General features: G+C 43.9%; 3 protein-coding genes across 3 annotated transcripts in view; 2 read left to right on the top strand and 1 right to left on the bottom strand.

Moving 5' to 3' along the window:
* Nucleotides 1-15,129, top strand: part of ENTREP3 (endosomal transmembrane epsin interactor 3) — a 19,426-nt gene extending 4,297 nt beyond the window's left edge. Inside the window, exons 2-12 of the mRNA XM_063439397.1 lie at nt 167-223; nt 2,677-2,787; nt 2,964-3,092; nt 9,395-9,502; nt 9,611-9,771; nt 9,851-9,950; nt 10,283-10,367; nt 10,989-11,537; nt 13,082-13,147; nt 13,327-13,580; nt 14,078-15,129. Of these exons, the coding sequence (XP_063295467.1) occupies nt 167-223; nt 2,677-2,787; nt 2,964-3,092; nt 9,395-9,502; nt 9,611-9,771; nt 9,851-9,950; nt 10,283-10,367; nt 10,989-11,537; nt 13,082-13,147; nt 13,327-13,580; nt 14,078-14,251 (1,794 nt within the window). The 3' untranslated portion in view covers nt 14,252-15,129. The remainder of the gene's footprint in view (nt 1-166; nt 224-2,676; nt 2,788-2,963; nt 3,093-9,394; nt 9,503-9,610; nt 9,772-9,850; nt 9,951-10,282; nt 10,368-10,988; nt 11,538-13,081; nt 13,148-13,326; nt 13,581-14,077) is intronic.
* Nucleotides 1-18,100, bottom strand: part of RUSC1 (RUN and SH3 domain containing 1) — a 308,029-nt gene extending 289,929 nt beyond the window's left edge. Inside the window, exon 1 of the mRNA XM_063439393.1 lies at nt 17,985-18,100. The gene's annotated coding sequence lies outside the window, so the exon portion shown is untranslated. The remainder of the gene's footprint in view (nt 1-17,984) is intronic.
* Nucleotides 18,101-25,777: 7,677 nt separating this feature from the next.
* GBA1 (glucosylceramidase beta 1) lies at nt 25,778-62,602 on the top strand. The gene is made up of 12 exons (XM_063439124.1): nt 25,778-25,842; nt 27,526-27,612; nt 30,985-31,088; nt 32,051-32,245; nt 34,080-34,226; nt 34,844-34,977; nt 35,060-35,232; nt 36,007-36,244; nt 41,702-41,926; nt 59,669-59,832; nt 60,191-60,307; nt 62,375-62,602. Exons 3-12 carry the CDS (start codon nt 31,013-31,015, stop codon nt 62,478-62,480), a joined length of 1,575 nt encoding a protein of 524 aa, XP_063295194.1. The 5' UTR covers nt 25,778-25,842; nt 27,526-27,612; nt 30,985-31,012; the 3' UTR covers nt 62,481-62,602.
* Nucleotides 62,603-72,089: the final 9,487 nt, after the last annotated feature.

Below are 72,089 nucleotides of genomic sequence, written 5' to 3'. Positions count from 1 at the left end.
GGTTTTTGAACTATTTTCTTACTTTTGTTTTATCATCCTTAATCTTTTTCACTCTTCATCTGTCCCTTAATCCATTGTTCCTCTAATTCCCCAAAACATTCCTTGCTCCCATCTCCCTGCCCTGCCTCCCTTCCGGGCTCTATCTCTTCATGCTTTTGCTGTTTAGTTGGCAGTGTCAGGGCTGATCGGATGCATCTCATGGAAGAGGCCATTCACAATGGTGGTAAGTCTAATATTTATCATATAACAGAAACACTATAAAGTGCACAGCATGCAGTTAAGTACATAGAGCCCGTGTGTTAAGAAAAACGGTCATGCTGTAATCGACATATGTGACGTTGTGGAGGTCCAGCTGCTTTTCCATTGGAGGAGGCTGTATCTCTCCTGTATTACTAGGGGAATAGTTTTATATCAGATTTCAGGGAAACTCTACGTCCAAAAGTGTGCAAAAATATGCATTTACTAAAATATTTGCAAAGCTCTAAAAATATAATTTTTTATTAGCTGCAGAACTGGCTTCTGCAGCTCACGAAGACTCACCCTCATTTTAAACCAACACTTGTAAGTGCTGTGCATTGTCCAATCAAATGCTTCTCACTTACTAGCATGGAGGGCAAATCTCCAGTCCGTAACTTCTCAGAGAGATGAGTGATTTTATTGAGATTCGCACTATAGGGCTGTGCAAGAGCCATTTTTAGGTATTACATTTTGAGTTCATTAAAATTATGACTTGCTATATAACGCTATATATATGAACCACAGTTCTCATTAGACTTGGCCAACCGCTGGATGAGATAGGATTGATATTGTGCAAAAGCTATTCAGCAAGTGTTTTATTTACTATCCCATTAACCGCCAGCTTCAGCTAGAATCCTATATTGAACATGACGGCAGTTCTAGTCCAGTAGAGACAGACAACTTCTCTTCCACTTTCCTCTGACCTCTGCATCTAGGAAGGAGATCAGTCAAAAATGTTTTTCTTTATCTGTGTTACAGAGTTTGAATGCATTTTTGTAACTAGTGTGCTGCTGTAAAGCCCAAATTTCACTGCTCAGCCAAAGCAGTAAAACCACTGACAGGTGTAATGAATAACATTGATTCTATCTTCACAATGGCACCTGTCAAGGGGTGGGATATATTAGGCGACAAGTGAACAGTCACTTCTTGAATTTCATTTAGTATTTTGGAAGCAGGAATTATGGGCTAGCAAAAAGATCTTAGTGACTTTGACAAGCGCCAAATAGTGATGGCTAGACGGATGGGTCAGAGCATCTCCAAAACAGCATGTTTTTTTGGCGAATTCCCGGTATGCACTGGTTACTACCTACCAAAAGTGGTGCAATGAAGAATCAAGTTCTTGGGTGCCTAAGATTAATTGATGCAAATGGAGAGTGAAAGCTAGCCCGACTGGTCCAATCAGACAGAAAAACTACCTTAGTTTAAATTGCTGAAACACCTAATGTTGGCAGTGATAGAAATGTGTAAGAACACACAGTGTATTGCAGTTTGCTGTGGATGGTTCTGCATAGCCTCAGACTGATCAGAGCACCCACATTGACCCATGTCCACTGCCGAAAGCACCTTCAATGTGGACGTAAGAATTAGAACTGGACCATGGAGCAATAGAAGAAGGTTGCCTGGACTGATGAATCATGTTTTCTTGTAGATCAGGTGGATAACCAGGTGCATGTGCGTCGTTTACATGGGGAAGAGATGGAAGCAGGATGCACGCATGGGAAGAAGGCAGGCCAGCAGAGGAAGTGTTCTGCTCTGGGCAATGTTCTGCTGGGAAACATTGGGTACTGGCATTCATGTGAATGTTAGTCTGACCATACTAGACAATGTGCACCCCATTATGGCAGTGGTGTTCCCTAATGGCAGGGACCTTTTTCAGCTGGATAATGCACACTGCAAAAATGGTCAGGAATGGTTTGAGGAACATCACAAAGAGCTCAAGGTGTTTTGTTGGCCTCCATATTCCCCCGATTGTAGTCAGATTGAGCATCTAGGGGGATGTGCTGAAACAACAAATCCAATCCATGAATCCCCACCTTGTGACTTGCAGGATCTGCTGCTAATGTCCTGGTGCCTGATACCACGTTCAGAGGTCTTCTGGAGTCCAGGCCTTGATGCATTAGAGTTGTTTTGGCAGCTTGAGGTGGACCTGCACAATATTAGACATGTAGTTTAAATGTTGTAGCTGATAATGTGTATATACAAAATACACAAGGAATCAACATGCTCACAGTTTTAAATCTTACGAGGCTATTTTAAATTGCCCATCTTTGCAAATAAATATGGAGACTTGGACACATCATATGTCCATCCTGTTTTAAAGTATCCCTAAGTCCTATACTAATCTTAACATTGGGAACAAACATGCTGTGAACATGTAGCGTTCTAAGAGTGTGCGTTTGTGTGTGCATTGTTCCATTAATGTGTTCCAGACATGTTTGAATATAACGGGCTAGCATATCTGTCATCTCTGCTGGAAAAAGTACTTACAAGATGGCTTGACTGGGGCTTTTTTTCCAACCTAGAATATTATGAAACTTTATAAATGGAGGACATTTCGGACTTGCTGACATGGAGTGGTTTTCTTTTTCTGTTCTTGCTGTGCAGTAGTAGTAGAGTTTTGTGACAAGCCTTCTCCGTGACCCAATTTTCTGCTTCCAGATCACACCATTCACACTGGTGACAGCTTTGTGTGTCATGCTTAGCCTTGCGGGCTCCATATTGTCGTGTCAGAACGCGCAGCTGGTGAAATCATTTGACGCATGCAAGAAGGTAAGCCGTAGAGAGTCGCATAATGCAAACCCAGCAGCATTATTGCTCCCTCATGTCCTTATCTTATCTAACTTCAAATTCTGCTGTAACTAGAACGATTGGCCCAAGGGCGACAATCTCTTATACCTTATACCAGTTGTAATTCTTTTTCTTTTTTTTTTTTTCTTTCTTCCGAGGAGAAAAACTGGTGTGTTTGCTGCCACCTGCTGTCAGAATATCAAATCCAATCTTCTTGTAATGAAGATCTAGAAAAACTGACCATGTACCCAAATGCCGACTGTGGCAGTATCCGCACCGCATTGAAGGTAATGCCCTATAATATGCACACTGATCCATTGTAGCGTACAGTGGCTGCAGGTACAGGCTCACATCATGACCTCCCTGTTTAATGCAAGGCAGTGCTTAAGGGACTCTCTAAGCACCATAACAACTTTAGCTTAATGAAGTGTATATGCTGTATCCAGGGTCAGCAGCTTATGGCGCACAAAGTGCCTTCATGATGCACACAAGCTGCCAACCTGGCTGGCTGGGAAGGTGTGAGGATCTCCCTTGAAGCTGACCTTCCCAGTAGGACTTCTTCCTTTATTTGCTAGTGCCTGATCGCAGCGGACGGTAATGGGCAAACCTTAATTCACTCATGGCAACACTGGGTGGACGTGATCTCAAATCTACGGTGTACAATGATACCCCCATTAGCACATATATCATTGTCAGCATTTCTCTTAAACATCTGTCTCCCTGAACCTCAGAATGTAGGTGGCCTTCTATTTAATAACCTGTGATCGATGACAATTTGGTTTATATATAATGTGTTTCCTAGAACATTAGATAGCTATATACATTCTGCTCCGCTTATAATGGAACTCTAAATTAAACTCTCCTCCCATTATGAGAATCTACTCCCATCATGTTAGGGGGTTTAAACATGTCCTGTGAGAGGCACATGATGCTTAAGGAGTCATGAAAATCCTAGGCTGACATTCTTTGTCTTCAGGAGATCTACTTCCCCAAAAATAAGATCGTACACTTTGGAATGAAACCTTTTCTTATACAATATCACTCTGCTCACATGTCTAAATGGAGAGGGGTGTCTATTTACATCCACAAACCTGTAGCATTTGAGTTACTCCATAAGATAACTGATTTGCCAGGTAGCTATCTCATATTAGTGTGTATTTTGAGTTATGTTGTATATACTTTGGTTAATGTTCATGCATTACTAGGCTGGTGGTTATACAGAAGGGCATCACCATCATTTGTGGTGATATCAATCAAATCCTTGACCCACAAACTGATACTTCATTACTACGAAGCTCGCCTAGGTTTAAGCTGCTCAAATCTCAATTTTAACCCGGTAGCTACGTTGTTTCTACAGCTTAACAGTACGTAGGGCGTATGGCGGATGTTGCATCCTGATGAGCGATCTTACTCTTATCTCTTATTGCACCATTCTCTTATTTTTTTTAAAAAAAATGTTTTTATCGTTATTGAAAATTCTTAACATTTCATGCAAAGGATTATTTTTTTTTTTTAAACATATACAAAAACAGAAAAATTAAATGGGTAGATAAATAGCATAAATACAAGTATACTCGAGCATTCATATGGTCATATTATGTCAAAAAAATAAAAAAAAAAAGGGAGAGGAAAGCGAAAAAAAATAGGCAAAAAGAAAGAGACATGTTCGCGATCCAAGGATATAAATAAGACAACAATTCGCAATTGCTCCCCACTTTTATTATCCATTTTCTCCATTGTTCTATTCTAGGATTAAATGAATTCTTCTGTCTTAGAAGACTTCTCTCCATTTTACAGTGATTCAAGATTTGATGTCTTATCATTTCCCCAAGGGGGGAATGTCTCGAAGTTTCCAGTATCTAGCCAATGCTGCTTTAGGTTCTACTAGGATAAGTACCATGGCCATCAGATAACATGGGCCATCCAATGTGTAATACCATCGATCTACATGAAAAATCTAAATGTACATCTAGCTGATCTTTGAAGAATTTCGTTACTTTATTCCAGAGTTGGGTTATTTTCGGGCATGACCACCATACATGAACATAATCTGCCCTGGTAGAGCCACATCTCCCACGTGTATGTTGTATAGAGGGGTACATTTTGGCCAGTTTAGTAGGGACATAATGCCATCTGTTAACGATTTTATAATGACTTTCTATTAAATTAAGGCAATGTATTGCCTTAGCTACAACAATATTTGCTTTGATACATTCTTTTCTTGTCGTGGTAATCTGTAGATCTTTTTCCCATGCTTCTATTAGAAGGAAATTCAGGGGATGTCTTATATATATCATATAGTTTTGCACATATTGATACAAATTTTTTTGTTGCTTTTATTATTTATTATATTAATAAAAAATTGTAGTACTTCTGATATCTCTGTAATGTTATGTTTATTTATTGGTGCACCATTCTCATTCTAGAATTGACGTTGTTTTATTGATTAGCTCCTCCTTATTTGTTGTAAAGTCATGTGAGCTAGGGGACATTATTTGGTCTAACCACTCACCCTTTATTATTGACATTGACCGATGCATTTAAATTTAGAGTTTGTAATTTGGCATTTTAATGACTCCTTTCTACAAAATGACCCTTTCTGCAATGAAACTGAAGAAAACCTCAAAGAATACTTTAGATTAAATGACACACCAGACATTACCCCTTCTTCCTTGTGGCAGGCACACAAGGCAGTAATACGAGGTGTATTGATCAAGAGGGCTTAATAAGGTGTCCCAGTCTAAACATCTTGAGCTATTTAAGACCTTAGGGGACTTAATGACATCCCCCTAAATAGTGCAGATACAAAAAGAAATTAACACCATAAATGTTTGCAAAACCATGTATAATATACAAAAACTCAAAACCAGACAATATGTACAGGGCAACAAAGCAAGTGTGCTATTACCTAGGAGACTACAGAACGACCACAGTTACACCAAAACACCCTTTTTAGTTACAGATGATGTTAGTAACATAGTTCGACCTCAACATATTTGTAAAGCATTCGCAAATGTTTGCGTTATGCTATATAACCTTAAAGGGACACTCCAGGCACCCGGACCACTTCTGCCCATTGGAGTGGTCTGGGTGTCAACTCCCATCACCCTTAACCCTGCAAGTGTAATTATTGTAGTTTTCATAATGTCGTTTGTAGTGAATGTAGTTTTCACTAGATGGTGGTTTTAACACTATAGGGTCAAGAATACATGTTCGTGTTCCTGACCCTATAGTGTTCCTTTATGGATGATTCATCTACACACCAACCTATGTTGACTGATGTAACTAAATTCGTCTCTCGAGTAACTTTACCTAGTTTGACGACAGCCCAACCCTTGTGGTCTTTTTAAAATGTCTGTAGATTCTTCCTGATCTATAGTCGTCATTGTCCCTAACAAACTTTTTATGTTTGCGGATCTTAATGATATTCTGATACTTATTCAAATTTTCTTGTAATCGCTGTTCCTGAGTTTGGAATGAGGGATCTACTGTACATTTCTGGATGTTCTCTACCGCCACATTAACTTTCTCACTGTAATGGTTACTTCCAAGTTTCCCTTCCTACTCCTCATATTTCCCATCAGTGTCGTATACACAACCCATGGGGCCCCGGTGCGAAAACTGATCCGTGGACCCCCCCCGCGCGCTACTCTGCGCGGGCTGGGGGCGCAACACATGGCGGCAGGCACCTGGTTGCAGGGCTGCAACCCCTGCAGCTGCGGTATGTACGCCAGTGTATGCAGATACACATTCACTTAAAGGACCACTACAGACACCCAGATCACATCAGCTCAATGAAGTGGTCTGGGTGCCAGGTCCCTCTAGTTTTAACCCTGCAGCTGAAAACATAGCGGTTAATCCAGCCTCTAGTGGCTGTCTCATTGACCGCCGCTAGAGGAGCTTCCGCGATTCTCACTGTGAAAATCACAGTGAGAAGACGCTGAACGTCCTATGGGCAATTTGAATGCGCACGCAGCTCTTGCCACGCATGCGCATTCGGAGCTGAGAGGCGGATTGGGGCGGAGAGATCCTCAGCGCCAAGGGAGGCCGGCGCTGGAGAAAGGTAAGTGCTTAAGACACACACACACGTGCTTAAGACACACTCACGAACAGACGCATACACAGACACACTCTCATGAACAGACACATACACACTAGCTAACACACACACATTTACTGACAGACACACACTCAGAGACAGACATACATACACACTCACTGACAGACAGACTCACTCACTTACAAAACACACACTCCCTAACAGACGCACACAAACTAACACACTCAGTAACAGACACACACAGTAACACTCACTGACACACTCTAACACTAACACATACTCTAACACATACTCTAACACACACTCTAACACACACACACACATTTAAAAAAAAAATTTAATCCCCCCAGCCTCCCTACCTTTGGGAGAGCTGAGGGGATTCCCTGGGGTCCAGTGGTGTCACGCGACGGGCAGGCTGGTGGGCGTGTGAGGGAGCACTCTCCCTGGCTGAGTGCTTCCTGTTCAGCTCCCTTGCAGGCCGCGTACTGATGCCGGAGCCGGAAGGGGAGAGTGCTCCCTCGCGCGCCCGCTAGCCTGCCTGCCGGGTGACACCAGGGCCAGCCGGCTCCTGGGCCCCCCAGGAGAAGAGGCTGGCCACAGTGGGTACATACCCGGTATGTACGCCACTGTTTCCCATTGTAACAGGTCACCTGGCACCCCGACTGGATACCTCCGTTGATGGATGCTCCTAGTGCTTCCTGAGGGCTCCAAGCACTCCACTTGACACCATAAGCACTGCAAAAACGAAACGCCGCAGCTTAGTTGGGGTCTCGCTGTCTCCTACCCACCCTGGACCTACGACAAGGTTCCAGGTTCCAGTGGGTGAACCTCTCTTTCTCCAGAGAGTGAAGGAGGAACAAGCTCTTACAGGAGCTTAGTGATTATTCAAGGAAGTATGCAGAGCATAGCAATACTTGTAGCAGATTCCCCCAATAAGAGACAGGACTCTAAATTGAGGGTGAAGTAGAACTGGTTTAATGAGCACACAGGACTTTCTTATATACACATTTTCCCACAAGGTTACCACCCACGTGGACCTTGTGGTACACTGGACACAAAGTTACAACAGCCAATCAACACAGTAGAGTCAGACACTCAAAGCTAAGGCACACAAACCCTCCCCATCTGCCTGTGATATAATTACTAAACACAATGGGCTAACTTAATTATCACAGGCAGAAAATATACAGTTTTACCCAAAACACAGAAACACCCCAAAACAACAACATATCCACACAAATCATACATCCCTGGATAGCTCTGATCTGGGCGAACAACATATCCAAAAATCACCCAGATTAGAGCAGGGGTTCAGGAAATTCCTGGAAGTCATATTTGACTGACCGCAAGCATGGCTTTCATGCCCAAAACAGTTCCACAGATTTAGGATGTGCGGCCAGTCTATCTTCTCCTCTATCCTGGAGATAATTGGCTTAAGAAGCTGTGGTAAGCCAATTATGTCCAGGTACAGGAAATATCTCCAAGTCCAAAAACTGTTACAACAATCACATAAAAATACATAACTCATATAATACAATGTTTAACCTATATGTCCAACATATCCCCAGATAGCTTGGATCTGAGCGCTCAATATGTCTGAAAAGCGCTCAGATCTCACGAATACAGTTGGATCGCCATGGGGTTAAACAATAGCAAGGGCTGATGAGAGATTGAGGAGGGACAAAGCAGCCAAGTTTCAACTGGTCTAGCAGTGTCCCTGGGACAACGCCCTGCTGGAGAACAAGAGGACAGGAAAAAGGGGAAGGGGAAGAGGCACATTTTCCCATGGAATTAACGGGACAAAAAAAGTTTGTTTTAAAAATCCAATAAGCTCAAATAGCCATTTTAAATGGCAATACACCCCAGGGGCCATAGTCATAGGGCAGGAGGGTGGCAAGCAGGCCCCTCCAAAAACTCATGGCAAACTCCCTTAAAAAGGGGAGTTTGTCACACCCATCATTTATCTCTATTAGCATACCTACTATTTTCAGCCATAACTCATAAATACTTCAAAATAGGTCTTTAATATGGGAGGTTTTTTTATAGCGCATCTATCTTTGTGTGTACCTATGAGTGATGTTCCACATCCTTGTTCCATGATATTGTCACTGCATCACTTTCACGAATACTCTGTTTATGCATATTTGTTTTCTGCCCAAAGACCAATAAAAAAATAAAAAAAATTAAATTAAAATAAAATTGCTTCATTAATCTAAAGTTGTTTAGGTGCGTTGGAGCAGTGTCCACACAACAGATGGTGACCGACATCTGCTGTAAAGGTTACTGGTAGCACACAACCTCAGGACAGTCCTGAGGTTAGAGATATCCTACGCTGTTATCAGTAGTTTAAGTGCAATTATTACGGTTTATTTTTATGTCTATAATTCTTCTACATTTCTTTGTATTTAAGCCTCTCTTACTGAATGTCTATGTCTTGCCTCTCCCCGCAGTCTTCATCCTTACCTCCAAGGAAGCCCCCTTCACTTGGTGGTATGTTCAAATCTAACTCTCCTTCTCTATATGTCTTAGGACCTCTTATTCAGTGTTTGTGGCCTCACCATCCTTTCAACCATCATCTGCACATTGTCAGCTGTCATCTGCTGCATTCAGCTCTTCTCATTGGATGTGATCCATGTAGTAAGTTCTGTACCATGCGTGCAGACACCAATCATCTCCTTCTATGAACTCCATTGTTTACACGCACATATATATATTTTTTCACTCTCTTCCCTTTTCTCTCCTTAGTTGGCACCACAGAGATCCACGTCTATGAACCTGGATTGTCTCTCACCCCAGGACACCATACTACAAAGTATGATTGAGTGCGAGGAGTTTGTACCTCCTGTCCCACCACCACCATACTATCCACCCGAGTACACCTGCAGCTCAGAAACTGACGCTCAGAGGTGAGAGTCAGGCAAAATCACAATAAGATGCTAATCTTGTTGCAGTCTACCATGTGACCCTGCTATTTTCCTCTTTCAGTATTACATACAATGGGTCTATGGATAGTCCAATTCCTTTGTACCCCACAGACTTCCCACCTTCCTACGAGAGTGTCATGGGTATCCGGGAGGACAGTCAGGTACAGTATCGTTACATTGTGTCATGTTTGTCAGTGGTTCTCAAACCAAATCTCAAAGAACGCGAACAGTCCAACTGTGTAAAGAAAATGGTGGTTATAGGCTCTTATTTGAAAATAGAAAGATTTAATTTCGCTACTCAAAATAAATAAATAAAATATATCACTTGCATGCTCTTCTTGCTTTCGATATTTTATCTCTTGTTTTGTGCATTTCCCAATTCTGTTCCAGTGGGGATACCGACAAAATTTGGGGACTGGGTTAAGGAGCGTGGTTGTGTGTAATCACTTTGCCTTTTATGATATTTTAGAATTAAATCAACTTTTTTCCATAGGCCACATTGTTTGATCCTCAGGTGAATGAGGTCTCCTGTCCTAGTTTGTCTGAGAGAATCGACTCTACGGGTAACAGCTGCAATGGTGAGTGACTGTGTAGAATTTGGTCCGACCGGCTTTTGACTGTGTCTAATGCTGATCCTTGTTTGAGTCCTTTTAGGATACAATAGTTTTACACCGCACCTCCTATAGACTGTAAGCTCGTTTGAGCAGGGTCCTCTCCAACCTATCATTCCTGTACGTTTTTTGTAATTGTCCTATTTATAGTTAAATCCCCCTCTCATAACATTGTAAAGCGCTACGGAATCTGTTGGTTCTATATAAATGGCAATAATAATAATAATAATAATAATAATAATAATAGTTGTGTTCTTGTATGCATATTGGTCGTGGAAGGCAAGTAAGAAATACTTTTTGTATGCAGAATCTTATAGTCTATGTCGGGAATGCTCAAACTTCAAGTGGTTGGTATTTTCCATAAATATGACTATGTACCATCACTGTACGAAAGGTCTCACCTGTGATACTTGTGTTATGCTGCGCAATCTCATTGTACTATAACTACTGAAAAGAAATTAAGGAAATGATCTGTGGACATTCTTAACTATCTATAGTGTTTTGTCCACCTGTCAACTTTTTGTTTTCAACAATTGGTCCTTTGTGTTGTGGATACCTCTGTTAATTCTGGTTTTCTTTACGCTACAGAGGACAGCAGTCCATCAGAAGACTCGGTTTTGCTGGAGGTACAGGGATCCATGCGTTCCGTGGATTATGTTCTGTATCGTTCCATTCAGCGCAGTCGTGCAGATTACTGTTTGAGTGTGGACTGTGACCAATGCTTACATCACCAGCAGAGCCCCACACTTGGCCTTCAGGGACCATTTGAGGAGATCACCACGCCTCGTGCGAAAGGAGGGCGTTCATTTTCTTGTTCCACACCCAACGCTAATGGTAACACTTTGCCCCCAGTGGGAAATGTTATCGCTCGTAGCTGTAACAGGCTGGAGACAGTTGGACGCACATCTGGTCCCTGTTTTCCTGAACTGAGACTAAAGGGGAAAGTCCAAGGGACAGTACGGTGGAGCAGAGGATCTGGGTGTTCCCTCCATCACAACTCACCGTGCCAAATCCCTGACTGTGCTCATCGCAGGTACAGCGAAAATACCCGACCAGCAGCACTGTGCACGAACATAACTCCACGGCTTGTGATTCGCTCCCACAGTGACCCTGGAATCAGCTTTTCTTATAATACAGGTGAGAGTTTATTGGATAAATGTTCCTTTTGTAGAGGACTATAAATTTTGTGATCGCGTCAGTATTTCATTGCATTAACAAAAATGGCGATACTATGGTGCCATTAATAAAGAAGGGAGTAATTAGAGTCAAGGTACCCTGCTTTACACAGTTACATAGGCTGAAAAAAAGACTTGCGTCCATCAAGTCCAGCCTTTCTCACATCTATTTTTGATGTTGATTCAAAAGAAGGCAAAAAACTCAGCTTGAGCACTTTCTCTAGAAATCAAAATTCCTTCTTAACCCCAGAATGACAGTCGGATCTCTCGTTGGATCAAGAACCTGTTACCCCAATATCTCTGAATCCCTTGAGCTATAATAACCTGGAGTATTCTAGGATAAAGAGGTCTTTATGGTTTAGGGGGTAGCCTACTTTCAAGATGCCATGGAATGTAATACCTATCATTTTTAATCCGGATATAATGCTGGGAATAATGACATAATTCTGTTACTGTCTTCTCAACGGAGTAACAATTCAACATCACGAAAATGTTGACATTTAAAATTCTATGTAATTGCAAGGTTTTAGAAAAAAAAATGCATTCGGAGATTACTTTCTACTGATTAGTTACTAGAGCATTCATATCTTGTCTGTCTGTGATGTGCAGAAATCTCAGGAAGTCATGTGTTTCTGCAGGAAATCTACTATCACACAATGGACATTATTGCTTAAAATGCTGGTCAAATGCTAAAGTTTGGTTAAAAAAAATAAAAAGCATTAATTTCTTGCTCATGTCTGCATGCCTTACATAACCTGCAGCCACGTGATTTGTCCTTTGGCTGTTTGTAATGTTTGTAGTGTTGAGCAGGCGTAACTGATAAAGAGATTTATTTACTGAATGAGAATTGAGCATACTAGGCAAAAGAATTAATTTGGCAAAAATAGGCTAATTTTTACGAGCCAGCAACTTTGTCCGAACATTTGCAATCTCTGTTGCTGGATCTACAAATGTACTGGTGTAAACGTGGGCATGCGCAAGCCATCCAACATCCTGAAATTTAGAAATATAAAAAGTCCCTTATCGTTTCAGGAAGAACCTTGTGTTCTCTGATGGGCTTCCAGGAAACAAGCCCTTTTGTGTATCCTTGTGCCGTTATCTACTTCTAGTTCTTATGCAGAGAGCGTCCAGACACACAGATCCCACGATCCCTCAGAGTTCTTTTTGGAATAAGAACAACATGACGTGTATGATGGAATTTGTGTTCCTTGACTCTCAACACCTATGGACGTAATCTAGGTGGTTTGCCATCTCCTGAATCTGGAGTACCAATATATTATTTGAATTAAGTAACCTATAGGATATGTGCAGTCCCTACTAGAGACATTCTTCCCTTTCTCAGACAGACAGTTCTCAAGATAGATTCATAGCTTGGAAAAGTGCTCATTATGCTGTTTCATTTAATATTGGACGGTCTCTAAATTGTCTTCCTATTTGTTGTTTCGCTTCATTCCGTCTGACCGCCCCTCCCAATGTATAATTAAGAATTTTTGCTGTTTTATGCAGATCTACAAGAAGCGGATTATGCCAAGACAATGGAAGATGACATTTCTGTGTCCTCCATCGATGCAGGTCAGAAGATATTCTCAAATGTTAGGATAAATTATATCAATTACCTAATCAAGTTTAATCGACTCAAACTCTTGCTAATGAAACAAACTGTGGTTTCATAATTGTCTACATGATCATTTGTTCAGAGTTAGAATTATCCGTGATAAACTGCTGAGCCTTCTCATTCCTCACCACTCTAGGTCTCTGTTCTGAAGCTTGCTTGTACCAACATGGTTTCCACCAGTCCCCTCGGTTACTACGCACAAGCTCAGCTGGGAAGAGTAGGTTCCAAGCAACACGAAGGGCGATGCAAAGACTCTCTAAGAGTGGCGCTCTGTCTCTTGGAGACTTGAAGGGTGGGCGTAGTACCAGAGTCCTTGTGGCACGATTCCTGCATCGTTCTAGACAGAGCTTCAAGGAAGGAATGGAACAGACCAATCAATATCATAAACCGGTAAGACACCCTGTTGCATAATCTGTATTGGCATTACAGTTCCTGTGATATGTGACCAACATATGGAATCACTTATTAATATTTTGGTCAGGGTCAATTTCAAGAGGCAGAAAAAACATTTTTTTGTTGCACATTGTAGGAATTGCAAAAATTTATTTTTTTTAAAAAATGTTAAATGTCTTCTTTATTGGTGTTTGTAAAGAAACCGGTGACATTTCTGGGAATGAAGAATTCTAAAATTCCTTCAAATATGAAAATAATGTCTATGTATGCACATATATCACGTATAATAATTTGTTCCACCACACTTCTGTACTATATAGAGCATTGCAGACGTTGCAAAAAAACTTGTCCCATTATTCCATATTCCGCTTCCTATTTTTCCTTATAAATCCTATGCCCCATCTATTTTCCAATGTAATTCTTCCCTGTAACTAATCTCTTTGCTTAATGTAACCCTTCCTATAACTCCTCTACTTTTTATCTTTCTGTTGTAGGTTCTTAAGAGCCCATTACCGTTTGAGCATGAAAGACCTCAAGAACAGATGTCCTTACAAAGTTGTGGAGATCTCAGCACTACATCATCTCTCCGTCGCCTCCTTTCCACAAGTCGGAGGAGGCCCAGACGTCCACAGAGCCTCAATGATACATTCAAAGAGAGTGCAGTTTGAACAAGGTTCCATCCACATAGCAAAGTGCCTCCACGCCAGGTCACACAGGGTTGCACAAGCCTGACTGGCACGGGAGGGTCTGTTTACCACAATAATTACTGCAATGAGTAACCCCTGTACTTCACACAGGGAGGGACTATGTACTCCAAAAACAATTGCACTGATGGACCCTCGTCTCTCGCAGTGGGTAGAGATTGTTCACTCCAGTAATTACTGCACTGGAGATCCCCAATAACTTATAACGGTGAGAGGTAAAATACTGTGTACCCCAATAACTACAGCAGTGAGTGGCTATAATTACTCACACAGCAGAAAGGAAGTGCATATCTTAATAATCACAGCACCAAGGACTATGTACCACAATTATTAAAAGAAACAAGTTACTATCAACCATCCCACAAAATGCAGACACTTTACTAAGCCATATTCTCTATGAATTATGTAGGAGCTGGAAATTAAGTAGGGCCCTCTGGTCATCTTCAAGTCATCTCTCATATTTATATAATTTTAATGTTTATTGTACATTTTTTAAGTTCTCCTGGTTTTCAAAGAATTCTTCAGTCCTTCAGCATGTGCAGATGACCAGCGGATTATAGCAACGTTCAAGAGATGGGCATTGGACCTTTATCAAAGATGCTGATGATGACTGATGAACATCTACAGTGTGGAGGGACTGTGTAACCCCAAAATCTGGCCCACAAGAAGTAAGAAGATGGAAGACCTTTCCTGCACCAATCTTGTTGTGCGATCTGTATCACGATTATGCTTCGTTACATATTGCCCTTATTGTTGGTTGATGTTGCTTTGCATGTTAATTTATTGCCTGCAGACAGGTAGATTTTTATGTGATTATGCAACTGTGCCCCCACCAATGTGGTTTATTGTGTTTATACAATGTTAATAAAGATCACATGAGACACATGTGTATGGAGTTCATCTAGCTCATTTACCATAGAGTAGACACTCATGGGAGGGTACATTTTTTACGGTGCTATGAGTGGGAACTCAGGGCATTGATTCTCATCATTTGGGCAAAGCAAACTCTTGATTATGTTGTAAACATAGGAGGCTCTGTGTTGATTGTGTCAGTATATGAGCTGTGTCTTGAGTGCGAAGGAGGTGTTGTTAGTGGGCACTCATGGAGAGACATTCTCTTTTGACGAGGGTGATTGTGAAGTAGGCAGCACGTTGAGTGGATGTTCACGAAAATATATTTTGGAGTGTGCTGAAGGTCATTGGGGTAGGAGCTGTTGTAAGTGGGCACTCAGGGAATAATATGTTCTGTTGTGTGTGCTGAGTGGGCACTCATAGAATGATATCCTCTGCATTGAATGTTCTAGATGGGAATCCTCCACTAAACAGTTAATTGTTATGAAGTAATAATGAATGAACAGAATTTGGACCAAAAATTGTCCTAATTTTGCCATGTGTTTTTAGTTCCATGTAAATATTTAGGGAAGAAACCCCAATGCAGGTTTATTGAGCTTGTTTGTGTTTATCAATACATCCTGTGCTCTCTAAATCGGGCAGAATTGACTTCATCCAACACTGCATGATGCCATCCAACAACCACAACAACTCTGAATACCACAAAATTGGTGGGTACCATGTGGCCAGCCTAACCGGAAAGCTTGTTTGTGGTCCTATAAAACAGATGTGGTCATGTAAAGGAAGAGAGATCCAATACACAAATTGCTCTGAACTATGACTGTATTATTATAATGGTGGTTATAAGGGATATCACATTTGACCCACTTGAGTTGTAAGTTACATGACACATGCCGGATGGGAGAGGAGCAGAGACATCAATGCTTCACGTCACTAGTTACTCCATGTGCACTAGTCATGCAAAACAGCCAACTAAGGCTATCTGTGCGCAGAGCGGTGCTGAAACAGGAATGCTCTGAAATAAGGTTGCAGTTAATTATGAGGACCTTTCAATGGTTAAAGTGATAGTTGGACAGGAATCTAAAATCAGGATTGTCCTGCAAGATGAGCATATTGTGCTGATCCAGAATCACTTGCACTACCAGGCTGCTTTATTAATATTTGATCCCTGTAGCAGGCTGTGTTCTGATAAGTGATATTGCACATGTGACCCCCATGGTCGGATTAAGAGCCCATTGGGCCCAGCGCTGACAATTATGATGGGCCTGTGATGGACTGCCTGGCACCCCGACCGGGTACCTCCATCAATTGCTGCTTCCTAGTACGTTCCAGCACCATAAGCATTGCACTGGAACACCATAACCACTGTAAACCTCACAAACTGCCGCAGCTTGATTGGGGTCTCGCTGTCCTCCACCCACCCTGGACCCAAGACCAGGATCTAGCTTCCAGGGGGCAGACTTCTATTAGTCCAGAGAGCGAAGCAGGTTGCTCTTATAAGAGCAAGTGTTGTGATCCAAGGGAGTATAGTGATTATAGCAACCCAAGAGTGTGTCTATAGCTCTCCAATCCCCCAAACATGAGCCTAGACTTCACGGAGGGTAAAACGAATCTCAGTTTAATGTTAGCACAACTGGCCTTTTATGACAGTCCCCATGCAAGGGGCCACCCCCCTGGACCTGAGAGTAAACCACAGTAGAAACAAATATATGTTTACATTGGCTCTCAGGTCCAAGACACTCCCATACAAAATAGGTCAATCCCTCCTCTATGCCTGGGAGATAAATGAGTCAAGCACTATATTAAACTCCATTATGTCCACGCACAAAAAACACACATTTTCACAAACCCCACAAAAGTTACATCCCCCGATAGCCCTGATCTGGGTGACTAACATATCCAAAAATCACCCAGATCAGTTCAGGGGTTCAGAAATTTCCTGGAAATCTTATTTTTGACCGACCGCACACATGATCCCATGCCCAAAACCGTTCCAGAGAATCGGTGCTTGCGGTTGGTCTAGTTCGGTACTTGGAAAACTTTGAAAAAGTTAATGTTCTTACCCTGGAGCTTGTCCAGATGAACGGTTTCACCGAACAGTCATGGGCGTAGGAACCCAAAAAAATCTGGGGGGGATAGCATTTTTACTCGCCGGGTATATTCTTATTCCGTAAACTAGGAGTTGTTTTTCCCATTGTACAGCGCTACGGAATTTGCAGTCACTATATAAATGATTAAATAATAACATTAAAGGGTCACTACAGGGAAGGGGTTTTACTTACCCGGATACTGCGCCTCCTGATTAGAACCACCCCTACCCTTCCCATGAATATTAGAACCACCCCTACCCCTTCCATGCACAAAAGAACCCCACCTACCCCTTCCACGCATATTAACCCCCTACCCCTTCCATGCATATTAGTACCCCCCTAACCCCTTCCATGCATATTCGTACCCCCTAACCCCTTCCATGCATACTAGAACCCACCCTACCCCTTCCATTCATATTAGTACTCCCCTAACCCCTTCCAATAATTTTTCTACCTCCCCCCTCCTCCCATCCATATTAGTAGCCCCCCTAAACCTTTCCAATTATTTTCTACCTACCCCTCTCCCCCTATCCTTATTAGTAGCCCCCTAACCCTTTCCAATTATTTTTCTGCCATGTTAACTAACGCCAGTGCTGGAGTGCCGCCGTGTTTACATTAAAAGGCCTGCAGGGACAGACTATAGACACCAGAACCACTACATTAAGCTGCAGTGGTTCTGGGGACTATAGTGTTTCTTTAATGTGAGGTAAATTAGAGATTAGTGCCACGAATAATATGCTAGATTGCCTACTTACAACCATATGAGGATGATGATGGGCTCTAGCTGCAGTCTGGCGCCACTGGTCTGGTGTAGAACAGGCTCTCTGGAGGCTGTTTGTAACTGTGGTCACAAAAATCAATGTTCTGGGAGAACGGGAAGCAGCTCCATTTTTTGGGGGCCCTTTACACAGCTCAAGGTCTGGGTCCCAGGGTCCACCTTCATGTTCCACCAATGAGTTTGTTCACAGGGGGTGGAGTGTGTAGGGGATGTCCTGATAAGTGTGTAAGGAATGCATTGTGTGAATCTGTGTTTGTATGTGTAAGGGCTGAAAGGTGTGTTTCTGTGTATGTACGGGATGCAGTGTGTGCGTCTGTAAAGGGTGCATTGAGTGTGTGTAAGGAATGCATTGTGTGTTTCTGTGTGTGTAAGGGTTGCATGATTGTGTGATTGTGTGTGTGTGTGTGCACGGGGTGCATTGAGTGTGTGTAAGGAATGCATTGTGTGTTTCTGTGTGTGTAAGGGTTGCATGATTGTGTGTGTGTGTGTGTGTGAATGTCAATCTCTCTCCCTCCTTCTCCCCCTCCCTCCCTCCCTTGTCACTCTCTTTCTCCCCCTCCCTCGTCACTCTCTTTCTCCCCCTCCCTCCCTTGTCACTCTCTTTCTCCTCCCTCCCTCCCTTGTCACTCTTTCTCCCCCTCCCTTGTCACTCTTTCTCCCCCTCCCTTGTCACTCTTTCTCCACCTCCCTTGTCACTCTTTCTCCCCCCTCCCTCCCTTGTCACTCTTTCTCCCCCCCCTCGCTCCCTTGTCACTCTTTCTCCCCCTCCGTCCCCCCTTGTCACTCTCTTTCTCCCCCTCCCTCCCTTGTCACTCTCTTTCTCCCTCCCTTGTCACTCTCTTTCTCCCCCTCCCTCCCTCCCTTGTCACTCTTTCTCCCCCTCCCTCCCTTGTCACTCTTTCTCCCCCTCCCTCCCTTGTCACTCTCTTTCTCCCTCCCTTGTCACTCTCTTTCTCCCCCTCCCTCCCTCCCTTGTCACTCTTTCTCCCCCTCCCTCCCTCCCTTGTCACTCTCTTTCTCCCTCCCTTGTCACTCTCTTTCTCCCCCTCCCTCCCTTGTCACTCTTTCTCCCCCTCCCTCCCTCCCTCCCTCGTCACTCTTTCTCCCCCACCCTCCCTCGTCACTCTCTTTCGCCCCCTCCCTCCCTTGTCACTCTCTTTCTCCCCCTCCCTCCCTTGTCACTCTCTTTCTCCTCCCTCCCTCCCTTGTCACTCTTTCTCCCCTCCCTTGTCACTCTTTCTCCCCCTCCCTTGTCACTCTTTCTCCACCTCCCTTGTCACTCTTTCTCCCCCCTCCCTCCCTTGTCACTCTTTCTCCCCCACTCCCTCCCTTGTCACTCTTTCTCCCCCCCTCCCTCCCTTGTCACTCTTTCTCCCCCACTCCCTCCCTTGTCACTCTTTCTCCCCCCCTCCCTCCCTTGTCACTCTTTCTCCCCCCCTCCCTCCCTCCCTTGTCACTCTTTCTCCCCCTCCGTCCCCCCTTGTCACTCTCTTTCTCCCCCTCCCTCCCTTGTCACTCTCTATCTCCCCCTCCCTCCCTGGTCACTCTCTTTCTCCCCCTCCCTCCCTTGTCACTCTTTCTCACCCTCCCTCCCTTGTCACTCTTTCTCCCCCACCCTCCCTCCCTCGTCACTCTCTTTCACCCCCTCCCTCCCTTGTCACTCTCTTTCTCCCCCTCCCTTGTCACTCTCTTTCTTCCCCTCCCTCCCTCCCTCCCCACTCTCTTTCTCCCTCCCTACTCTCTTTCTCCCTCCCTCCCCACTCTCTTTCTCCCTCCCTTGTCACTCTTTCGCCCCCTCCCTCCCTTGTCACTCTCTTTCGCCCCCTCCCTTGTCACTCTTTCTCCCCCTCCCTTGTCACTCTTTCTCCCCCTCCCTCCCTTGTCACTCTTTCTCCCCCACCCTCCCTCCCTCGTCACTCTCTTTCGCCCCCTCCCTCCCTTGTCACTCTCTTCCCTCCCCCTCCCCTGTAACTCTCTTTCTCCCCCTCCCTCCCTTGTCATTCTCTTTCTCCTCCCTCCCTCCCTTGTCACTCTTTCTCCCCCTCCCTTGTCACTCTTTCTCCCCCTCCCTTGTCACTCTTTCTCCACCTCCCTTGTCACTCTTTCTCCCCCCTCCCTTGTCACTCTTTCTCCCCCCCTCCCTCCCTTGTCACTCTTTCTCCCCCTCCGTCCTCCCTTGTCACTCTCTTTCTCCCCCTCCCTCCCTTGTCACTCTCTTTCTCCCTCCCTTGTCACTCTCTTTCTCCCCCTCCCTCCCTCCCTCCCTTGTCACTCTTTCTCCCCCTCCCTCCCTCCCTTGTCACTCTTTCTCCCCCTCCCTCCCTCCCTTGTCACTCTTTCTCCCCCTCCCTCCCTTGTCACTCTTTCTCCCCCACCCTCCCTCCCTCGTCACTCTCTTTCGCCCCCTCCCTCCCTTGTCACTCTCTTTCTCCCCCCTCCCTTGTCACTCTTTCTCACCCTCCCTCCCTTGTCACTCTTTCTCCCCCACCCTCCCTCCCTCGTCACTCTCTTTCACCCCCTCCCTCCCTTGTCACTCTCTTTCTCCCCCTCCCTTGTCACTCTCTTTCTTCCCCTCCCTCCCTCCCTCCCCACTCTCTTTCTCCCTCCCTACTCTCTTTCTCCCTCCCTCCCCACTCTCTTTCTCCCTCCCTTGTCACTCTTTCGCCCCCTCCCTCCCTTGTCACTCTCTTTCGCCCCCTCCCTTGTCACTCTTTCTCCCCCTCCCTTGTCACTCTTTCTCCCCCTCCCTTGTCACTCTTTCTCCCCCTCCCTCCCTCCCTTGTCACTCTTTCTCCCCCACCCTCCCTCCCTCGTCACTCTCTTTCGCCCCCTCCCTCCCTTGTCACTCTCTTCCCTCCCCCTCCCCTGTAACTCTCTTTCTCCCCCTCCCTCCCTTGTCATTCTCTTTCTCCTCCCTCCCTCCCTTGTCACTCTTTCTCCCCCTCCCTTGTCACTCTTTCTCCCCCTCCCTTGTCACTCTTTCTCCACCTCCCTTGTCACTCTTTCTCCCCCTCCCTTGTCACTCTTTCTCCCCCCCTCCCTCCCTTGTCACTCTTTCTCCCCCTCCGTCCTCCCTTGTCACTCTCTTTCTCCCCCTCCCTCCCTTGTCACTCTCTTTCTCCCTCCCTTGTCACTCTCTTTCTCCACCTCCCTCCCTCCCTCCCTCCCTTGTCACTCTTTCTCCCCCTCCCTCCCTCCCTTGTCACTCTTTCTCCCCCTCCCTCCCTCCCTTGTCACTCTTTCTCCCCCTCCCTCCCTTGTCACTCTTTCTCCCCCACCCTCCCTCCCTCGTCACTCTCTTTCACCCCCTCCCTCCCTTGTCACTCTCTTTCTCCCCCTCCCTTGTCACTCTCTTTCTTCCCCTCCCTCCCTCCCTCCCCACTCTCTTTCTCCCTCCCTACTCTCTTTCTCCCTCCCTCCCCACTCTCTTTCTCCCTCCCTTGTCACTCTTTCGCCCCCTCCCTCCCTTGTCACTCTCTTTCGCCCCCTCCCTTGTCACTCTTTCTCCCCCTCCCTTGTCACTCTTTCTCCCCCTCCCTTGTCACTCTTTCTCCCCCTCCCTCCCTCCCTTGTCACTCTTTCTCCCCCACCCTCCCTCCCTCGTCACTCTCTTTCGCCCCCTCCCTCCCTTGTCACTCTCTTCCCTCCCCCTCCCCTGTAACTCTCTTTCTCCCCCTCCCTCCCTTGTCATTCTCTTTCTCCTCCCTCCCTCCCTTGTCACTCTTTCTCCCCCTCCCTTGTCACTCTTTCTCCCCCTCCCTTGTCACTCTTTCTCCACCTCCCTTGTCACTCTTTCTCCCCCTCCCTTGTCACTCTTTCTCCCCCCCTCCCTCCCTTGTCACTCTTTCTCCCCCTCCGTCCTCCCTTGTCACTCTCTTTCTCCCCCTCCCTCCCTTGTCACTCTCTTTCTCCCTCCCTTGTCACTCTCTTTCTCCACCTCCCTCCCTCCCTCCCTCCCTTGTCACTCTTTCTCCCCCTCCCTCCCTCCCTTGTCACTCTTTCTCCCCCTCCCTCCCTCCCTTGTCACTCTTTCTCCCCCTCCCTCCCTTGTCACTCTTTCTCCCCCACCCTCCCTCCCTCGTCACTCTCTTTCGCCCCCTCCCTCCCTTGTCACTCTCTTTCTCCCCCTCCCTCCCCACTCTCTTTCTCCCTCCCTCCCCACTCTCTTTCTCCCTCCCTTGTCACTCTTTCGCCCCCTCCCTCCCTTGTCACTCTCTTTCGCCCCCTCCCTCCCTCCCTCATCACTCTCTTTCTCCCCCTCCCTTGTCACTCTTTCTCCCCCTCCCTCCCTTGTCACTCTTTCTCCCCCCTCCCTCCCTTGTCACTCTTTCCCCCCTCCCTTGTCACTCTTTCTCCCCCCCTCCCTCCCTTGTCACTCTTTCTCCCCCCTCCCTCCCTTGTCACTCTTTCTCCCCCTCCGTCCCCCTTGTCACTCTCTTTCTCCCCCTCCCTCCCTTGTCACTCTCTTTCTCCCTCCCTTGTCACTCTCTTTCTCCCCCTCCCTCCCTTGTCACTATTTCTCCCCCTCCCTCCCTCCCTTGTCACTCTTTCTCCCCCACCCTCCCTCATCACTCTCTTTCGCCCCCTCCCTCCCTTGTCACTCTCTTTCTCCCCCTCCCTTGTCACTCTCTTTCTCCCCCTCCCTCCCTCCCCACTCTCTTTCTCCCTCCCTTGTCACTCTCTTTCTCCCTCCCTTGTCACTCTTTCGCCCCCTCCCTCCCTCCCTTGTCACTCTCTTTCGCCCCCTCGCCCCCTCCCTCTCTCGTCACTCTCTTTCGCCCCCTCCCTCCCTCATCACTCTCTTTCTCCCCCTTCCTCCCTCCCTCCCTCCCTCGTCACTCTCTTTCTCCCCCTCCCTCCCTCGTCACTCTCTTTCTCCCCCTGCCTCCCTCCCTTGTCACTCTCTTTCTCCCCCTCCCTCCCTCCCTTGTCACTCTCTTTCTCCCCCTCCCTCCCTCCCTTGTCACTCTCTTTCTCCCCCTCCCTCCCTTGTCACTCTCTTTCTCCCCCTCCCTCCCTTGTCACTCTCTTTCTCCCCCTCCCTCCCTCCATTGTCACTCTCTTTCTCCCCCACCCTCCCTCCCTTGTCACTCTTTCTCCCCCACCCTCCCTCCCTCGTCACTCTCTTTCTCCCCCTCCCTCCCTCCCTCCCTCCCTCGTCACTCTCTTTCTCCCCCTCCCTCCCTCGTCACTCTCTTTCTCCCCCTCCCTCCCTCGTCACTCTCTTTCTCCCCCTCCCTCCCTCCCTTGTCACTCTCTTTCTCCCCCTCCCTCCCTTGTCACTCTTTCTCCCTTACCCTCCCTCCCTTGTCACTCTTTCTCCCTTACCCTCCCTCCCTTGTCACTCTTTCTCCCCCACCCTCCCTCCCTTGTCACTCTTTCTCCCCCACCCTCCCTCCCTTGTCACTCTCTTTTTTATCCCCCTCCCTCCCTTGTCACTCTCTTTTTTATCCCCCTCCCTCCCTTGTCACTCTCTTTTTTATCCCCCTCATACGTCCCCCCCATCCCCTCCGGTTCCTACGCCCATGCGAACAGTGCACTTCTAAATTGTATAGAATGGAAGTCCAGCGGTGTTCGGGAGTTTCTGTGTCCGATTTTAGTTCCATGAGATTCATGCCCAAACACCGCTGCTTGCGTTCATGCGAACAAGATGGCCGCCACCTCGTGGTTGTACATTGGATCTGCGCCCATCCAAACGAACAATTAGAACACTGCGGTGAGAACCGTTCCAAGGTGTTTATAGGTGTTAACAAGCTCCCGGGTGGTCCCTGGTTCGTGCGGTTGTTCGGTAGTCAAACAGGACAATGTTAGAATAGGAGGGGAATGCAAACTAAAAAAGCACAAACAAGGTCTTTTATGAGCCTATTTGCATGGCCCATGGTCCCGAGGCAGGAGGCTGGCAAACAGGCCCCTCCAAGAACATGTGACGAGGCTCAGTTCGTCACAGGGCCCAACAGAAGACACTAAAACCTCCCAAGTGTTATATATCAGGTGGAGGTGGTGCCGGAGGGAAACTCACAGGATGATGACCCTATGCTAATCTCTTGCTTTCATCTTTTAAGTAAATCCATACCCACTAACAGCAGTGTCTGGTGAAGCAGGATTTTGGTAGGCGGGGTAAAAAGGTGGGCCACTGAATCACATAAAGGGGGCGTGTCTGCATGAAGAATTAGATTGTCAGCCTGGCGTGAATGCATGTCAGACTGCCTGCCAATCATGCAGGATGACCAACCGAGGGCATACTGTGCAGACAGCATCCTGAGCCTGGCATAAATGTGTCTAATGATGCGCTAGCTCTACGCTTTCTAAGGACTGTCCCTCTAGCACTCGCTGGTCCACTCCTCTTCTTACCAGCAGGGAGAAGCTCCTGTTATACATTCTGGGACAGAGAAAAAATGTATGTAATGAGTGTAGAAGAAAGGGAACATGCCACAGTGTGAGAGAGACTGAAGCAGCAAGAGCATTTGCATAGTGCGCAGCTTTACCTTAACTAATTTCATTGTCAACCAGTCCACACCAGCTTTGTTCCCCTTCACGCCTCTTAAAGGACCACTCTAGGCACCCAGACCACTTCAGCTTAATGAAGTGGTTTGTGTGCCAGGTCCCTCTAGGATTAACCCTTTTTTTTTATAAACATAGCAGTTTCAGAGAAACTGCTATGTTTATAAATGGGTTAATCCAGCCTCCAAATCCTCTAGTGGCTGTCTCACTGACAGCCGCTAGAGGCGCTTGCATGATTCTCACTGTGAAAATCACAATGAGAGCATGCAAGCGTCCATAGGAAAGCATTGTAAATGCTTTCCCCTGAGCTGTGCCCTCATCTCGTGAAAAAACATACTAAAAGTACTGTACATTGTAAATGCTTTCCTATGTGACCGGCTGAATGCGCGCGCAGCTCTTGCCGCGCATGCGCATTCAGCCGAAAGGGAGGATCGGAGGCGGAGAGGAGGAGGAGAGCTCCCCGCCCGGCGCTGGAATAAAGGTACGTTTTAACCCTTTACTCTCCCCAGAGCCCGGCGGGAGGGGGTCCCTGAGGGTGGAGGCACCCTCAGGGCACTATAGTGCCAGGAAAACGAGTATGTTTTCCTGGCACTATAGTGGTCCTTTAAGTTCCCATACTTAGTCAAGAGCATGTGAAGAGTAGTAGAATATTTTTTTATTTATTTTTTAATCAAGGGGCCTATTGCATAAGCATGGGCTTGGAGCTGCAGCTCCATCAGCCCCTATGTTAACCCGGCCCTGGTGACCCCAGTAGCAGGCTGTATTATAATTGACCGTATTGCTCCTTTGCCTCAGTAACAGGCTGAGTAATATACCTCGCAATATTGGAAGACCTTTAAGAATGATGTGCATTAGAGTAACACCCCCCTTTCTCCCTTTCTAACAGCTAGTGTATCTCCTGCGCCCTGAAGTGACAGCCATGTCCTTTCTCTGACCCTGTCTATCCCCAATATATCCCACTCACATTATTCTCAATTTTAAGTGATATGGTCATATTGACCAACACCAGCACCTGGCAGCAATGTTAATTAAGTATTTTTTTCAAAATTGCATACCACAATGACTGTAAATTTTATTACAAAATAGTTTATTTGGAAAAATTCTCTTACCCCAGCATATTTTTCCAACATGGATTTTTTTTTTGGTCTAAAATGTACAATTTCTTAGCCAGCTCTTCACAATTCCCAGTTTAGAATAACCTACAAGGTGCTACACAGCAGCTGCAGGGTTAAACGTGTCACATGACAACTTGTCTAGTTCCTGTGTCATGTGATCTCCGGCATTCAATCACATGACCAGAATGCCGGAAGTGGGGAATGTCAGCATTGTGTCCTGTGAGTTACAATTTGCCCTATGCTGGGGAGTGGGGGTTACACAGTAACAGGATGGGTTAAAACACAATGCATAATGTTGTAAGTGTGTTATATTATATACACTGAGCTGTGCCCTCATCTCGTGAAAAACATACTAAAAGTACTGTGTATCTGTACCTTTAAATTACATGCTAATTGTAATTAGTGTACATGTCTTATGGCAGAGTTACACTGAACATATAAATGAAATATGTGTAGTTTTAGCACATTAACTAATTAAGAATTAGTGATATTATTATTATACTCTAACATGAATGTATCACATGGCACAACACACTAAATAGCCAGTAATTAAAAATCGTTCAGCTAATTGCTCCCCCTGTCTATTCTTGGAGCCCCTTTCCATAAAAGCAGGACATTTTGGGAGGAGTACAATTCCTACTAAATACTAAAATGTGTAAAAATAAGAAGACGACTGCATGCTGAGTCTACCTATGCTTAGACTAGTCCAGTTTTCAGCGAGTGCTATACTCTTATGTTCCTTTTTATTTTTAATTGTATTTTTTCTTAATTTTCCTTACTTTAGTGCACTCTTACTAATATGCTACTTAAAAGTTAGGATCCACGAGCTATGTTTAATCTTCTAGTCAAGCAGATTTAACATGAGAATCACTATCCCCAGACTAGCTTGGATACAAGCGAGATTTAACCTATTTGTGCCCTTGCTGTCTGCAACTTATGCTCCGTAACATATATGTCTATTTCAAGTTTTGCAATGTCATTCTACGTTACTGATTGTTATAATGCAGCTAGGCACTTACAGCGCAACTAATAGAACGTTTTACTAGATGTCAAGCAAACATATTCTTTAAGCGTCTAAGCGCGATTTTTACTTTTGACACTGTTTATTTGTTATAAGTCCATGTGCCGATCAAGCCCTGAAAGCTTATTCATTCTAACTACACGAGTTTGCTCCTTGCATGCCATTCAAAAAAAAAAAAAAATGTGCCGTTTACACTGCCACGTATTTGTCACACTATGAAAAATGCCTGCAGTTGCTGTCGTGGCTCTGCAGGACTACTGTTATCTGCTGCACAAATAAAATAAAGAATTTAAAAAAAAAAAAATAAGAAGACTGAGGGTTTGAAACATTGAAAAAAATCCCATAGGCAGAACTGAAGTCTGCCCGGGGAAAGTCCATGGGGAAAACAGAATATTTGGAACCCAGAATAAAGCCACCCTACACATGGAGTGTGTAGTATTGTTGGTTGCCCCCAGGTAAACCACCATGCCTTCCCCCTCCCTTAAAAATAATGTGGAAGTTTAAAATCAGATTTTACCTAAATCATAACCTAATTACCTTCAAACAAACACATGACAATTTTTTCGTGTGCCATATCATATCAAAGCGATTTTAGGCCATTTTGTAAAGTCACATTTCCGTATTAAGATATTACTGCCAGCTATAGAAATATTCGTTAAACTCAACTCTCACATACTGGTTCTGCAAAGAACGCAGATTTATTTCCTGAATATATCTATCTGTTTTCTCTGCAAAATGTTATGTGGTATTAAATGGGATTGTAACGTCTGTGTTTACGTGATGTGTGGGTTGTCTGAAATGTGAATGTGGGGTTCCTTTTAGCAAAGGCAGGCAGGCTGCTCTATTAAGTTTGGACCTCACAGGCTCCTTGTACATTTCAGATCTGATCTTCTGAGAAAAGCATGAAGAACAATCTTTGCACATTGCGTTCGAAAAAGTCAAACTAAATCACTGTAGATATTTATAAGGTGAGTGATCATCCACATTTGTACTAACGTTCTCGCTGTAATGTAACGCCATTTTAATGTAAGGATTAATTTGCCATGAGGAATACTGGGACTTTTGATATTACACACCTGTTCTATGTTAACTCTGTAATATTGCACTTTTCCTTACTTAATTTAACAAAAAGTGTCTTGCTAGCCTGTTCATATTATTAGGCTGTAAGTTATATATTACTTATATATTATTTTTAGCATTATACTGTTATTCTGGTAACATAATTTAAAATATGTTTAAATCTGAATGTATTCTCAAAACATAAAATTATGGTAAATTGAAAAATTCTGATTAAATATCCAACCTGGGACTGTAGTGCAGTTTTTATAGTGTAGGAATTTATCAGAGTTTGTTATATTGGCCTGATTTTGCTATTCAGTTTTCGGTATACCAACAATCATTGTATAGTGAATAAACCCATTGGAAGTTTCTAGAATAAATGGTGGTAAAACTTAAAATCCAGGGTAAAATATCCAAATAAAATATAGCAGTGTAACAGGAATTTCCCAAATCATCTATTTTTGAATGCTGTGTTACAGTTACAGTTCCCTTTTAATAAATACACCCTTTAGTGCAGGCATATGCAACCTTTGGCACTCCAGCTGTTTTGGACTACACCTCCCTTGATGCTTTGCGAACATTATGGGTGTAAGAGCATTATGGGGGATGTAGTTCACAACATCTGGAGTGCCGAAGGTTGCCTATACCTGCCTTAGTGTTTTGGCCTTGTTATCTGTAAAGTACCATTACATTATGAAAAGGACAGATGGCCCATAACCTTTAAGAATGGTTTAACCACTTGATGTAAGGGTGCCTCTGGGTGTCTCCTGGCACCATAACACCATTTAGATAAAGTTGTTTTGGTGCCTAGAGTATCCCTTTAAATATAAGACTAAAATTGTTCGTATATATTGTTTACAGGTATGGTGATACACCACGTGGTGTTTTCTTTTGTGTTTGTTCATCTAGTTATTTTTGTTTGGTCTTGTCATCTAGCATTCACTTAATTATCCTTAGAAACTTTAACATTGATATAGATGCGCCTTCTAGCTCCAAAGTCCTACTTTTCTCTCTCTGACTGCCTCCATGGGACTCACACAGGTGGTCTGATTCTCCTACCCATCAGGCCGGGATTATTCTCTAAACCTTATCTTCTCTTTGTTCATTCACTAACGTCACTCTCTCTGATCACCACCTTCTAAGCTGCAGTCATATCCTGCCACCCGCATAGCCACCCTCACGTGTTACACTGCAGCCTTCCATTGATATACATACTTTACTGTCACCCATCTCAACTACCACATGCCCTTCTACGGCAGCTTTCCTTTATAACTCTACCCTTTCCTTTACCCTACATAAGCTATGTCTACTCACTGCTCACCCTGCTTCTAAAACTAAACGCCAACCCAGGCATATTAAATCCACCTAATACCTCCAAAGGAAAGGAAATCACATTGTTTGCTTCTCCCTCAACTGTCGGGTCCTTTGCCCGGACTTCTCCTCTACATTTAGTATCTTCTCTCCAGTTTCCGAAAAGGAGGTTTTCTGCCCTTCTCCTTTCTTTGTGTCCCCTTTACTCTACTCCATTGTACCTTATGCATTCTCTCTCATCTGTGATTGTCACACCCTTGAAAAAGTCTTCCCATTCTCACTTTCCTCTAGCATTTTCCCCTCGTCCTTCAAATGTGCGCTGATCACCCATTCCCCAAACTTTTTCTTGACCATGATGCTCTGTCTACCTATCCTCCTATCTCTTATCTTTCCTTCTTGCATCCAAGCTCCTGGAAAGATTTGTTTATACCTAACTTACAGACTGTCTGAACTCCTTACCTGCTTCAGTCTGGCTTCCCAACGTTACACAGTGACCAGTGACTTAGTGATGGCAAAGCCAAAAGGCCATTATTTAATACTTAAGCTTGATATATTTCCCAGCCTGCTGGACCGTGATCATTTGATTCTCTAACTTACCTCTCTGTATTTGGCCCTCATGCTTTCTAGATGGTAAGCTCTTTGTACAGCACTGCAGAGATGGAGCTATATAAATAATTGAAATTGGTATTTGCGGGAAGGATCACAGAAGGATACTGTTCTATTCACTCTCTCTTGCATGGAATGCAGATTGGTGTACTGGAGGTCCAATGAGGAAACCTAGAGTGCGGATACTGATTAAAAGGAAACTATAGTGCCAGGAAAACAAAGTTGTTTTTTCCTGGCACTATAGCTCCCTATAATGCCCACTATGCCAACCCCTCCCCCGTGGTGCAGTAGGGGTTAAAACACTTTCTGTCACTTACCTGAGTGCAGCACTGATGTCCCTTGGCTATGGCTATGGCTCTGGCTCCGCCTTCACCCCTTCCCCACGCTCGCATTAGTACTTCTCCCATAGGAAAACATTATACAATGCTTTCCTATGGGGTTTCGGGTGAGGCTGGATGTCCAGCGTCAGGAGGGTAAAAGTCGCCTAATGAAGTAGACGGCCACTAGAGGTGGAGTTAAAAACTGCAATAATTACCTATGCAGGGTTAGGAGACCTGAGACGGCGCACCCACAGCTCATTGAAGTGGTCTGGGTGCCTATAGTGTCCCTTTAAGGAATGAGATCATTGTCCATAGTAGTTTTGTACCTGCCAAAAAGGGTGAAGGTAATATCTGGATTTGACTGTTTACCAGTGGAGCCATTTTAATACATCCTGTTAATAATCACAGTTCTATACAGATAATGCACTATACAGAGTGTGTAGCTTTCTGAAATAGATGTGAATCCATATTTATTGGAAGGCATTAGCATTCATTGCATGATCTGTTTTCTTGTCATAGGAATGGTACCCAATTTTAGGTGAAAATTGATCATATCAAACGTCCAATGAGAAGTTGGGTGCTACCTACATGCCAATGTATTTTCAGTAGTTAGCAGAGCTAACGGTTGTTATTTAATTTCAGTAATTTGTATTTTGTTCAAAAAAAACTTTTGTTTGTAATTAAGAACTGTTTTATTTTATAGAGACATCTCTCAATGGCTGCAGATTATACATCGGCACAGCTGAGATGTTACTTGTAAGGAGAAGTGGGATTTGTAAAGTATTGTATAGCATTGTGTAGTATTTCCTATCTCTCCGTAAAAGAGACTACATCATGGGTTGTTTAAATGCTCTCTCCTTCTCCCCAGTTATTTAGCAATGGATTTTCTTGTGTGTGTTTTTTACAACAGCTAAGGTTTTACAAACTGTAGGTGCATACTCTCTAAACAGAATAGCAGGGTTCCAGGTTTGGAATTCTGGGGAATTCAGCTTGTATATTACAGCAAATTGTAGTATTTATTATATCACATGTGTATTCGTACAGTTCTGGTGGTGAATCGTATTTTCCGAAGATGCAGCCTCTTGCCTACCCTGCCATGTTTCAGCTCATCATCATAAAGTTGTTCTTCCTTTTCCCAATGATTTCAGGTAAGAAAAGATCTCCTGTTATTTTCCAGACAGAGTATAAAGCTGCTCTCACTAGATTTGCTCAATGTGTATAACAGACAGTGCAGTACTCTGTACTCTCCAAGTACATATTCTGCAGCGTTCCAAGCCTAAGGTGGGCGGTATACTCTTTTTCATCCTGTATAACTGACGGTATTGGGGAGAAACCCATGCCCCCTCCTTTCCCCAGTCAGGCCTGTAGGTAGCTCACTTCAATTACTACTGGCAAAACAGCACTCCATAATTAACGTAATAACTGTCTGTGAATATACAGTATATTTATGCAACCATTCTTCTAATTCTTTTTTTTATATATATATATATATATGTCTCGAAGAAGTAGGTGCACTCATGGATAATAAGTGTTATTTATTGCAAATAAGCAAAAATGACAAACTTGTCCCGATCGATATTTCGACCCCAACCTGGGTCTTTTTCAAGATCAAAGCGTGATCACTCTTTGATCTTGAATAAGACCCAGGTTGGGGTCGAAACGTTGATCGGGACACGTTTGTAATTTTTGCTTATATGCAATAAATAACCCTTATTATTTTTTTAAAAAATCCATGAGTGCACCTACTTCTTCGAGACTTATCTACTAACCGTGGTTAGCACCAGGGTATATAATCCAGTATATCTGTGTGAGGTGAGTCCTAAGCTTTTTGATATATATATATATATATATATATACACACACACTATAGAACCTGCCTGTATAAATAATAACTGTCTGTAGACATTCAGTTTGTGTTAGTATGAGATCCTCTGACACACACTATATGTGATGTCATACTACATATAATAAGTGCCTGTGAGTATACATAGAATGTATGTAAGTGCCCAAATCAATTGCCTCTCTTTTTATTATTTTATAGTAATTTAATAAATACTCTTGAAAATGATTACTAACTTTTTAAAGTTGATCATGTCCTTTTTTTTCACAGGTGGACGTCCATGTGTCCCGGTAAATTTCGGCCATGGGTCAGTGGTGTGCGTCTGCAATGCTACTTATTGTGACACCGTGGATCCATTTGTTCTCCCTGCCTTGGGCACCTTCAGCCAGTATGAGAGTAGCCAGAGTGGCAAGCGCCTGGATCTCAGCACTGGTGCTTTTAAGAAAAGAACCCCATCCCCATCAGGTAAACAATATGGAGTGCGCTTACATATTCCTATACATCTTGGAATATCATTACAAGGGAAACTGAGGTATATGTGATAACAGAGATCACACAAGCAGTGGTTTTAATAATGTACTTGTTCTTTCCTTTTGTGGATATGCATGTGAGATCATTTAATTTTTTTTTAAAAAGCTACAAATGTCAACAGATCTGTGCTAACTTACAAGGAAAACAAAACTAAATGCAAGCAGCTTAAAAACCTTGTCAATTATTCCACATTTACTAGTAAAGTGCAAAGTCCATGGTGTAGGAATTGATAGTGAGAGGAAGAGTTTTTTTTCTGTTTTATTTAAAATTTATATTGAAGGGATACTCCACTGTCCAATACAAAAAAAAAAAAATCAAAACACTTTTTAGTAGATATACTCTAAGTGAAAACATGCACACAATCAATTATGCATTATTTCATTGGGGGTTTATCTAAAATCAGCTTCCAAAAACAGCAGGTCTCTTGTCAGCAGCTTTTGCAAGCCCTCCCCTTCTAACCCTACCCAGACTTTCTGTGGCTGTCCAATCAGACACTTCCCAATGCAGCTCAATGAGAAGTCTTTGCCAGGCAAGTGCTCTGGGCAATTGCTGCCTCTTGAGTTTAGCTCCACTGAGCAAAACAAACCAGGAAGTAACAGGACCTGTTGTCTGACTGACCGCTAAGGGGGGTGTAACAAGGTTAATTTTTAAAAGTGACAATTTCTATTGAAATCTGCACTTTTTGTACGATGAAAAGAGGATACACTCTTCACACATACAGCTTTTCAGCAAGCTGAAGTGCTTTAGGGGTCTGGAGTGTCCCTTTAAATATTTAACAGTTGTTAAATGGACTCTCCAGTGCCAGGGAAACAATACGTTTTCCTGGCACTGCAGGTCCCCTCTGCCTCGCACCTCCCATCCCCAGTTGCTGAAGGGGTGAAAACCCCTTCAGTCACTTACCAAAGGCAGCGACGATGACCCTCGTCGCGGCTTCTTCCTCCACCGCCGCTCCTCCCCTTCATCACGTCAGCCGGCGGGGGAGACTGATAACGACCGCTGGCTCGGGAGACCTACTGCGCATGCGCGACTGGGAAGACCTAATGCGCAAGCGCGGCAATGCCGCGCACGCGCATTAGACTTCTCCATAGTAAAGCATTGAAAATGCTTTTCAATGCTTTCCTATGGGGAATTGAGCGACGCTGGAGGTCCTCACACAGCGTGAGGACGTCCAGCGACGCTCTAACACAGATAATCTGTGTTATAGACCAGGAAGTGCCCTCTAGTGGCTGTCTAATAGACAGCCACTAGAGGTGGAGTTAACCCTGCAAGGTAATTATTGCCGTTTATGAAAACTGCAATATTTACAGTTGCAGGGTTAAGGGTAGTGGGAGTTGGCACACAGACCACTCCAATGGGCAGAAGTGGTCTGGGTGCCTGGAATGTCCCTTTAACAATCCAGCCTGGGTACATTACATAGCAGGAGAAACAGGATTTATGTCTCTTGTCCTTTCTCTGCGCTCTCTTTGCTGAGTGACCGTTATAAAGGACACATCTTCTGATACTTATTGCCAGGGAACGCAGAGGGAGGAGTTCAGTATCAGGGTAGAGCCGTGTGGATCCTATTTTCCATACCGCACATATTTGTTAATCATAGGGGATACCTAATCATAATACTACAAATCCTAGGAAGTTCCAGTTTGCTTTTAACATAGCAGATCAAGGACAAATCATAGAGTAGGATTTTGAGGGCCTGTCCTGAAATATTGAATTGATAACCTGAACATCTTGCTCCACTAAACATTTATGAGCTATTTCATTTATTGATCAGATCTTGTCCTAAACCTGAATGATGCCAAAAAGTATCAGAACATCAAAGGTTTCGGTGGAGCTATGACCGATTCAGCATCTCTGAATATCCTTTCTCTGAGCTCTGGTGTCCAAGAAAATCTCCTGAAATCCTACTTCTCCGAGGAAGGTAAGACCACCCCTTCCTGCTGGACTTGGTTCAGTTTGATGACTCCAAATAGAAAAGGCTTCATTCAGTAATTTTCTCTTAAAAAAATAAATAAAAATGGGTGAATGATAATACATTTAAATATATTAAAAAATATTCTTAAAGGAACAAACCAAGCACCATAACTACTACCGTTTACTGTAGTGGCCTGGTGCCCTTTTCCCCACAAATAAGTAGTCAGACAGTTTTCTGCCAGTTTGACATTTTACTTTGGGCCACCAGGTGCCTTTCTGTGCCTGAATATTCCAAACAGGACAATCTGATTAACCGTCGTGGATAAACAGGTCAATCTGCGGTTGAAGTAAATCTGATTAAAAAGCTTTTGGAGATTTAAGAATTTGTTAGCCAGGTAAGTTCTGTATGAAGACTAATTCTAAAAGTAGAACAATCATCATAGAACCCAATAGAACGTTCCTGCGTAATGCTTCACCTTTACACCTTTGTTGTGTTGTTTGACTGTCTGTTGATAAATGTTTGATGCAAACAATATTAATGGTAGCGATTGTGGTGGAATGTCTAACTGGTAGAGATTGCTTCTGTGTACAAAATGTAGATCATGAATATGTCTCTGATCCCAGGTATTGAATACAACATTTTACGTGTACCGATGGCAAGTTGTGATTTCTCTATTCGTGTGTACACTTATCTTGATAAAGACAGCGATTTCAAGCTGGACTCGTTCAGCCTGCAGGAGGAGGACATCAAGCTGAAGGTGAGATTTAATGGCCTGGGCGCATGATAGGATTTTTCAAAACTTTTTATGGGTACTGCTGATATTTAACTCTCTGTACCAGATTCCTGTAATTCAGAAAGCAAGGGAAATGTCCAAGAGGCCAATATCCCTCTTTGCCAGTCCTTGGACATCGCCAGCATGGATGAAAACGAACAATGCTACAAATGGAAAAGGGATCCTGAAAGGACAGCCTGGGGATCAGTACCACAAGACGTGGGCCAACTATTTTATCAGGTGAAATGTGAACTGCGTCGGAAACTATACTGATAGTCTAGGCGGCGGCGCTACACTAGGCGCTACACATCATAGTGGCTTACTGTAATGATATCGGTGACAATATTCTGGTCGTATTTTTTTTATTTTATTTTTTTTAATACTTTATTTTCCTGTGCACAAAAAAAGAAGCATACGGTCTCGCAGTACCCCAACAGCGTCTGCAAGATAAACATTGTTCAAGATACCGTAGTACAGATGTAAGGCATGGTGAAAACGTGCAAATTTTTTATATTTTGGTTAGGTTAGACTAATCTGTCTAGACACAAGTTACATTCTAATCTAGTCAGTATTTTTGATTAGCTAGACAGAATGATGACTGTCAGGAGGGTAGAGTTGTGTATATATGAGTGAACACAAGCCTGGCACATATGTCTTGCTAGGAAGGGTGAAAAAACTCCTGTTCAGTAATAAGAACTTTTAGACATTGTGATTGCCACATGATGCTATGCTATACAGAAGATGTTAAGTAAAATAAAATACTAGGGATTGACTATGCATAGGTGAAATGTACATAAGAGTTAGAGTATAGTCTAAGCTGAAATTAAACTGGTCAGGCCATTGGATCCCGTTTTGCAGCTGAAATCTGCTTTATTCGCGCTGTGGAGCAGGAGCTGTATCAGTTAGCGTCATCTCGGCTCAGCGGTCAGGCCCTGGCCCCCCTGGTCATATTTTTTATAAACTTACCAGCTATATAAAAATAGCATAATATCTAACAGAATCATTTTTTTGTAGGTTTTTGGATGAATATGCAAAACACAATGTTTCGTTTTGGGCCGTGACAGTGGAAAACGAGCCCACAGCCGGAATGATGACAGATTACCCTTTCCAGTGTCTGGGATTCACGCCGGAACACATGAGGGATTTTATATCCAGTGACCTTGGCCCTGCATTCGCTAACAGCTCACACAAACATGTCAAAATGATGATTCTGGATGATAATCGCCTTCTGCTTCCTTACTGGGCTAAAGTGGTAAGTAGGCGCTGGTTTCTGTACCACTCATGTTAGTCTATTCCATGTGTCTATAAGGATACATTATTATTTTATATTTTTAAAGTTATTTGGTATTGGGAATACATATGACGTAATTCTAGAATGCAAAGGGTGTTTTAAGGTTGACAGATCAACCATCACACTCCCTTGATGAAGGCTTTTTACGCCAAAACATTGGGGGTATGATTTTTGTTTTGACCTATGGTATTTCCCTATTGTCGCAGCAGTTTGTTAGCTTATTTTCTTATATATTCATTGATTTGGCTTGTATCATTTTTCTCTTTATTATTGCATGCATCATCTTTATATACTTTAGATGTTTTTTGTGATTTTCAATTAGTTTGTTTTTCTTTTCTTTTTTTCTTTTTTTTTTGGGATGTTGTACAGTATCTCACAAGAGTGAGTACACCCCTCACATTTTTCCAAAATATTTTATTATATCTTTTCATGTGACAACACTGAATAAATGACACTCTGCTACAATGTAAAGTAGTAAGTGTATAGCCTGTATAACATTGTTAATATGCCGTCCCCTCAAAATAACTCAATACACAGCCATTAATGTCTAGACTGTTGGCAACAAAAGTGAGTACACCCCTAAGTGGAAATGTCCAAATTGGGCCCAAAGTGTCAATATTTTATTTATTTATTTATTTATTAAAAATTCTTAAGAAACGCAGTCTTATTACCCATAGGGTCTCGATGCGCATACCAGCAATCAAAAACAAGCAAAACAATATCCAGCACACAACAGCATTATAATCACATGCATTTGAACCAGGTTAAAAATTTCATGTCATCCCGTATGCCTGAGCAAATAAAACTGTTTTTAAGCTCCGGCGGAACTTCAGTAGATCATTCTCAAGTCTTAATGTCAGAGGCAGGGAGTTCCAAAATTGCGCTCCCTGAACATCACTCGTCCTCCCTCCGCACTTTTTCTTATTAAAATTTGGAATCTTCAATAAGGCTAAATCAGCCGATCTCAAGGATCGACTGGGAGCATAGCGTGTGAATTTATCCTTCAGATAGTCTGGTCCCATACCGTGGATTGCCTTATATACCAAACAACCATTTTTAAACAGAACCCGTTCACGAACGGGCAGCCAGTGCAGGGCTTTTAAAGATGGAGTGATATGGTCATTGCGGGCCACACCCGTAAGTAGCCTAGCAGCTGCGTTCTGTATCAACTGTAGCTTGTGTATGATGTTCTGAGGCAGTCCAAGGTACAGGACATTGCAGTAGTCCAATCGGCTACCGATGATGGCGTTGACCACCGAGATTTGATCGGAGGGGGCAATAAATCTAAAAATAGACCTCAGAAACTTCAGGTGGTAGTGGCAAGAGCTTACCACCTGATTGATCTGGGGCTTCAGTGTCAACCTAGAGTCGAAAATGACTCCCAGATCTCTGACCTTGGTGGCAGGACTCGGAGATGGAGAAAACGAGTCCGGCCATGAGGGAAAGATACTATTCACCTCCTGGTTACTGAAGATGATGCATTCAGTTTTGGAGCCATTAAGTTTTAAATAATTGGCTCCCATCCACGACTGGATATCCTGTAGGCAGGAAGAAAGATTTTGTGTGGCCACCATTATTTTCCAGCACTGCCTTAACCCTCATGGGCATGGAGTTCACCAGAGCTTCACAGCTTGCCACTGGAGTCCTCTTCCACTACTCCATGACGACATCACGGAGCTGGTGGATGTTAGAGACCTTGCGCTCCCCCACCTTCCGTTTGAGGATGCTCAATAGGGTTTAAGTCTGGAGACATGCTTGGCCAGTCCATCACCTTTACCTTCAGCTTCTTTAGCAAGGCAGTGGTCGCCTTGGAGGTGTGTTTGGGGTCATTATGATGTTGGAATACTGCCCTGCAGCCCAGTCTCCGAAGGGAGGGGATCATGCTCTGCTTCAGTATGTTACAGTACATGTTGGCATTCATGGTTCCCTCAATGAACTGTAGCTCCCCAGTGCCTGCAGCACTCATGCAGACCCAGACCATGACACTCCCACCACCATGCTTGACTGTAGGCAAGACACACTTGTCTTTGTAGTCCTAAACTGGTTGCTGCCACACACGCTTGACACCATCTGAACCAAATAAGTTTATCTTGGACCCATCGGACCACAGGACATGGTTCCAGTAATTTATGGCCTTAGTCTGCTTGTCTTCAGCAAACTGTTTGCGGGCTCTCTTGTGCATCATCTTCAGAAGAGGCTTCCTTATGGGACGACAGCCTTGCAGACCAATTTGATGCAGTGTGCTGGCAGCACTCATACGTCTATCTCCCAAAGACAACCTCTGGATATGACGCTGAGCATGTGCACTCAACTTCTTTGGTCGACCATGGCGAGGTCTGTTCTGAGTGGAACCTGTCCTGTGAAACCGCTGTATGGTCTTGCCCACCGTGCTGCAACTTAGTTTCAGGCAGGGCTGGACTGGCCCACCGGGATACACAGGGTCCCATGGCAGCAGGGGGAGCCAGGCGGCCGGCACAGCTCACACATGGCCGGCCGGGATCATTTAAAAATAAAAATAAAAAATTGCGGCAGGGGCGGAGCCTAGTGTGCGGCGGGGGCCTGGCTGACTGCAGCATGGGAAGCAAAAAGGAGTCCCTACTTCCCCAACAACCAGTCTCCAGGAGCTGCAAGGGATGTGGAGGTAAGAAGGTCAGTGTGTCAGTGTGTGACTGCCTGTGTGTGTGACTGTCTGCCTGTGTGTGTGGCTGTCTGCCTGTGTGTGTGTGACTGTTTGCCTGTGTGTGTGACTGTCTGCGTGTGTGTGTGTGTGTGACTGTCTGCGTGTGTGTGTGTGTGACTGTCTGCCTGTGTGTGTGACTGTGTGTGTGTGACTGTCTGCCTGTGTGTGACTGTCTGCGTGTGTGTGTGACTGTCTGCCTGTGTGTGTGACGGTCTGCCTGTGTGTGTGACGGTCTGCCTGTGTGTGTGACGGTCTGCCTGTGTGTGTGATGGTCTGCCTGTCTCTGTATGTGTGGATGTTTGCCTCGGTGTCAGTACCTGTCTGCCTTTGTGTGTGTGCATCTGCTAGTGAGTGAGCGAGCGAGCGAGCAAACATCTGTGTGTGTGTGTGTGTGTGTGCGTGCGCATCTGCTAGTGAGGGAGCCTCTGTGTGTGTGTGTACGCCTGCTAGTGAGTTTGTGTGTGTCAGTGAGCTTGTCTGTAGTGAATCTGTGTGTTAGTGAGCTCTTCTGTAGGGAGCATGTGTGTGTCAATGGGCTTGTCTGTAGGGAGAGTGTGTGCGCATCAGTGAGCATGTGTGTGTGACTGAGCTTGTCTGTAGTAAGCTTGTGTGTGTATCAGAGTTTGTACTAAATTTGTGTGTGTGCCAGTAACCTTGTCTGTGTGTATCATTGAGATTGTCTGTCAATGAGCCTATTTGTGTGCATCAGTAAGATTGTCTGTGTCTGCATGTGCGTATGCTTTACTGTATAATTTAATTACCCTGAAAGAACTAATATTTTGTATTAGAAGAAGAAATGTATCAAAAAAAAAAAAAAAAAGTTTATATATATATATATATATATATATATATATATATATATATATAAAAAAATAAAAGCTGTTGTACCTTGCACTCAGGCTTCAAAGTTGTGTGACCGGGTGCATCACCAGGGCTCCAGTATCCAGGCAATTGAAACAGTTGGCTGCACTCTCAGATTTCCTTAAAACGTAACTTTTATTGAAATATTGAAGAGCAGATCAACGTTTCATGATCCTGATGAAAGTCCACAAGAGGGGATGAAACGTTGATCTTCTCTTAAATATTTCAATAAAAGTTACGTTTTGAGGAAATCCGAGAGTGCAGCCAACTGTTTCAATTGCCTATATATATATATATATATATATATATATATATATATATATATATATATATATATATCCTACAAAGCACAATGACTTATGGGGCTGGCATAGTTTTTTTTTCCAGGGCTGCTTCGTATCCCCAGTCCGGCCCTGGTTTCAGGGTCTTGGCAATCTTCTTATAGCCTAGGCCATCTTTATTTGGAGCAACAATTGTTTTTTTTTCAGATCCCTGGAATGTTCTTTGCCATGAGGTGCCATTTTGAACTTCCAGTGACCAGTATGAGAGAGTGTGAGAGCGATAACATCAAATTTAACACACCTGCTCCCCATTCACACCTGAGACCTTGTAACACTAACAAGTCACATGCCACTGGGGAGGGAAAATGGCTAATTGGGCCCAATTTGGACATTTTCACTTAGGGGTGTACTCACTTTTGTTGCCAACAGTTTAGATTATTAGCTGTGTGTTGTTATTTTGAGGGGCAGCAAATTTACACTGTTATACAGGCAGTGCACTTACTACTTTACATTGTAGCAGAGTGTCATTTCTTCAGTGTTGTCACATGAAAAGATATAATGAAATATTTACAAAAATGTGAGGGGTGTACTCACTTTTGTGAGATGCTGTATGACTGAACGCATTATATGTAGTGATTCATTACTTGTTTGATTTCTGCTTATTAGACTTCTGGCTAGTACTATCTGTGTTATATTCTGTCATTTCTTTCATATGTATTGAATGTCTACAATAAATGTGTGGAACTTTTTCAGTTTGGATGTGCTTCTCTATCTTCGTATAGATCAACCATCAGTCACACATATTCCTTCCATATGCTCAATAGCAGGACATGAAAATGAATGCCCTTATGCTGATGATCAGTCATGGAGGAATCCCAAAAATAACTGCATCCATTCATTCTTTGAATGAATGCAGCCTGTGAATTCTCACACCATAAGGCAGCCATTTCCATGTGTTTCCTATCAGGGTGAATGAAGTGACATTTGTCTGGCTGAGTTTGGCAATCCTAACTCTTTTTGTCAGTATTATAATGTAATGCTCTAATTCTCGCATTGTTTCCCTGCTCGTTTATTATTTAATTGGTAATGCGCTATTGCTATCATCACGATTATTATTATTATTATTATTGTTATTGGTATTTATATAGCACCAGCTAATTCCGCAGCGATTTACAATATTATGAAAGGGGGGGAAATCTACAATAAATGAGACAAATACAAAGTGACACAGGAACAATAGGTAGATGAGGACCCAGCTCAAATGAACTTACAGTCTAGTGCAGGCTTCCCCAAACCCTGGCCCCCCGGATGTTACTGAACTACAACTCCCATGATTCTTAGCCTATCTATTTCATTCATAGAATCATGGGAGTTGTAGCTCAGCAACATCTGAAGGGCCGGAGTTTGGGAAAGCTTGCTCTAGAGGATCACGACCCCATTCCGTGACTATTGCTTTGACCCTGTGCGGCTCTCTGCCCTGTGACTTTCGCCATGTTCCAGGGCCACACTCTTAATTTCATCTTTGTTGTGTACTGCCCTTATATTGTACTGTCACACTGTCCTCCTTACACAATGTTTTTGTTTGCTGTGAGATAGATCCTCTCTGATGTCAATGCTGCTCGATACGTCCATGGCATTTCTGTTCACTGGTACCTTGATGACCTCGTACCAGCCGAGATCAGTCTTGGGGCAACTCACCGGCTCTACCCAGAATACTTCCTATTTGCCAGCGAAGCCTGCAATGGGTTTTTGCCCTGGGAAAAAGGAGTGCGGCTGGGGTGCTGGCACCGGGGAAACAAATACAGCTCCAGGATAATTGAGGTAAAGCGGATCGGATTGGCCCAACCCATACAGGGCTATTCAATAAAGTGAGGTCTGTTGGGGATTCACAGTGAATTTAATGTGAATTTCAAATTTAAGGCTAAAATAGTTGAACTGGAAAAATTATCCAAGTCATGTATACTTCCAGTTTGGCTACTTTGGCCTTACATTTGAAATTCACTTTGAATTCTTATCAATTCTCACTTAAGTGAATGACCATACTGGTCCCACTCGAACATGCTTAAACATATTTATGGATCAGTGTTAAGATGATTTTGCCCCGTTATTGATCTTAAATTTAATGATGATACTGTGGTTAAGATGTTCCAGATTGCAGACAAGGATATGCTTTAATCCGTCTTCTTGATCAATGGGATAATCCTCCACATTTTTGCAGATCTGATTTATTCTAGATTTTATGTAGCGATGCATTCACTTTTGTTCCTTTAAAAACAATTCTGCACAATGTGTTGTGCTCTGCATCTCCCCCCAATTAAGCGCTTTAGAGAAGTACTTATATTTCAGCTTTTCGTGGTCCAGACTTGTTCAGTTTTTCGTTTACATTGTTTTGTAAAATGCGCGAGGAAAAGAAAATTCTCACTTCACCATCAATGAAGGGAACTATATGAAAATGTGTACACCCTAACCCAGCCATCAGTGAACAGAATGAGGTCAAGATTCTCACTGTGTAGCCCAGCAATCAGTGAACGAAACATAATGTACTTTCTCACAGCGGATCCCTGCAATCGGTGAATAATATATGAGATGTAAATTGTTACTGTGCAACATGAATGTTTCATTAAACCCTGTGTTACTTAACCCCTTAAAGGGACACTATAGTCATCAAAACAACTTTAGCTTAATGAAGCAGTTTTGGTGTATAGATCACGCCTCTGAAGTCTCACTGTTCAATTCTCTGCCATTTAGGAGTTAAATCATTTTTGTTTCTGTTTATGCAGCCCTAGCCACACCTCCCCTCGCTGTAACTCACACAGACTACATGAAAAAAATGGTTTCCGATCTTAAACTTGCATTAGATGTTTTTATTTCCTGCTTTTTATTTTTTAATTTTTATTTTTTTCCGTGCACTGCATAAGCCATACATTGATAAACCTTAGATAAATAATAAAATGAACAAGTATAGGATGGATGACATTTTTACTATGCACCATTGTTTATGTATATAACAGGCTAGCGTATGCCTAGGTGCAGTTGTAGGTTACACAGTCGTTAGTGCAGCTATTCTAGTTCTATGCTTTGAGTGCGGTTACTCCTGACTGAGGAAGTAGCGGGGGTGGGGGGAGGAGGGGGGAATAGGTTGTCCTTGTTTATGTGTGGTGGAATTATCTGTTCCGGGTTTGGCTGTGTTAGTTCCGTGTGGGCAGGGCTGCCATCAGAAATTTTGGGGCCCCTGACAAAGCACAAGGTCTGGGCCCCCCCGCCCCCTCCATCCCGGGCCCGCCCACGCCCTACCTAGTCCGCTGACAATGATGCGGGACTGAATGTGGTGTGTATAGTGGAAGTGAATTAGAATGTGTGTAATGGATGTAGTGTTTGTGTGTATTAGATACTGTTTGTGCAGTGAATGCAGAGTGTGTGTTTGTGTAGCGGATGCAGTGTGTATAGTGAACGCAGAGTGTGTTTGAGTAGTGGATGTAGTGTTTGTATGTACTAGATGAAATGTGTTTAGTGGATGCAGTGTCTGTAGTGGATGTAGTGTGTGTATTAGACGCAGTGTCTGTGTATAGTGAATGCAGAGTGTTTCAATTTGTGGTGGATGTAGTGTGTGTACTGTGAATACAGGATGTTTGTGTAGTGGATGCTGTGTGTACAGTTAATGCAGAGTGTGTGTCAGTATAGTGAATTCAGAGTGTGTGCATAGTTTAGTGAATGCAGAGTGTGTGTTAGTGTGTAATGAATGCAGAGTGTGTGTTAGTGTGTAATGAATGCAGAGTGTGTGTTAGTGTGTAGTGAATGCAGAGTGTGTCAGTGTAATGAATGTAGTGTGTGTTAATGTGTAGTGAATGCAGAGTGTGTGTTAATGTGTAGTGAATGCAGAGAGTGTGTTAGTGTGTAGCGGATGCAGAGTGTGTGTTCGTGTCAAGGATTCTTTTAAGCAAACCAATAAGTTTGAATGACTATCTGTTCCTGTCCAAATTAGAAATAATAAAGTTGCGTGCACGCAGAAGTAAATTCACACTGACACGAGGTTCAGGTTAAATGAAAGAACTTCAGGAAATTTAATGGCATCTGTTAAAAAGTGGGTGCGTAGACCCTTATAAAGGCATAATTACATCACTAAAGAAATTCAAGATAACAACAAGTATACATTATTAATTGGTTTAGGTGTTAAGTGGTTAGTTAAATGCCCTCCCTACTGGGTGTACCATCTTAGGTCACTACTGTCGTTATGAACTTCTCCTCCAGATTCCGGCACCATCTTGTTAGCACGAGGAGTTCACTCGATGGGAGGGGGGCTTTGGCAGCCATTTTGAGTAGTTGGCACGTTAGTCTCAAGGTTAGTTTTCAAGGCTTTTAGTAACTTCACATTTTATTAAGACTAGCTGCTACAATGTTTCACTCAGCAGGAACCTAACATTTCCTGCTGACACACAATTTCTATGAACAAAGCATTCTTGTAAGACTCTAAGGCCTGAGAAAGAAATATAAGAGTATAGATTTAAAGGGGCCTAAAAATTCTACAACATTAGTGTGTAACGGATACAGAGTGTGTGTTAGTGTAGTGAATGCAGAGGGTGTGTTAGTGTGTAGCGGATGCAGAGTGTGTGTTAGTGTAGTGAATGCAGAGTGTTAATGTGTAGTGAATGCAGAGTGTGTTTGAGTGGTGGATGTAGTGTGTGTGTACAGTGATGTAGTGTGTGTTTGTGTAGTGGATGTAGTGTTTGTATGTACTAGATGAAATGTGTTTAGTGGATGCAGTGTATGTAGTGTGTGTATTAGACGCAGTGTCTGTGTATAGTGAATGCAGAGTGTTTCAATTTGTGGTGGATGTAGTGTGTGTACTGTGAATACAGGATGTTTGTGTAGTGGATGCTGTGTGTACAGTTAATGCAGAGTGTATGTTTGTGTAGTGAATCCAGAGTGTGTGTCAGTATAGTGAATCCAGAGTGTGTGCATAGTTTAGTGAATGCAGAGTGTGTGTTAGTGTGTAATAAATGCAGAGTGTGTTAGGGTGTAGTGAATGCAGAGTGTGTCAGTGTAATGATTGTAGTGTGTGTGTAAATTTGTAGTGAATGCAGAGTGTGTGTTAATGTGTAGTGAATGCAGAGAGTGTGTTAGTGTAGTGAATGCAGAGTGTGTTAGTGTAGTGGATGCAGAGAGTGCGTTAGTGTAGTGAAAGCAGAGAGTGTGTTAATGTGTAGTGAATGCAGAGAGTGTGTTAATGTGTAGTGAATGCAGAGAGTGTGTTAGTGTAGTGAATGCAGAGAGTGTGTTAATGTGTAGTGAATGCAGAGAGTGTGTTTGTGTGTAACGGATGCAGAGTGTTAATGTGTAGTAAATGCAGAGAGTGTGTTAGTGTGTAGTGGATGCAGAGTGTGTGTTAGTGTAGTGAATGCAGAGTGTGTTAGTGTAGTGAATGCAGAGTGTGTTAGTGTAGTGAATGCAGAGTGTGTTAGTGTAGTGAATGCAGAGTGTGTTAGTGTAGTGAATGCAGAGTGTGTTAGTGTAGTGAATGCAGAGTGTGTTAGTGTAGTGAATGCAGAGTGTGTTAGTGTAGTGAATGCAGAGTGTGTTAGTGTAGTGAATGCAGAGTGTGTTAATGTGTAGTGAATGCAGAGTGTGTGTCAGTATAGTGGATGCAGTGAGTGTGTTAGTGTGTAGTGTATGCAGAGTGCATGTTGTATTAGTGAATGCAGTGTGTGTATTGTATTAGTGTATTAGTGTGTGCACTGTGTGTGTTAGTGTATGCAGTGTGTGTGTTGTGTTAGTGTATGCAGTATGTTTGTTGTGTTAGTGTATGCAGTGCGTGTGTTAGTGTATGCAGTGTGTATTGTGTCAGTGTATGCAGAGTGTGTGTTGTGTTAGTGTATGCAGTGTGTGTTGTGTTAGTGTATGCAGTGTGTGTGTTGTGTTAGTGTATGCAGAGTGTGTTGTTAGTGTATGCAGTGTGTGTGTTGTCAGTGTATGTAGTGTGTGTGTTGTGTCAGTGTATGCAGTGTGTGTGTGTTGTGTCAGTGTATGCAGTGTGTGTGTGTTGTGTCAGTGTATGCAGTGTGTGTGTGTTGTGTCAGTGTATGCAGTGTTTGTGTGTTGTGTCAGTGTATGCAGTGTGTGTGTGTTGTGTCAGTGTATGCAGTGTGTGTGTGTTGTGTCAGTGTATGCAGTGTGTGTGTGTTGTGTCAGTGTATGTAGTGTGCGTGTGTTGTGTTAGTGTATGTAGTGTGTGTGTGTTGTGTCAGTGTATGTAGTGTTTTTGTGTGTGTAAATGTGCAATCTGGGGGTGAGGGGGTAAAATGTAAAAAAAATTAAAAAAAAGTAATTAAATTGTTTCTCCCCCCTCCCTGCTTACCTTTGTCCAGGGAGGGGGGAGATTCCATCCCTGGTGGTCCGGTGGGGGGCCCTGGCTCCCTATTACCGCAGAGGGGGCCCAGGCAGCACACTGTTCTTCTCTTCTCTCCTCCAATAACTCTCGCGAGACCCGCGGAGCGTTGCCATGGCAACCGGGTCTTGCGAGAGTTATTAGCAGAGAAGAGACAGGAGAAGCAGTGTGCTGTCTGCGCCCCCTCTGCGGTAACAGGGAGCCGGGGGCCCGCGGCTGCACACATAGCGATATTCGCTATCTATGTGTGCAGAGAAAGAAAGTGGGGCCCAGGACTGCCAGAGCAGTCCGGGCCCCCCAGGGCCGCCGGGCCCGTGACAACCGTCATGGTTGTCACCCCCTGATGGCGGCCCTGCGTGTGGGTAATCCCAAACTGGGACTGTGTGATTGTGAGCCGTGTTGCTAATGTTGTTTCTTACAATATTAGGAGAGAAAAGGAAGAAAGAAAAAAGGAAGAAAATATTAATTAAAGCGGCACTGTCATGCCAAACTTACCTTTCCCTAATTGTTTCCTCATCTCTCCCTCTGTCAGGATCTGTTCATTTCCTCCTGTCTGCTCTAGTTTTCTTTAAAACATAAGACAAATTAGGGACTGTTTTGTTTTTTTATGTATATTTCCTACGCCTGACCAGCTATGACCAGCGGAGGAGCAAATTTTCCCATAATTCTCACCTTTCCTCCGTGATCTCGCGATACCTCCTTTCACTATTCCCGAACGTCTTGTCATTTAGACAGAACGCCGATGAAACTACAGAATTTCGCCCTAACAGAATGAGAACAGTTTGTTTATTTATGTTAGGACGACAATTGGTACTTTTAGGTCGGTTTGAAATTTCATTCAAATTAATGAATTTCTGATCCGATCCATGCTACGGCTGCAACTTGCAGCTGCTTAGTAGATAGCTCCCTAATTCCCACAGTATTAGGGAGCTATCTACCAAAAGGCTGAAAGACCAATCTTGGATTACTTAGTATTAGTAATTAATCTGCCCCTACTCGCTATATCGCGAGTAGGGGCTGTAACGGATCACCTGTACTCCGACTGAGTACCTTCCGTTGATGGATGCTTCCTAGCTTGCGCCAAGGACCACAAGCACCGCACCGGACACAACAACCACCGCAGACTCCACAACCGCTGTAGCTTAACTGGAGTCTCGCCGTCTTCCTTCCATCCTGGATCAACCTCTGTCCTCCAGGACCGTGTGGGAAAGATCTCTCCTCCAGGAGAGCGTATCAGGAACAGCTCTTAAAAGAGCTAAGTGATTAGAGCTCAGGGGAGTATACAAAGTATAACAATCCCCAGTGTGAATATAGCAGTTCCCTACAATAACGAGACGAGGCTACGTATTGAGGGTTAAGCAGGAACAGAACTGTTTTAATGAGCACCAAAGGACTTTCTTTTATGCAGGTTTTCCCACACGGTTACCACCCACATGGACCTAGTGGTACACAGGACATGCAATTACAATAGCCAATCAAAACATTACAGTACAGTCAGACACTCCCAGCCAAGGCACACAAACCCTCCCTCTGCCTGTGATATAATTACTGAACACAATGGGTTAACTCAATTATCACAGGCAGGAAAATATACAGTTTTTTATACAATATTCATAACTTCCCAACCATACATGCAATTCACATATTCTGAACCAGCATTAGCAGTATACAAACATATGTCAAAAATCATACAAATTGGGGGGCGTGGCTGGCTGAGCTACTGAGCGGTCGTGCTTCTGCAGAGCTCCCGCTCCATACAGAGAAAAACTGACTTTTAGCCCTAAAGTGCACGATCCACGACGACTTCACCTACCTCACAACCTTTCCTAAGAGAGATGGGGCGGAAAAATAGGAAAACCGCCCATACAGAGGGTGCAGGTCACTCCGATATTCGCCTCTCCTTTAACAGGCTGTCCTCACAGGCCAGAGCAAACATGGCGCTCGGAGACCCACGCGGCTCCAGCGACTCTGAGCCGTCACACGACGAGAAGAGAGCTCAAGTTCCCCAGGCCTATGGCAGAGTGTACCAGAGGACGGACTCGGACTCGGACGAATCTCCCTCTACTAAAGGGGACATCAAAATCCTTCTCCGAGATCTGAGGGAGGTATGGAAAGCGGACCTCGCCGGGGTACAGGAGGAGATTGGCGGCCTGAGGCCAGAGATAAGGAAAGAGGGGAGAAGCTGGACGACACTAATACCCAGTTAGACACACTCACCCAGCAAGTGCAGCGCCTATCCCGCACTGTGACATCCCTGGAACTCCGGCACCGGAGGAGGAATATCAGGATCCGCAGGGCACCAGAAACGGTGGGACAAGAAGCCTTAATAGATTTCGCCCGCGAAGTACTTCAAGCCCTAGGACTCAAGGACGAAGGCGGAACACCAACCTTGGTCACGGCTTTCAGAGTCCGAAAGGCCCCTACAGCACCCGCTGACGCACCGCGAGACATAATAGCGGTGACCAGGGACATCAATGCGAAATTCTCCATCATGGCCCGGGCCAGGCAACGACCAAACCTGCAGATAGCCAATTGCAGGATCTCTATCTATGACGACCTACCCTTTGCAGTCCTCCTAGACCGGCGCAGATTCGCAGCCGTAACCCGGATCCTAAGAGACTGGGGAATCAGGTACCGATGGGGGCTGTCGGGAACCCTGGTGGTATCGCTGGGGGACTCCATACACACGCTGACTGCCTCCGAAGACCATACGGAGTTTCTGTGGAACCTCCCGCTACCGGACCCGTACACCGCAGCGCAGCAAGCGACAACACCCCTGAAGGCAGATAACCCTGAACCTACACAGAAACGCGGACTCAGACAACCCGGAGTGACACCATGCCGGGGGCGACAAGACCCCCCAAAGGACTCAGTGGGATGACGGAAGACACCGGCGGGTACCCTCAATGGGCCACCCGATGCCTACAGATGGCCTCACGGCCCATAAGTACCTAATCCAAACCAAGTACTGAGACTGCCTTGCTATCATCCCCACTGAACTGGATAAGTCCAGAGACTCTGATACCGAAATTTGGTTTCGTTTTATCACGCTCATTATTAATTTACTTTTACTGTTATTAGAATAGATTTATTGCATAGACCAACACTAACAGGGACAAGCGCGTCCCCCCCAAGAGACACTCGAGCAGCCAGTAACTCTCAGACACACCCTCCAACTAGGCTTACAAACATGGGACACAGGGCGCCACAAAATGACCTAGAGGGAGACGGCAGAGACATCAGCCGCGTCAGTGCGTACACAACACACCAGGAGCTGAACTGCAGGACGCCTCATAGACGATATGCACACATGATTAACTCGCAGACCTACCCTCCACATTAGTCACATGCGGCTCGGAACGCCGCACGCATACAGAGACGACCCTCCCGGAATCCCACACAGAGCCTGACCTCTCCTATACCACTCCTCTACTAAACGCCCACACCCATACAACAAGACATACAGGTAGGAACAACAGAAAACACCACGACGAAATGAGGGCGCCCATAGACAACTCAACCCAACAATCACGTTCTCTATATGAGAACTGAAAGGCACAATGCGCCTGCAACAACCAGAACCCACTAAAGACTCAGGCTTAAGTGACTCAACAAAGTAGGGGCTGACCGCACACGAAAGATATACACTGCAGGATATACAATGCAAGATGTTTCATTGTTCCTTCTTTTATTTTTATTTTTTTACGTTTTACCATTTAATGATACTCTAATTTAATCTAAACGCTAAAATGTCTAATCCACATGACTAAAAGGTATTCCTTATGCATACCCATCCAGGTACAGGACGCGAATTACCTAACCACTCACTTCACAAAACTGTGCTACTCAATATTATTACGCTGTATATTATGACACACCTGCAACTGCTATTGTGGCACTGCGGGAATGTTTGTTAAGCTTTATTGCACAACCAAAATAAAGAAATTAAAAAAAAAAAAAAAATCATACAAATTGGCCCAGTAGTTCAGAAGTTAGGTGGAAGTCCTATTTGACCGACTGCAAGCATGGCTTTCCTGCCCAAAACAGTTCCACAGATTTAGGCTGTGCAGCCGGTCTATCTTCTCCTCTATCATGGAGATAATTGGCTTGAGTGGGTGGGGTAACTTTATTATCTCCAGGTACAGGGAATATCTCCATTTACAACAACAGTAAAAATACATGGAAATACATAATTCCCATTATACTGAACAGAACCCCCACATTCAACCTATCCCTAGATAGCTTGGATCTGAGCGCTCAATATATTCGAACAGTGCACAGATCCCACGAACAGAATAAAATCGCCATGGGGTTAAAGTTTAGCAAGGGCTGATGAGAGATTGAGGAGGGACAATGCAGCCAGTTTCAACTGGTCTGGCAGTGTCCCTGGGGACAACGCCCTGCTGGAGAACAATGGGACAAGAAAGGGGGAGGGGAAGAGGCACATTCTCCCATGGAATTAAAGGGGCAGAAAAAGTGTTTCAAAATCCAATAAGCCTAAATAATGTTTTTAAAGGGCCATAGGCACAGGGCAAGAGGCTGGCAAGCAGGCCTCTCCAGGACCAAGTGGCGAAGGGCACTTCGTCACAGGGGCATGTCTAGTAAGCAGTGAGCAGCTTAAACCAACCAACCTATTGTCCTCCCACCCATGAGCGGCGGGTGGGGGCCCTAAATTACAATAAGGGGAGGGGACATATTGTATTGAAAATGGGGAGGGGGAAACCGCCCAAAAAATCCCGCTGATAAAAAAATATTCCATCTTCACCCAGCGAGGGCTCCACTCAGACTGAGCTCTGCAGGGCAGCGAAATGCTTATAAAGCCTTCCCACGCCCTGCAAGTTGGCTCAAAGCACTCTGGTTGGTTTAAGCCAACCAATGAGAGTGCTCTGACAGGTAAATGAAGAGACTGACAGGTTAGTCTCTACATTTACCTGTCACAGTACTCTGATTGGTTGGCTTGGAGTCATTTTACACAGCGTATAATTTTCTTCGGGTGAAAGTTCTTTGGGTGACTAGGGTCTTGGGGACCCCTGGTTACCTGGGGGGTTGGTTATTTTTACCCGTAGCCCTTGCCCGTCGCCCATGGGTGGAGGCCAGGGGGGAGGAAATAGGTCCCCCACCTTATTGTAATTTAGGGCCCCACATGCCGCTCATGGGTGGGGGCCAGAGTGGAGGACAATAGGTCCCCCTCCCCTTATTGTAATTTAGGGCCCTCACTCGCCGCTCATAGGTGGGGGTCGAGGGGGAGGGGGGGGGGGGGGGGTAGGACAATAGGCTCACCCCATTTTCATTTCACATTTCCAAAGAACTTTCACACGCTGTGTAAAATGGATTCCAAGACAACCAATCAGAGTGCTGTGACAGGTAAATGTAGAGACTTACCTGTCAGTCTATTCATTTACCTGTCAGAGCACTCTAATTGGTTGGCTTAAACCAACCAGAGTGCTTTGAGCCAAATTGCAGAGCGTGCGAAGGCTTTATAAGCATTTCCCCGTCCTGCAGAGCTCCGTTTGAGCAGTGCCCTCGCTGGGTGCAGATGGAATATTTTTTTATAGTCTGCATTTTTTTTGGCCACCCTTCCTCCTCATTTTCAATACAATAGGTCCCCTTACTGTAATTTAGGGCCACCGCTCATGGGTGGGGGCCGGGGGGGGACAATAGGTGTCCCCCCGTTTTCATTTAGGGCCCCCACCAGCCGCCAAGGGGGACCCTATGTCCCCCGTTTTGTTGAATAGCCCTCACTCGCAGGGCAAGGGTGGGGGCTTTTAGTTAAGAGATGCCCCACCATGGGGCCATTTATTGAGGGGTGGGGGTTTATTTTTTTTTTCTACAACAGTTTGCAGTGTTTAGTAGACCTGCCCCTACTCGCGGCATTGCGAGTAGGGGCATTCGGGAGATTTCAATCTCCCTTATGCTAATATGGGGGGCATATTGACCCCCATAGAGTGAGGGAGGATACTGGGGGGGCTTAGGAAGTGGTGGGGAGCACAGCTTCCTGACACTTTTATATTTACATATTACAAGGAGGGAGCTGCGTGCTGGTAGCTCCCTCCTTATAATAAACTGAACGAACGAACGAACAAACAAATTTCTATTCATTCATTCGTCTTTCCCGTCCAATTTTTGGACAATAGCGAATGCGGGAATTTCACAGCACTTTCTAGTGTGGGCAGATGACGTGTCCAACAGGGACTTAATTTACCCACACAAAGATGGCGGCGCCCAGGACCTAGGTCCAGGCACAAAATAAAGATTTAAAAAAAAGGTAAAATGGGGGGTTTAGGGGCATATGGGAGTGACTAGGAGGGAAATTAGATGGAGAGGGGTTAAAAAAACAAAGAATGGATGCGGCCATAACAGTGCCGCTTTAAATGGAACTGATCATATAGTAATATAGAAGAAATGAGAACCTTTTTGTAACCAAACATCTGCATGGAAAATAGGCTTATGACGGATTCCGGTGCCCTATGTCAGATCAGTCCTTGCTTGTATTCTTCGTTCCGCTGCTTAGGTGCTCCTGGACCTCGGGTCGAAGGGGACAGCGTGTTCTGGGTCCCAAGTTGCAATGGAAGGTCCTGGGGGGGTGTTGGCTGTCAGGGGTGCCAGACCCAATGCTTCTGGAAATATGGTTGTTTCTTCCATCGAGGTGAGCGTATGTGGGATTCCATTTGGGGTCACTACTAGGGATCCGTCCATCCCCACCTGTAGCTTTTATCTGCTGAGCGGAGTTGGCTTGTCACAGGGTGAAAGGATTTGCGCCATAGGTGGGTTGCTTTTGTTAAATCCTGGTAGAACGTTAGGGAAGCCTCCTTGAAGGCTAAAAGTGTTTTGTCTTTGAGTGCCGACATGATCTGAATTTTGTCATGTACTGTTGGGCATCTTAGTATGGCATCTCGGGCCATATTGGTCGGTGCTTTGGTGGGTCCAGGTAGGCGATATATCCTTCGATAGTTTTTTTGCTACAGTGTGAGGTAGGATGGAGGCCAATAAGCATCTGATGTAGTGTGCTAGTTTGTCCGTTGATATTGCAGTGGGGATGACCCTTATATATTCGTGCAACGGTGACGTTCTTCCATAGCTGTCATCTGAGTGGACATGGCTCTCTGGTGGGACCAGACTTGCAGTACTGAGTCCTGGATCTTGGACAGATGTGGTATGTATGTCCGTGATGTCCTTTTCAGAGGCCTGCACTCGGTCTGTGATGGCTTTCATGTCCGTTTTGATAGGTGCGAGTTCCGCTGCTAATATTTTATGAAAATCAGTCAATAATAACTTCAGGTCGTGTCTGGTCGTTGGCGTTGAGTTGGTGGGGGCTTCCGGTGGCAGTGGTTGTGTTCCCAGGTCCCATTTGCTCGTATGGGGGAGTGTGAGTAGTGGAGCGCAGGCTTCCGCGGGAGCAGGTTTGTGCTGTGTGGGCCTCTGTAGCATGGCTCTGATGTCCTTCCTGTCTGCCGCAGTAGGTTTCTGTGAGCGGCAGCCCATAGCTGACATTTGGGCTGGTATGATAGGTGTTGTAGGGCAATAGTCGTCTCCCACTCTCTGTGCAAAGAGTGCCTCCAGGCGTGGGAGCGTCAGCGTGGGGTAGGCCTCAGTTTTTCACCTCCGTTTAGGCTGGATGGGTGCGAGAAAAAAATTGCATCTATCGCCTCAGGAGGTGTTATGGAGTCCAGCTGGCAGCGTTAGAGGGCTGGATGGGCTGTCAATTTCCGGATATTTGATGATTATTAGATTCTCTGAGGAGCTTGCAAGCATGGCGTCTGTTCAGGTTGGTGGTCAAGCTCTGCCCCCTATCTCCTGCTTTTTAAATCAAACTTTAATCACACAGGAGGCTTCTGCAGAGTCTATAGGGTTATTAACAAAGCAGGAGATAAAACTTCTAAATTAAACAGAATGTGTGTAACGGACCGTTTCACTTACAAGAGGGTAAAACCCAGTTTAGGCGATGATCCCCTTTACAGATGCACAGGCAGCTACTGCAAACACCATTCTCCCGACTGGAGACACACGAACACTGAATCCGAGAAACCTTTTAAATTCTCCCAAGCATATGAATGCTGTAGACCGTTGAATAGGAACCATACGAATAGGCTTACACTCCTAGCAGTCAACTGGAACAGCATGCAATAAATCCTTCCCCCAATAATGAGACGACACTTCACTTTGAGGGTAAAAGAGGAACTCTGGACTGGGACACCCAGCCTGGCTTTTATTACAAACAGGTACATACAGGACACTCCCAGGGGGAGGATGAAATTAACCAATCACATGGATGTACCTCCCACACATTTCCTCCCCTTAGATTAACACTTAACATAATTATACCGTACACCCTTTTCCCCAATTCCTGGATGTACCCCAAATACATATGATACACCCTTAAATCCAGCATCGCTGGATAGTCCTTATTCAGGGGGACAACATATTCAAGAATCAGGTCATTCGGATGAACGGTTCGGGAGATATGGGGTTCCAAAGATTTGACCGACCGCATGGGTAAAGTATCCGAAAACAGTTCCATGCATTTTGGCCCTGCGGTCGGTCACAGAAAAGGGAATAGAAACAGGCGAATTACTTGGGTTATAGAGACGAAGGGGAATTCGCATGAATCCCCTAGTTCGTGCGTTTCTTTCTACCGAACGGCGGGCCGTTCGGTAGTTTCCCCACGAAATCCTGGAAGTCTGGAGGTCTCAGCGGTGCTTGCCTAGTCGAGTGTCCGATTTCAGTTCCAGACACTCGACGGCAAAACACCGCTGTTCGGTAGTTTAAGATGGCCGCCGCCACGTGTTCGGCTCCCGAATGGCGGCCACCCAGAGGACACAGAATACATTACATAGATTGCCAATTACCTGTTTGCAACATTGTTGCAAACGGTAATTGGAGGCACACTTATTCCTGGGTGGTCTGGTTGTTCGGTAGTTTCACTCAATATACTGAATGGAGTGATTCTACCGAACAATCAGATGAATACTGCATATCTATATCCCAGGTTAACTCAACACACAAATACATACAGGATATTAAAGGCAGGGTTAAAGTACCATGTTCCACAGTCTTAAAGGTACAGTATCACAAAAGTCCCAATAAGTTCACGGATGGCCCTTAAAGGCCCAGTAGCCGTAATATAAATTATTACATGCCCAAATATAGTTTTTATAGAGCAATATGTCCAGGGGCCGTAGTCGCAGGGCAGGAGGCTAGCAACCAGGCCTCTCCAGTTCACAGTGGCGAAGCTGGTTTCGCCACAATGTGCAACAAAGGAAGTTTAAACATTCTATCTCTCTTTACTGGAAGTGTTTGGGAAGGCTGTATAAGTTATGTGCAGTGTGTTGTGACTAGGGTTGTATAAACAAAGTGATATAACTTCTAAATGGCAGAGATTTGAGAATTGAGCAGTGAGACTGCAGGGGCATGATCTATAAACCAAAACTTCAGCTTCATTAAGCTAAAATAGTTTTGGTGTCTTTAGTGCCTCTTTATTAGTCCCTATAGCACTTATCCAGAGCACCTAACTAATTTAGTATATAATCAAAGGGATTTAGGGGTGATTATTTCAGATGACTTAAAGGTAGGCAGACAATGTAATAGAGCAGCAGGAAATGCTCACTGAATGCTTGGTTATATTTTACATTTATTAGATTTATTAGATTATTCTGCGCATTTGAGGTTCATCTTCTCTCCAATCATATCTGCATTGGTCAAGGAAGAGAGACTCCTGGTCTGTTTTGCTACAGTTCCACTCCTCTCGTTTCACCATCTCAAATGCACTCCAAAGAAACATGCAACACTATTTACATTAGTATTTGGGGACGGTGGGGGTAGAAGAGGGGTGTTATGTGTTTTGTTCATTAAAAGAATGTTCCACTAACAAAATAATAATTTAGTAGCTATATTTACTTGTTGTTGGCTGTTCTTTAACCCCTTAAGACTGCAGCCAAATGTACAAGTTGTGATCCACAAAAAACGTAAACAGAACCTGGCATTTGCGCTATATGGAATATTTAGGTATGGAACATAATTTAATATGAAAAAAATATATAAAAAAATTGGAGAAAATAAGAATTTTTAAAATTGTTTTAGTTCTACGTGACATTTTAACTGTGAATGTCAAAATACTGTTTGCTTTTACTGCAATACAATACACATATTTGTATTCAGCGATGTCTCACGTGTAAAACAGTACCCCCTATGTACAGGTTTTATGGTGTTTTGGGAAGTTACAGGGTCAAATATAGCGTGTTACATATTTCATTTTTTTCACATTGAAATTCGACAGATTGGTTACGTTGCCTTTGAGACCATATGGTAGCCCAGGAAAAAGAATTACCCCCATGATGGCATACCATTTACAAAAGAAGACAACCCAAGGTATTGCAAATGGAGTATGTCCAGTCTTTTTTAGTAGCCACTTGGTCACAAACACTGGTCAAAGTTAGTGTTAAAGGACCACTATAGTGCCAGGAAAACATACTTGTTTTCCTGGCACTATAGTGCCCTGAGGGTGCCCCCACCCTCAGGGACCCCCTCCCGCCCGGCTCTGGGGAGAGGAAAGAGTTAAAACTTACCTTTATTCCAGCGCCGGGCGGGGAGCTCTCCTCCTCCTCTCCGCCTCCGATCCTCCCTTTCGGCTGAATGCGCATGCGCAGCAAGAGCTGCGCGCGCCTTCAGCCGGTCGCATAGGAAAACATTTACAATGCTTTCCTATGGACGCTTGCGTGCTTTCACTGTGATTTTCACAGTGAGAATCACGCAAGCGCCTCTAGCGGCTGTCAATGAGACAGCCACTAGAGGATTTAGAGGCTGGCTTAACCCGTATATAAACATAGCAGTTTCTCTGAAACTGCTATGTTTAGATAAAAAAGGGTTAAACCTAGCTGGACCAGGCACCCAGACCACTTCATTAAGCTGAAGTGGTCTGGGTGCCTAGAGTGGTCCTTTAATATTTGAAAATGCAAAAAACTAATTTGAACGCAAAATTTGGCCAGTGTTTGTGACTAAGTGGCTACTAAAAAAAACTGAACATACCCTATTTGCAATACCCTGGGTTGTCTACTATTGCAAATGGTATGCCATCATGGGGATACTTTTCCTTCCTGGGCTACCATACGGTCTCAAAGGCAACCTGGCGAATTTTAATGTGAAAAAACTGAAACGCAAACCTTATATTTGACTCTGTAACTTTTGAAAACACCATAAAACCTGTACGTGAGGGGTACTGCTATACTCAGGAGACTTCGCTGAACACAAATATTAGTGTTTAAAAACAGTAAAACGTATCACAACAATTATATCGTCAGTGTAAGTGCCATTTGTGTGTGAAAAATGCAAAAAATGTCACTGTCACTGGCGATATCGTCGTTGTAATATATTTTACTGTTTTGAAACACTAATATTTGTGTTCAGCGAAGTCTTCCGAGTAAAACAGTACCCCCCATGTACAGGTTTTATGGTGTCTTGGAAAGTTACAGGGCTAAATATAGTGCTAGAAAATTTAATTCCCTGAACTTTCGGCCTGGGTTGTCAGGCAGGTCCTGCAAATTTTAATAATAAAACGACCTAATTATGTAAAATTATTACATAAATATATACGTAGAATTATTATATATATATATATATATATATATATATATGTATATGTGTATATATATATTTGTATATACATTTTTTTTTATTTATATATAGGTATATATATAGTGATATATACGTATATACTTATGTATATAGATATATATATTATTTCGTTCTACATGTATTTTGATATCTATATATATTAATTTTAAAATGCAGTTCGAACGAAATTACGCATGTTTATATATTTTTTATCTATTTATTTTTTATTTTTTTTATTTTATTTTTTAACGTATTTATATATTTATTTATTATTATATATAAATATATATATATATATATATATATATATATAATGAAAATTATATATATATTTAATCAATATCGTACGTGTATTTTGATATTAATATATATATATATAATTATGTATATATTAATATTAAAATACACGTAGACAGTGTATGTATATTTATGTGTATATGTGTGTGTATATATATATATATACTTAGATCATATATATATAATGAAAATATAATCTTATTTTTATACTGTTTTAACATTTTTTTTTTATTATTTTCAGACAGCAGGGGGAGTACCTGTCATTACAGGCACTCCCCCTGCTGGCATTGACATGGACGGCCATGCCGTCCATGTGATCGCGGGCTCCTCGCAAGGACCATGCGATCACATGGCTCTGGGGGGGGGCGAAGAGGACAGAGGGGGACTCCTTGGGCTCCCAGGTAAGTCCCCCATACTTCGATCGCCAGCGACCGGGTAAGTACAAAAGATTGCAGGACGTTCTATGCCGTCCTGCGGCGTTTAGAGCCACCAAAATAAGGACAGCATAGAACGTCCTGCTGTCTTAAGGGGTTAAAGGAACACTATAGGGTCATAAACACAAACATATATTTCTGACCCTATAGTGTTAAAACCACCATCTAGCCCCCTTGCCTCCCTAAATATAATAAAATCTTCCAGTATTCAAGTCTGCAGATGCTGGCTCTGCCACTGAACTGCCTCCGTCTGCTGACATCATCAGGAGGGGTGGCCTGAACCAATCACAATGCTTCCCCATAGGATTGGCTGAAGACTGTCAAGGAGGCAGATCAGGGGCAGAGCCAGCACAATTCAAACACAGCCCTGGCCAATCAGCATCTCCTCATAGAGATGAATTGAATCAATGAATCTCTATGAGAAAAGTTCAGTGTCTGCATGCAGAGAGTGGAGACACTGAATTGCAGTGCTGCATACTAAGCAGGACTGCTCCAGGAAGCATCTCTAGCAGTCATCAGGGGAGTGGTCAGTGGAGTTATCACTAGGCTGTAACGTAAACACTGCATTTTCTCTGAAAAGACAGTGTTTACAGCAAAAAGCCTGAAGGTAATGATTCTACTCACCAGAACAAATTCTGTAGTTGTTCTGGTAGTTGTTCTGGTGACCATACTGTCCCTTTAATTTGCTCACAGGTTTTCATTATTTTGTAGTGCCCTTGTCTCTTTTAGAGGCTAAACATTTATAAACCTTGTGCTTGGAGCATTTTCACTGATTAACATTAACCTTTACATTGCCAGGCAATGCTTGATTGACAGATTTTTTAAATTTATTTTTTAACACAGGACCTTAATAACTATGTGACAGGGTGGACAGACTGGAATCTGGCCCTCGATACTGATGGTGGACCCACGTGGGTGGAAAATTATGTGGACAGCCCCATTATTGTAGACATCACTAAGGATGTGTTCTACAAGCAGCCGACCTTTTATCATATGGGACATTTCAGGTGAGGCACTGTGGAAGGAGTGAGAGATTGCAACCCTTGGTAGGATTGTTGCTCATATCAGCTCTACATTAGTATAGATGTCCAATATAGGGAAAGGGCTAGAAGAGAAGTCCAGTTTCTGAGGCCAGGCAGGGCTGTGGTGGGGGTTAGATGTCCTGGAGTGTAATTACATTTAGGTAACTGTTCATCTTTTATTATCATGTCAATTTAATATGTGAGTTGGCAACCTCGGTGCTCTATGTAAACATGGCGTGGGTATTTCATAAACCATTCCTATTTCCCTGCATATAACCAAAAATTTTTTTAGGTTTCACTCATTCAGTGTTTTAATTTATGCTATTTTGTTTTATGGAAAAAGCAAGTTTATTCCTGAGGGATCGCAGCGTGTTGGGCTGGATGTAAGTCATGAAAATCAGTTGGAAACTGTGGCTTTTCTGCGTCCTGATAATGCCGTCACTGTAGTCGTCCTTAATGGGTAAGATCCTTTACACCATTACTATACACTCTACTTCAATGGGTAACTAATTGTTTATTAGGTTTGTTACCAATGCATTCTCTGATCTAGTGTCCTGTCTCTATCACACCGTGCACCTTCCGATCCTGTCTCTATCACACCGTGCACCTTCCGATTCTGTCTCTATCACACCATGCTCTTTCCGATCCTGTCTCTATCACACCGTGCTCCTTCCGATCCTGCCTCTATCACACCGTGCTCCTTCCAATCCTGTCTCTATCACATCGTGCACCTTCCTATCCTGTCTCTATCACACCATGCTCCTTCCTAGCCTGCCTCTATCACACCATGCTCCTTCCTAGCCTGTCTCTATCACACCATGCTCCTTCCTAGCCTGTCTCTATCACACCGTGCTCCTTCCTAGCCTGTCTCTATCACACCGTGCTCCTTCCTAGCCTGTCTCTATCACACCGTGCTCCTTCCTAGCCTGTCTCTATCACACCATGCTCCTTCCGATCCCATCTCTATCACACCGTGCTCCTTCCGATCCCATCTCTATCACACCGTGCTCCTTCCTAGCCTGTCTCTATCACACCATGCTCCTATCGATCCTGTCTCTATCACACCATGCTCCTTCCGATCCTGCCTCTATCACACCATGCTCCTTCCGATCCCATCTCTATCACACCATGCTCCTTCCGATCCCATCTCTATCACACCGTGCTCCTTCCGATCCTGCCTCTATCACACCATGCTCCTTCCGATCCTGCCTCTATCACACCATGCTCCTTCCGATCCCATCTCTATCACACCATGCTCCTTCCTAGCCTGTCTCTATCACACCGTGCTCCTTCCTAGCCTGTCTCTATCACACCGTGCTCCTTCCGATCCTGCCTCTATCACACCATGCTCCTTCCGATCCCATCTCTATCACACCATGCTCCTTCCGATCCCATCTCTATCACACCGTGCTCCTTCCGATCCTGCCTCTATCACACCATGCTCCTTCCGATCCTGCCTCTATCACACCATGCTCCTTCCGATCCCATCTCTATCACACCATGCTCCTTCCGATCCCATCTCTATCACACCATGCTCCTTCCTAGCCTGTCTCTATCACACCGTGCTCCTTCCTAGCCTGTCTCTATCACACCATGCTCCTTCCGATCCTGCCTCTATCACACCATGCTCCTTCCTAGCCTGTCTCTATCACACCGTGCTCCTTCCTAGCCTGTCTCTATCACACCATGCTCCTTCCGATCCCATCTCTATCACACCGTGCTCCTTCCGATCCTGCCTCTATCACACCATGCTCCTTCCGATCCCATCTCTATCACACCATGCTCCTTCCTAGCCTGTCTCTATCACACCGTGCTCCTTCCGATCCCATCTCTATCACACCATGCTCCTTCCGATCCTGCCTCTATCACACCATGCTCCTTCCGATCCCATCTCTATCACACCATGCTCCTTCCGATCCCATCTCTATCACACCATGCTCCTTCCGATCCCATCTCTATCACACCATGCTCCTTCCGATCCTGCCTCTATCACACCATGCTCCTTCCGATCCCATCTCTATCACACCATGCTCCTTCCGATCCCATCTCTATCACACCATGCTCCTTCCGATCCTGCCTCTATCACACCATGCTCCTTCCGATCCCATCTCTATCACACCATGCTCCTTCCGATCCCATCTCTATCACACCGTGCTCCTTCCGATCCTGCCTCTATCACACCATGCTCCTTCCGATCCTGCCTCTATCACACCATGCTCCTTCCGATCCCATCTCTATCACACCATGCTCCTTCCGATCCCATCTCTATCACACCATGCTCCTCTTGGTTTCATATATCTCTGTTTGTCTACTTTCAATATTTCAAGTCCTACACAACTAGCCAGGAGGCTCTATCGCACACTTACCAAGGGTGAATTTCTATTTGCCAAGGCTGAATATCCACTCACCAATGGCTAGTGCAAATGTTGAGCCATTTGTATCTTTTCTAATACATTTGTATCTATATGCCTGCTGCATAAATGTATATAGGCCCTCATTTTTAATATTTGCCATGTTGATCTTGCAGAGGTTCACTGGATGTGAATTTTGTAATTTCTGACCCATTGCTCGGAGTTATTGATGCAACGTGTCCAGCAAACTCTATTCAAACATACATCTGGAGGCGAGAGTGAAGGAGGGAGAGTAAGCGGTTTAACACATTATGATCAACAGACATTTCAAACAGTAAATTAATTGCAATCAAGAGACTCTACTTTTATACTTGCACTAACAAAAAAGTAAATTTCTTATAATACTTGTAATGATTCAAGCTTTATTATGTATTTTATTATGTATTAGTCCTTCTCTTAGCACCTAGTGTTCTTCCATTAGGAAGAGCTAGAGAGAGCAGGAACACGTCCTGTTAAAATAACTGCTCGGAGGTTGGTCCTTCTCCAAGCGTTAGCTTATCAGTCAGGGATTTGTCTGAAAATTATTTTCAGTAGAATTTCTTGTTTTACTTTGAAGCTAAATTGGAGCGATGCTTCCAGCTTACATCAGTGGTACTGTTAGATGTAGAGTAGTCCAGGCACATTCAATTCACTCTCCCATTTTTTTTGTTGACGTGATTTTAGCAATACAGGTCATGATAAATACATTGCCCCATTATCGTATCCTATGGCTGTAATAGAGAGTAACATTATGGTAAGCTTATTTGAGCAGGGCCTTCTTCACCTTCCCTTTCTATATTGGTAAAGCGCTGCCGCACATTTTGGCGCTATATACATCATAATGACCAGTAATAGTTTGTTCTTGTAACTGACTGCTCATGACAAGGAGATACAATGTTTTACTCATTTAGCAATAGCCAAGCTCTCTAAAATAGAATGTCATGTAACTGGGTTCCAAAAATAGAATGTGTCCATGCACCATGACCACGTCAGAGATTTGAAGTGGTCATGGTTCCTAGAATTGAATGTGCCGTTGATACAGAATTTAACTCCTCTGTTGCTGGCAGTGTCATTAGCCAGCCTGGAACAAGGGTAAACTCTCTGCATATTTCAATGCAGGTAATGGCATTTTTTTTAGCTGAAAGCCTTCTTTTGGGGCACTCGGCCAATGAATGAGCGGCAAATAGGCATCTGGCTTCGTTAGGAGACCCAGGTAAGAGAACAAATTATTGTAAAATAGTTTGCCCCATTGCCAAGGTACGGCATTCACAATAACCACTACAGGGCATGGAACATTTTTACTTTTGTAGCTTTAAAGGGGCACGTTAATGCTTGCCATAGTAGTAATATGCTGCATTTTGCCTCATTCAGACCTTTACAGTTTTTGCACAAAAATTTTTTTTTTATACAATGCTTCTACCTAAGCCTTCCGCCTCAAATGAAGGCACACAGCGCAGGCCCTAACAGCACTGAGCAAGCTGCTTTTAAATAACAACCTGGCTGCAAAGAGGTAGTGATATCCTTACTATGTGCCTTCCTGCATGCAAGTAAAATTATAGTTCAGATCACCGTTAGTGGCTGAGTTATGTGCATACATTTGATAAGGAAGTCTTTTTTTTTTTTCCTGAAGTGAGGGGGAAGGCTTATGGTGCAGTAAAAAGTAAAATTTGTTATATGCAAAAACTATAAACATAAGGGGGGGAATAAAAAATAAAAAAAAAAGGTGCAAAAACCTTTTAACTGCTGTTCAATTATTTAGAATAAGCTATTTATGTAATGCTATTCCGCTGATAACAGATTAAATATTATCGCCATTTATATAGCGCCAACAGATTCCGTAGCGCTTTACAATATGAGAGGGGGGATTGAACTATAAATAGGACAATTACAAGAAAACTTGCAGGAACGATAGGTTGAAGAGGACCCTGCTCAAACGAGCTTACAATCTATAGGAGGTGGGCTATAAAACACAGGACAGGAGGTAGCAATCAGATAAGGTGGGAGTGAAGCAGATCTGGAGGAGAGAGTAGAGTGCTGCCCTTTAGGAGAGAGCAAGAGACAGGTATGTTACTCTGGGAAATATTCATGTATTGATTAACCTCAATTTAATAAAAGAGTTTGCTGTGTGATACTATTCTTGCTTAGCTGCGAGTTTTTAATAAAAATTCAATGCCAGATCTGTGAAACTGAATAGAGTGTGTTGTAACTGTATTACTGTGACAAGACTGTGTATATTAAGTTAGGATCAGGGTCCTGTGACAATTATTTTCTGTAATATTAATAGCCACTAGGGGAAGCAAAATGTGATCGTGCAGGACAAATCTTAATTCGAAAGAAACAGCACCACAACATGAGTCCTGCTAAACCACGTCTCTCTTCGGAACACATTGTCCATAGAAAACATCTTGTACGATGGTAAAAGTGCACACAAGAACAGTGCCATTAACACTGAAGTAACTGCAAGGAACGAAGAGACATTCCTTACAGGCTTCCTGATAGATGTATTCATAGAGGAGAAAAACAAAAAAAAAAAAGGAAAATTAAAGACTTTGGTATTTTATAAAATGTAGCTTTTGTTTTTAACCTCATCCTAATCAACCGTTCATAAATATTTAATTTGCACAGGAGTGGAAACAGCAGCAGCCCTGAACTGATACACAGCCGTGCAGTAGTAATTACCGTCTTGGCACGGCGCAAAAACAAAGTTGTTTCCCACCCCTCCTTGGCACCTCCTGAGCATTGCTTCATGATGATGTGAGCGTGGCTTTAAAGATGGAAGCGTTTTATCCTCCACATCGCCAATGCTTCCACTGCTACCCAGCCCTGCTGGCTGCAGGAATGCTTTCAACATCTGTAGGAGTGAGAATTACTCACTCGTTGGAAGCTTTTTAGCTCTTACATTCTTTGGAGGAAACCCAGACATGAGACTGGGGAATGTTTGTTATTGGAGGGGAGCAGTGATTTCCGCGCTGGAGATCCCTCACCGTCTCAGATGGTCCTTGCTAAGGATGAGGCTGGTAACTGTTCATCCGCTTAGCGCAAGGAATTTTCGTGATTAGTTGTTATGCTGTTGGCTGTGCCAAGATTATATCCTGCTCGCTTGGACAGAGTTCAGTTCTTGGATGCCTGTAATAAAAGAAGGAGGGAGGGAAAGTAAAATAAGAACGTCAAAAGACCTTTTAAAAAATATGGTAAATGCTTTGTAAACCCTATAATAATGCATTCAAGTGCGTGTTGTACAAACCAGCCTACTTCCGTATAGCAATCTTTAACTACCTCATTGCCAGTATCAGAACACCTAGGAAGCAGAAGATTTAGGCAGATTAACCCCTTAAGGACCAAACTTCTGGAATAAAAGGGAATCATGAAATGTCACACATGTGATCGGTAATGGGAATCACTTTAATGTGTATTGATCAGGGGGGAGGGGGGGGGAGGATTGGAGAATTCAAAGTGATAGCTAAAATAGCCAACTTAGATTTAGTCCGCCTTCGCTCCTCCCCCGCCGACGAGAGGGTCCTAAAGCACATGCGCGACAATGGCCTCGCTCTCGTTAGAACAGCCCCATAGCAAAGCATTATACTTTGCTATGTGGTTTCGGGTGACGCTGGATGTCCTCATGCAGCCACTAGAGGTGGAGTTAACCCATAAAAAGGAAATTATTGCATTTAATTAAACTGCAGTTATTACCTTTCCAGGGCTAAGGAACCTGGGGATATGCATCTAGACCACTTCAATGAGCTGAAGTGGTCTGGGTGCCTATAGTGTCCCTTTAACTTTTCAGACTTCTGAATAGGATTAGATCAGCCACAATGTTACAGGTGACTTCACGTGACAGGTGAAGTGAATAACTTTGATTATCTTGTTACAATGGCATCTGGCAGGAAGTGGGATATATTAGGCAGCAAGCGAACAGTCAATTCTTGAATTTCATTTCGAGTTTTTGAAGCAGGGAAAATGGGCAAGCGAAGAGATCTGAGTGACTGACAAGGGCCGAATAGTGATGGCTGGACAACCGGGTCAGAGCTTCTCCAAAGCCGCAAGTCTTGTGGGGTGTTACCAGTATGCAGTGGTGCAAGGATGGATAACTGGCGAACAGGCATCCAATCAGATAGAACCATTGTAGCTCAAATTACTGGCCATGATAGAAAGGTGTCAGGATACAGTGTATTGCAGTTTGACCAGCCTAGCTAAGCAGCCTTATACGCAATAGAGAGCTTATGATGACCCCTGTCTACCGCCAAAAGCTCATTCAATGGAAACGTGAGCGTCCAAACTAAATCATGGAGCATTGTTAGAAAGTGGCCTGCTGCTCTGATTAATTAAAGGGACACTCCAGGCACCCAGACCACGTCTGCTCATTGGAGTGGTCTGGGTGCCAACTTCCACTACTCTTAACCCTGCAAGTGTAATTATTGTCGTTTTTTTATAAACTGCAATAATTACCTTGCAGGGTTAACTCCACCTCTAGTGGCTGTCTGCTAGACAGCCACTAGAGGGAACTTCCTGCTTCATAGCACAGGAAACCTGTGCTAGAGCGTCGCTGGATGTCCTCACGCCCGGTGGGTGGGATCAGTCTCGCCCACCGGCCTGACTGAGACAGGAGGAGGAGCGGTGCGGAGGAGGAGACAGCGACGAGGGACATCGTCGCTGCCTCAGGTAAGTGACTGAAGGCGTGAAAACCCCTGGGGGGTGGGAGGGAGAGGGTACCTCCAGTGCCAGGAAAACTGATTGTTTTCCTGGCACTGGAGTTTTCCTTTAAGTTTCCTTTTAGATCATGCAGATGGCTGGTGTGTGTGCGTCATTTACCTAGGGAAAGTGATGGCAGCAGATAGATGCACTATGGGAAGAAGGCAGGCCCGCAGAGGCATTGTTATGCTGGGAAACCTAGGCTCCTGGTATTCATGTTGATGTTATTTTTATACCACCTAATTAGATGTTGCAGACCATGTGCCCCTCTTCATGACAATGGTGTTCTCTGCTGCCTGTGGTCTCTTTCAGCAGGATAATGCACCCTTCCGATACGTGTAGGCCACCTCCCAACTTGCAAGACTTAAACAATCTGTTGCTAATGTCTTGGTGCCAAATACCACAGGACACGTTCAGAGGTCTTGTGGAGTCCATGCCTCAACGAATCAGAGCTGTTATGGCAGCACAAGGGGGACCTACACAATACAAGGCCGGTGGTTTTAATGTTGTGGCTGATCAGTGTACACAACATGTACTTTAAAAATGCCTTATCTGTGCTTTTAGGCTGTGTCCATGGGTTCTTTAAAATACTAGAAGTGCTTGGGAGTGGAATTGGTGGCTAAGCACAGACCAGCTACAGCATTATTGGCTTATGTTATTTTTCCACCCACAAACGTCCAGTCAGGCCCATACGTTCTATAGAGCCTTTCTACTGAAGCTCCCTCCTTTCCTCTCAATTCATTTGAGGTGTTTGATACATTGACTAATAAGAGTAAAATAATTTAATACCAGCCATTCACCTAGAAAATAATCAAGGAAGGTTGTTTGCAGTCTTGACAGATTTCCCTCTGGCAACAAAAGAACTGTTTACGTGATGAAAAGGTCTCTTGAAACGAACATGCCAAGCGCCATAACAACTACAGTGCTGTAGTGGTTATAGTGCCAGGAGTGCACTCTAGTAGTTAAAGGTTTACAATCACCCTTTTGACAGAGGGATCCTTTCTGTTGTAATATGTTCTACCGGGCCCGGTGGAGAAGGTCCTCCCTCTCTCAATTTGTAGTAAGTCTTGGAGGAGGAATAAATAACTAACTAAATTCCTGAAACCTCTGGGGCTGCGCATCATCACAGAGAATCCTGTGATTCGACCATTTTGAATAAGAATTTAGGCAGTGGTCTTGCGAACGCTGATGGGTGGGAACTCTAGTATAATAAATGTCCCCGGCATGTGCACAATATGTCACTTCTTTCAGACTTTTGTAAAAGTGACCCATGCTGCCAGACTCCTTCCCATGTTGGAACTGAAAGAGCAAAGTCAATCTCCGGGTTAATAATAGGGGATAAACTTAATGTAGAATGGTTTTAAAGGCAGTAATTGGCTGTTAATGGGACACTATAGGGTCAGAAACACAAACATGTATTCCTGACCCTATAGTGTTAAAAACACCATCTAGCCCTGGCTGCCCCCCTAAATATAGTAAAATCTTACCTTTATTTCAGTCTGCTGGTGCTTTCTCTGTCCCTGACTTGCCTACTTGGCTGACATTATCAGAAGTAAATCACTTAGCCAATCACAATGCATTCACATAGGGAAGCATTGGATTGGCTGTGTTTTTCAAGGAACTAGATCAGGGGGAGAGCCAGTCCAAGCTGCTGAAGCTACCTCTCTGAAATGCATTTTTGCAAGTTGGGATTTCTGAGTCCATGTTGGTCATGCCTGGCCTAGAAGAGGTACAGATTGCAGTTCTTCATAATTACCATCTAACTTTTTTTTTTTTTTTCTTTTCTTCACTCACTCATCTCTGCCTGAGCTTCCACGATGGAATTACAAAAAAAAATCACGGCATAAAGTAGGACCACTATGTCGATACTTAGAGCAAGGTGTCTGCAGCACTTTAAATGTGCAACTAAAAAGTTTTAAATGTGTGGTTTCTGTGTCCCAAAAGAAACGTATTTTCGGGGATTTAATACTTTAATGTGTTTTGGAATGAAAGAAAACAAGTGGTATACCCAATAGTAGTATAAAGCTCAAAAACACCTGTGAGGTATCCCGTTCCACCAGAAACTTCCTCCACATCTGCAATGGTTGCCGACCCATATAGATAGATGAAACGCAATGTGCGTTCCAAAGACGTCGATCCCGCTCGCGTTATCGGATATGACTTTAAGAAGCAGGAAGGATACACTACAGACAGGTGGAACGCAGGACACGTTACACCGAAGAAAAAAAAAAAAGATTAACAACCTGCATAAGGAAATACAGGACACAGCTGTATTACTTACCTAACTGAAGAAGCCACATCTGGCGAAACGCGTTTTGGTGCATTATTGGACGTTGCTTAATAGTTTATTTTAACAATAATTTTAAAGAAATACATTTATTTACCCTACCTGATTTCTGCAACTGATCATTCCCTGGAGAACATTGGATTATCTCCAGATTATCTCTATTGGGATTTGGATCACCCAGAAAAGATCCTAAGGATAGCCACACCAGAGCCAGGTCTGGTATATGGCTCTACTTTTGTGAGTGTGTTTTTAAAGAAATCTAATATGTGTATGGTTCAAAAGATATCTGCACCATTATATACCCCTCTATCTTTTCAGCATAGCTGGATACACTAAGAAGAAAGGAAAGTATATTATCTGCTCCACCTAATGTGTTTGTGTTTTATATGTTTTGGAATAAAGGCTTCCACTATCAATCAGATAGAATACAGAGTGAGCTTAGAGATACACCGAGACACAAATGCAGCACAAAACCAGGGGAGATTCTGCAAAGAACAAAATCTCTCTTGTAGAGTGATAAGTATTAGCAGACACCAAGTGCTATAAACTGCACTCAAAGGAGAACAAACATTTAAATGCATAAATAGATTTGACATCTCTCCGGCAAGACTCCATGCCAGCACTCCCAAAGGTAGGGAGGGTAGGTAGGTGGAGTGAAATTAAAAAAATAAAAATAAATTGTGTGTATGTCTGTTTAGGAGTTTGTATGTTCGTCAGTGAGTATGTATTCGTCACTGTGTATCTGAGTGAGTGTGTGTGTGTGTGTGTATGTGCCAGTGTGGGTATATGACACTGTGTGTATCTGTGTGCCACTATGTGCCAGTGTGTTGCATACATACACACACACAGATAGACATTGACACAGACACACACCGACACAGACAAAAACAAAAAACGGTGTTGATACTTTTTGCTTTCTCGTGCTTTTTTTTTTTTTGCTTTCTCCATTATGTTGATACACTATGTCAAAGGTTTCCACTGGAAAAATTAACTGGGAACCCTGCTCTAGACGTATGAATAGCGCTACCCATTTGGTAGGATGGTAATCTGCCTTTAAATGTTTGCTTTCTCGTGTGTGTAGTTTATTTAGCAGTTAGTGTCTATGTTCGTACTTATCACTATGAGATTTGTTTGTTCTTCCTGGAAAACGTTTATGGTTGTTTTTGGACATTCAAATGCAGGTGTCCCTTTAAAAGGTAAATTTGGCTCAAATAACCAACATTGCCTTTATGAAGCAGTTTTAGTGTATAGAACATGCCCCTGCAGCCTCACCAGTCAATTCTCTGCCAGTTAGGAGTTAAATCACTTTGTTTATGCAGCCCGTAGACATACTCCTTGGCTGAGACTACACAAACTCGCTACACATTTCCACAGTCTGTTTATAATAACCACTCTCCTGTCTCCAGTTAACAGAGCAGGAGATTAGAACTTCTAAAGCAAATACGCTGTGCTGTAAGATGTGATTTAAAGGGATACTACAGTGCTGGAATACATAGTTTTAATCTTACCAGATTCCAGTACTGTGGTCAACACTCTGCCTCCTCCAACGTTTCTAATTAACATTGCAGGGTTAAGGGGGCAGGGACATTGCACCCAGACCACTTCAATGATATGGGTGCCTATAGATTACCTTTAAAATTTCATGGAGGCTGTGTGAATCACAGCCAGGGGAGGTGTGGCTAGGGCTGCAGCAACAGAATTTTTTTTTTAAATAGAGCATGGGGCAGTGAGACTGCAGAGACATTATCTATACACCAAAACCACTTCATTAACATAAAGCTGTTTTGGTGCTAATAGTATCCCTTTAATCTTGGATATAGATTTCCACAAGGAACTTTATAAAAAGCAAAACAATTTTTGGAAATGTATCTACATTAAGTGTGTATTTTGGTCCACTATAATAAATTGCTGGGTGAGGATTACACAAATTGTAGCCCGATCAATGAAGTGAAGTTTGCATAAGAAACAAAATCCATATCACCCAAGGTTATGGAGAAAAACCTGCAATCAATAACACAACTAGCATTAACCCTTAAATCTAATTGATTTCCCAACACAAAGTTAATATAATTATCTGGCACAAAAATCATCAAACTAGTATCTTCCATCTGGCACACAGACGGAATATTGGATCTCTCTGGCACGCAGACAGTTAAAGTTTCACCGCTCTGGCACACAGTTAATAAACTCGTATCTTATTTCCCTCTGGCACACAAACAGTTAATCTAACCCAGTATTTTATCCCTCTGGCACAGAGTTAACATTCCATCTCTCACTGGCACGCAGACAGTCAATAAAACAAGTCTGCGGCACACAAAAAGTTAAATATCTGGCACTTAAATGGTTAACGTTGAAAAACACTGGCACAAAGTTACACCTATACCCTCTTGGCACGCAAACAGTTAATATTGTAGCTCTCTGGCACACAAACAGTTAATAACCTAACCTAGTATTTTATCCCTCTGGCACAGAAAGAGTTAATAACACTCCTGTCAGAGCCAAGTATCTACTGAAAAGAATAAAAATGTTTACCTGAGACACACATGCGGGAGATGCTGTCTGAAAAACCACAGATGGAAACCAAAAAGAAATGTCCCCCTCCTCAACACCGCATACCCACCCACCCCAGGGTGCACTTAATTTATAGATCTGGTCTCCACCCACTTCCAATCAGAAATCAATAACACATGGGCAAGCATTAGCATTAACCCTTTCCAAGCCGCTCCAGATAATCATTAACCCTTTGCTGACCACTCCAATCAATCATTAACCCTTCCCTGGCCACATTATCCAATAATAAACCCTTTCGTGGCTGATCCACAATATCATTAACCCATACAAGGCCATCCCACCCGATAATTAACCCTTTCCTGGCC

Source organism: Pelobates fuscus, chromosome 13 (genome assembly GCF_036172605.1).
Source record: "Pelobates fuscus isolate aPelFus1 chromosome 13, aPelFus1.pri, whole genome shotgun sequence".
In the NCBI taxonomy this organism is placed as follows: domain Eukaryota; kingdom Metazoa; phylum Chordata; class Amphibia; order Anura; family Pelobatidae; genus Pelobates; species Pelobates fuscus.
This window is presented reverse-complemented; position numbering and strand designations above follow the sequence as displayed.

What these genes read in the sequence shown, in the direction of transcription:
- GBA1 (XM_063439124.1), top strand. Translation starts at nt 31,013, where the DNA reads ATGCAGCCTCTTGCCTACCCTGCCATGTTTCAGCTCATCATCATAAAG. An exon ending in ACAGCTCCAGGATAATTGAG is followed by an intron (nt 41,927 to 59,668) that starts GTAAAGCGGATC and finishes TTTTTAACACAG; the next exon opens with GACCTTAATAACTATGTGAC. An exon ending in ACTGTAGTCGTCCTTAATGG is followed by an intron (nt 60,308 to 62,374) that starts GTAAGATCCTTT and finishes TTGATCTTGCAG; the next exon opens with AGGTTCACTGGATGTGAATT.